This window comes from Bidens hawaiensis, unplaced genomic scaffold, assembly GCF_021521415.1.
Source record: "Bidens hawaiensis isolate Kalapana, Puna unplaced genomic scaffold, B.hawaiensis_p1.1 tig00024652_1, whole genome shotgun sequence".
In the NCBI taxonomy this organism is placed as follows: domain Eukaryota; kingdom Viridiplantae; phylum Streptophyta; class Magnoliopsida; order Asterales; family Asteraceae; genus Bidens; species Bidens hawaiensis.
In genome coordinates this window covers 127,982-200,070 of record NW_027493902.1, presented here as the reverse complement: position 1 = coordinate 200,070, position 72,089 = coordinate 127,982, and the positions used below count along the sequence as shown (strand labels likewise).

Here is a 72,089-nt window from a genome sequence, read left to right as displayed (position 1 = left end):
ATTTGATCATGTTTCTTTTATAAATATAGAAAGAAAAGCCATTCATCATTGCCTCATTGGCAACTTTTTTATCATAATTCATAAATCACTTGTTCTTGCCAAATCCAGTGTTAATTGGATACCTTAATCAGGATTTTAACATCTGTTCTTTAAGTTGTTGTGGTACCGCCTGAAAAATTGTATTTTTACAAACTTCACTAAAGATAAATATCTAATTTGAAATCATAGCAGCAGATTTAACAAAACAGTCTTCACTATAATAAAGTTATAATGTTAATCATAGAATATAATTTAGGTTATAATGGCATAAACACATGCTGATTGACGAAAACTATAAAGTAAATTTAACGAGATACATAGTAATTAAAAGCAGGTTGAATAACCTTGGTGATTGATCCCGCATTAAAGTGACTACATGAAGGAAGCATGGATTGATGTATATATAAAGAGGTGTTGGATTTAGTGTGAAGGTATTTTTGCGTGGAGATAATGATGTAGCTAATGAAATAATAACCATGGCGTATCAATTGTTGGTTCAAACAATGAACCATCTAATAAAAATTCAGTGTCAATAAATATAAAGGTTTGACCGATTTTAATATATGGAACATTTCACAAAAAATGGCTAATATTTTGTGAAATTTTCCCCTAGGATATATGAGAATTTTAAATTCAAACAAAATAAAAATACTATTATTATTTGCAGAAAGTTCTATAACAGTATTGTTTACAAAACAAATTATGATACATATGGGATGCATATTTTACGTAAAGTAGAAGTTTTCAAACCAGTATCAGAAACACTATCTTCAGCTACTAAGGCTGAACGAACCAAGAAGTTAGAGTTTGGCTGAGACTGTACTTGTTTTTGTCCGCTCACATAACCATTTTCTAGATATAAATGCCAGAATTGTAGTTGTACTACCTGATACGATTAGTCTGAAATAATTGCACCTGAAACATGCCTAAGACGATTAACTAGTCTTAGGTTACACCTGAAACCAACAAAGTACGTTACAGCGTTTGAAACTTATGACGTAATTCTCAAATCATTGTGGTTTCTCAGGTATTCTCTATGTTCAAAAGTGCTCTTTGTTGCAACTTTCATTCCATCTTAAATGAAGCAGTCAAAGGGTGGGTACATGGCTGCAACTTCGTTTTCTCGTTTCATGTTGTGTTGGGCGTTCTTGTAACAAAATTAATCACAACAGGAAACTAATTGCAAGGTGTTTAGGGCCCAAGAACTAAATGGTAAGCTGCCAAAAATTAATTGCGACTTCATCTACCACTTACATCCTTGAAAATAATAAATATAAACCATGATAACAAATCTTTTACTTGATCAAATTTTTAATTAGTTACATGCTTACATCGGCTAATTTTGTTTCGGTGAAGAAAAATAGCCTTTTTTTTCCAATGAAACAAAAGAAGTGATTCTACATGTTTTTTTTTTTTAATTTTGGTGCATTATAAAATATCAACAACCGCACCTACTAAGAGTGACATAGTAAATTATAAATATGCACATATAATAAACACGCACATATAGCATCGTAGAATACATGTAAATAGATATATAGAGACAATCACATGCAAAGTCTATCTAACATGTGAGAGAATCTAAGCCCTTGAGACAAAGCTAGACCATTCTTATCTAACCCCTTATTTAATGTGAGAGGTGTTTTTATAATTTAGAGAGTGATTCAGGGTGTTGTAAGTAAAGAGTTTTTATATTTTAGAAAAGTAGTGATTTTTCTGCATATTTGAAAAGTTACTGTTCATCCCATATAATTTTTTAATATATTTTGAGAGCGGTTGTGAGTGAAGGAAAGAGAAAATATAATGATAAAAAATATTATTTAATTGAAATAGAGAGAGAAAATGTAGTGAGTTTTAGAGCATTCTCATCCCACCCCCTATCCCTAAACCAAAAATTACACTAAAACTCATTTTATTTTCTCTATCTATTTTAATTAAATAATATTTTTTATACATTTTATTATTACATTTTCTCTTTCATTCACTCACAACCACTTTCAAAGTATATTAAAAAATTATAGGGGATGAACAGTAGCTTTTCAAATATACAGAAAAATCATTACTTTTTCTAAAATATAAAAACTCTCAACTCAAAACACCAATCACTCTCTAAATTATAAAAACACCCCTCACATAATATAAAGGGTTGGATGAGAATGCTCTAAGACATAAAAGTAACGCCGTCCCCTAAAATCGTCAATCTTAATCATACGTCTTCATGAACTTATATCATGGACAATAGAAAGGTGCAACTCTAGCAAATTATGTCTAATCCGCTCCTCCCAAGTCATTATGTGCGTTTATAGAAACCCCAAATAAATAATATCATTGATGATGACTCCTGGTATTGGTGTTTACCAAGGATAACAAATGCATTGGGTTTGACGGGTTGAATTTATGAACCAAACACAATCCATATATTTATTTATATCAAAGACATCAACCCTAGTTACCCGGACGCGCTTAAAATCATGTAGTAGTCCGTATAAACTATTTATATATATTAACAAGTCAAACAAGTTGACTAGTTATAAATAGGTCGCTATAAATGTGCCAATGAATCGGCTAACGAGTTGTAATAGATCGGGTAAACGGATTGGACTAACTATAAAATGGCTTTTTATTTCTTTATGTATTATAAATGTGAATTTATACCGATTAAATTAACATGTCAAACAGAACACAACTTGTTTAATTAAATGATTTAAACTAGTATACCAATCTGAATACGCCCTAAATATGTGTTAAACATGTAAATCAATTTCTCAGCTCTCAAACTTTATTAAGAAAAGCATTTAAGAGCATTTAATTAGCAGTATTTTGAATTGGTTTTTGAAAGGCTATTACTTCCTATGTATTTAGCAAATTTTTAAGAGCATTCATAAAGGAGTCCATCTTTAAATTTATCTTATTTCATGCTTTTCAGCACTTGCATTAAAGTCTTCGTCTTCAAATTAGAGATTTTTCATTTTTATTCTTCATCCGAATGTATAAGTTTTCAAAACTTTATACTTATAGTTAAAACTATTTGAAACATTATTTTAAAAAGTTTTATGCTAGATAATGCTTTGTAGTGCAAGAGGATATGTACTGGCTTTTGGCTTAGAAAGATGAGAAAGTGTTTGAACGAAAGAAATTAATAGAGAAAATAATGCAATGTTCTTTTTCTCAAAAATCAAATTTCATTTTATTTCTATGTTTACCTATTAGCTGTGGAGAGCGACATCATCAAATTGTCATGTTGGCGGGTTTAATAGTAGTGACTTGTGACTTGTGACCCTACTCTTAAAGATCACGCATCGACCAAACACAACAAAATCACTTCTCAATCTACAAGAACTAACACACCATAACCAAGTGGTTTGTTGCTAGGAGTAATACTTAATATAGGTCTCATAATTACTAAGAGTGTTCATTGTGTTAAAACATTACTAAAAAACGAGTATCATCAACGATTTTTACTGATGGGTGCTATTGACCGATTATTGACGTAACTTGACGAACTCTAAAAATGAAAAATGCTAATTAGATAAATTAGACGGTAATTATATAAGAGATAACTGTCATAAATTTTGATCATGGTCAAACTGATAGTTACCGACAGACACATTTAGAGAAAATTGTGAAATTTTGTCCGTTGTATTAGGAAACATTGTGTTGGTGACACCTATCCCTTGGTTATTTTGAGGATAAATTTTTGATAGGATTCACGCACAATTTTTTTAGTTGTTGGTTGGTGTGAACCCTTCATTGGTAAATTCTCATCGGTACATGGCTTCACTGATGCAACCGACCGCCAATAATACTCTTTTGTTTACTAGTGAAATCATATCAACCAAATCTTAACGAACTGGAACTAACAACTAGAAAGCTACAAAACCGATAAGTGGCTAGTTAGATCATAAATTGGCTAATTTCGTAACACTTAAATGTGCCAACTATACATAATTCAATTGCCACCAACCATAGGATTAATGATTTCACAAACAGAAATACAAGTTTAAGATACGGTACGGTTAACAGAAGAATGTTCAATGTTGCATTTATTACAAAATAAATGCTTACAATGAAATTTTTTTACATTAAAAGATTCTTATACAATTGTATCCTTTTATGAACAAAAACCTTTTACTTTAGAAGAATCCCAAATCAAGATTAATGTTTATTACTTATTGTTTAACAAATATACGTGTAAAAAACCAAACTTAATTAAGTGATAACCTGTGGATATTCAGATGCTTCCAATATGGCTTGAAGCTCAGTTTGAGCATTTTCTTCATTAATCCATCCATATTTCTCAACATATGGATTAACTAGCGACTCTGGTGGGAAATGGTCAACACAATCTTCCCAAACATTCTTATCCTCCAAATCCCTTGTTACCTCCCACATACAACTATTACACTTGAACCCGGATCCGAACCCGATCATCAAAACCCTGTCTCCCTTCTTTAACCTCTTTTTGGCCTCCATATACCCTAAAACATACCACAAGCTACTAGCAGACGTGTTGCCGAATCGGTGCAGTGTCATCCTCGATGGCTCCATGTCGTCATCAGGTAATCCTAAGCTCCGTTGAACGCCTTCTATCACCGCCTTTCCACCCGGGTGCAAGCAAAAATGGTCCACACCCAACTTGAAGTTTAAACCGGCCTTCCTTTTAACCTTAATGTTTAAATATTTAGCACCAAGTTTTTGCATGTTTGTTAGCAAAACGTAGCGAAAGATTGCGGTTATTGGTAATATCTTTGGTGCTATAGTTTTCAAGTTTTCGGTTAGAGCTCGAGTTGCGGTTTTTGGTAGGTTTTTTCCTAGGAAAAACCCTATGTTTCCTTTTTCATCTTCTTGTTGCCTGCAACATGTGTGAGCTTCATCGCTTGCGCCCAAATGGATTTGGACCAGACACTTTAGCTTGAACATGGCTCGGTTCCTTAGAGCCGATTTGTTGGTTAAGAGGATCGAAGAGCCGCCACATCGAAACAAGCAGTTAGTTAGGATCATAGACCTTTCATTACCGTTGTACCAGTTTGGAGCGATTGCCTCTGAGGTTAAAACAAGAGCCAATTTGTTTTTATGAGTTTTAAACAGGTTTTGCACGAGGTTGATAGAGATCAAACTCGCGCTACATCCCATTCCCGAGATGTTAAAAGATTTAATATCTTCTCTCATCTTGTAACGGTTGATAATACGTGATGTTAATGACGGCACTAGAGTTAACACAGAGACATTGACTACCAGTATGTCAATGTCCTGTGGAGAAACCCTAGATTTGCTGAAAAGTCTATCTAGAGTTTCTGTAAAGAACTCGTCCATTTCAAACTGAGTGTCGTTCAGTGTAGAGTTTGTTCCGTTTTCTGAGAAGAAGTTTCTTGGGCCGTAAGTTTCCTCACCGATGCCCGAGCTAACTATAGCTCTCAACAGAAACCGGTACTCTTCGAGGGCCAAGTTGCATCGCCTCATCATCTCACCAGAAAAGTCGGTGGAGACTTTTCGATCATCGGGCGGCTTGAAGCACTCGTAATTCAAGATGTAGCATGACTGATTTCTTCTTTGTTCAATGAAGTTGTAAAAGAGAGAGAAAACAGACACAACCAAGACACACCCTAGTATCACAAGCATCATTTGAATTGCTCACTACGTGCTTGTGTGTTTATACAAGTCATCAACACACAACACCATCAATATTTATAATCTGGCAATGACACACCTCCAAGTCAGGTAGGCCATAATTATAAAGATGCAAGCCCACAAGTTATCAGCCAATCATCACATTTCTAGCATGATCTTTTTAAATTAATTATTGCTTTCTTTAACCTTACTTTCTATAAATAATTCGGCATCCGCACTTAATATAGCAACTAAAAGAGAAAGATTGAATAAGGGTCCTTATATGTTTCATATATATCCTTATTGAAAATATCATATACGCTCATGTAAAACTAGAACTGTTCAAAGGGTAAGACCCGACCCTTTTACCTAATTTCTTACCCGGACCCTTTACCCTTTTAGAAGGAAACTTGGACCCGAGACCCTACCTTTTAAACAATAAAAGGGTCGGGCATAAATTAGGGTTCAAGGGTCCAACCCTTTAAGGCAGTAATTACATCTCATTTTCAGCATTTACTAGTTGCATATCTCATATATGACTTTAGTATATAAATCCTAGGCAATTATACTTTCATTTAATAACATAGTAAAGTCTAATTCGAAAGTTTATCAACCATTTGAACTGATACAAATAATATTCACATTCATAAATTAAATATAGAGAACAATTTAGTGATTCCCATATATATGCTTTCAATAAGTAGTATTGCCCTTTATTTTTATTTTTCTTAGTAGTTGGAAAGTTTCTAAATAATTATATATGAAATACAAACCTCTCCTAAATTTCAGATTAATCGCAAATCTGATTATGTCTATCTAGAAACTAGTACACAGGTCAAGGGTTGGAAAAAGGATCGAACCCTTGAAACCCTTTTACTCTTTAAGGTGAAATTTAAATACGCCTAACCCGGCCCTTATGATATATTTGGTTTTAATTAAGGGTTATACGAGTCGGGTAACCGGGTTTCAAGGGTCCGACCTTTTTCTTGTTCACCCCTACGCAAAACTAAAATATCATATATTCTCTTATAAAATTTTAATATATCATATATACTCAATTCATTAAAAACAATTTAAAAATCACCATATTACTCTGGTTCGATTAGATGCGATAAAAGTTTACAACGTAGACCATTCGATCGATGCGATAAACCTTTGAGGGGTTTGCAATTTTGAAGAAGTGACGAGAGACAATTTGGTTTTCGTCAAAGATGAGAAACGTCGATCAAAATTGGCATATCTTCAAATTTGACGAAAGGGGTAGAATAGTCTATTTGTAAAAATTGTCATATCTTTAAAATTGACGAAAGGGGTAGAATGGTCTATTCGTAAAGAAAAAGAAAACTTATTTTTATGAATAGACCATTCTACCCCTTTCCATTACATATATGTAAACTTTGACGAAAAGGGTAGAATGTTCTAATCGAAAAAAAATTTGGCATATGTGAAAGTTAATATTTTAGAAAAATAACGGTAAAATAGTCATTTATTAAATTGTTATTATAGAATTAGTGTGTGTGTGTGATACTTTAACTAATTTGTAAGAGTATATATAATATTTCTAATGTTTGTAAGGTGAAATTAATCATTTCCAATAATAATAATAATAGTGGCGCCGATGTTGGTCAGAATCAATTTGGTTTATCTTGGCACCGTTACGTTACCGGCACTTGCTATATAATCTTACACAAAAAAAAATCCTATCTTGGCTACAATCACCATTTTAGAATTATTAAACGAGATTCGGTTTGGCCTCTCTACGCTGCGTGAACTAAGTCGGTTTCGATTGGGTTCACTACGGTACCGACACTCACTATAGCTAGCAAAAGAGAAAACAGAAAAAATGATACCGACATGGTTACGATAATGTGTTGCTAGTACCGATGTTCCGTCGGAATCTATTTGGTTCATCATGTCACCGGTACAACATCGTCACTCGTATAGCTTACGATACAAGAAATGTCATATTTTGAATACAACTTAATTTTTAACAAAAACTATGCTTGAATGTCGAGAAAAAAAATAAACATATCTATAGCTGCCTTCGGTCAGTATCAGTTCTATTTGTTACACTACCGCTATGCTGTAACATTTTGGGTTTTCCGTTCATTTTTTTGTAATCATTATCCGACTCGGTTCGTAGGCGGGTAAATTATCAATAAAAGATTTCTTTTTGTTTAATTTTTATATATAATTATTTAACTATCCAAAATATGCAAATATAACCCTTAACTAAATATTGGATCTCCTTTGTACCCTTATCTAATAGACCAAGGACCGAGTTGCAAATAACCCAAACCCTTTTCCCTTCTCTTCCTCTCATCCCGTCGCCAATACCCCCCGCCCCATTTGCTTGACCCTCAATTTTCGGCTGCTATAATCAATAAATTGATCTCATAAAATCGTTTGTTACCCAAAAAACGCATCACATCGACGTTTTAATTGTGGAAAATGATATCAATTTGACAGCTAATTCGTTCAATCAAACGCGCGGCCTTATTAACATCCAAAACACTATAAATACACAATGAAAACACAATTAATCGTGCACACACAATCTCTACGACATCACAAAACTAAACCTTAACCCAATTGCTAAATACAAAGCCGTCAAGACCCTGTTTGATCTCAAGAACAGCCGCGGCCCGTTTGTTGCTCGTTAACCCTCATTCCGCCACCACAGTAGGTAGTTGAAATATGCTTTACGATCGTTTTTAATGCACAAACAATAACCCCAACTTAATTGAATCAAACAACAAACGAATCATCGGATTTAAAATCCTAGGGTTTATAAGTGAATGTGGGTTCTGGTCAGGGCCTGTTTATATTTATTGCAGAGAATTCTATAAACAAACTAAAGCACCAGCCTGATGGCTGGTGCGTCTCATGCAAAGCCACTGGAACCGGTCCAGGCGCGGGTTCGAACCCCCTAGACCCGGTTTTTATATTAATTTTGTTTTTGCTTAATTCTTGTTTTATTTTTGATTATAATTATAACATAATGTTAAATAAACTTTGTTTTAACGAAAACAAACCTCGAAAATATTATTCTGGACGTGTCATGGTTTCCTATCTAAAAATATATATTATATATATATATTTTATAAATAAATATATATATATATGCATAAATAATTAATACTTCATTTATATATATAATGTTTATTATTACTTAATATAGGTTATTTTTATTTATAAAATCTAATTACTTGAGAATATAAGCAAGGATAAAATAAATCACTTATCTTGTTCACCAAATAATAATATTAACACTAATAATAATAATAATAATAAATATAATGTTTTAAAACCTTAAAAGACGTTAAATCTCTCAAACCGATTAAATCACAATAATGACGTCGAGACTAATAATATCCCTTCAAAATCAAATCGTTATGTCCTATTAATTCCTTTCCTCATTTATTAATAATATTATTGTTAACAAATAGGCCATTTTTGTTGACGTATCTTGAAGGCTTGAACTTGTCAATCCGTAATTTTGTTATTATCTCATCCTCATTTATTCACCTATAAGGTAAGTAATTCACATCCCCCGTTTTATATTTTGGGGACGTGATGCGTTAAATCATTTTCACTACAATTCCACTATTTGCGTTGTATGATATTGCTTAATTAGTTATACGTGCGAATGTGACTATGTGTTTAATTTATGTATTGGTGGTTGGTATCTCATCCTCATCCTCATCCTCATTAGTATGATCATACGCCGTCGGAGTAGCTCGTTATCCATGGGATTCGAGTGAAAAGACAACTTTTAGTTTGTTGTTATATTGTTGTTATGCTTGTAGTATTTCATATTATCGCAAGGAATTGTTATTTTTATATTACATGTATTCAAAAACCGTGATTACTTGCTCAACTTTATGTTGACAAACTATGTATTTTCCCGCATGGCGCAGGTAGCTATATTGGATGAAGAATCAATGGATTAAAGAGTAGTTGGACCTTAGGATGCATGATTAATTAAAGACTATTATTTCTTTATATTTAATTGTCATGTTTATTTATATGATACAATGTTTGTGCTTTTGCGTATTTGAATATTATGAATTTAATAATTTAGATATTGACATGTGGATTTATATTAGTGTCTTTTGAGCTATGATACAATTATGTCGCGCCCCGGCATATTCCGCCGTTGGTTGGGGTGTGACAGATTGGTATCAGAACCGAAGGCTATAAGATAGGTGGTTAGACGTAACGACCTAGTAGGATGCTTAGGGTCCCTAAACGTGTCCCTATACGTGCACCATATTTGTTTAAAGTTTTGTTGCACATAGCGTAATTTATTTAAATTGTTATCATATACAATTGTACACGAAAGCACACACTTATTCCGAGGCTATGCCTCAAAATCATTTTTCAAAATTTTAGGACGGTTTTTAAATCGGGAAATTCCTTAAGAATTCCCACCTTTTAACTCATCTCTCCTTGAGGATGATTCGTGTTACGGATACATAGTAACTGTAAGGGGGATACACCTGTACACCAAGGCTTGCGAGCCTAAGGAAGTGCAATGCGCATACATCTCGATCAACCGTGAGACCTGGTTGCCTTCCTGGAGGGTGAGGTGTGAGTGTGAAACTTGTTAGGCCAAAGCGTATCACACCAAACGTTCACGAATCTACTACCCTCATTGTATCAAACGTGGTCATGTGACGATCACATCCTTAAGTTATAACCGAATTCACGGTGATACGTGGCTAAACTCGGTTTTCAGTATTGTGTTTTAGTTGAATAGTTGAGTGAAGTTCGCAAATACGGGGTAATTCCCGAAGTACTTCAATCATCTATCTCAACCTCCCCCCCCCCCCCCTCACGACTCAATTTTAATCAATTTTATTTGGTTTTCGATATTTCATTTCGTTGGAAGGAACCATGGTAGTTCATGAAATCCTAACCAACAAATGAAATCCCATGTTTCAATTTTAAGTTATGATATAACTATTTATTTATTCATGTATTTATTTATTATTCCTCATTACGTCAACACTTATAAAATCACATCTCATAAATGACCTCATTCTCAACCTCAACCACAAACTCATTCTCAAATTGTTAACTAGAATTCACAAGTATCAACTTATACAAACTCATACATTTACAACATTTACCCAAGTCTCATAAATTTTACACATTTTATCCTTGCAGCATGTCTTCTAGTCTCATCAACCGTAAACGCCGCGTCGGCAACTCGGGCCGTCGCATGTCGTCTCGCATTACGAAGGGAATCGTGGAAGCCCTCCCTATGGTCATCTCTCAACTCCAAGCCGTGAATGCCGTTACTGTTCCCGAAAACCCTAATGTTTTCACTATCAAGCAATTCACCAACGCTAACCCAACCGATTACTTTGGGACTGAGGGTGCTACAACCCTTCTTCAATGGTTCGAGCATATGGAAAGCGTGTTCCTCCACTCTGCATGTCTGGATGACAAGAAGACCACGTATGCATCTAGTGTTTTCAAATCTAGTGCCCTTACTTGGTGAACTAGCAAAAAGAGAGACCTTGGGGCTGAGGTTGCCATGGCCTTGCCATGGGATGACCTCAAGAAGCTTATGTTAGACCAATTCTGCTCGAAATATGAACTCCGAAAGTTGGAAGAAGAATTCTGGCATTTGAAGCAAGAGGGAGGTGATAATACCGCTTACAACGATCGGTTCCACGAATTGAGCGTCCTCATCCCGCACATGGTCACTTCCTTGGAGCGTGCCATTGACAAGTACATCACGGGTTTGCCGATGCAAATCCAAGATTCCTTCCTTAGTCGTGACCCGAAGGAACTTCGTGATGCCATTGCTCTAGCCGGTACCCTCACAGAAAACCACGTTAAGGCTGGGACCTTGACGCGGAAAGGCTCCAAGAAGCCCAATGATAAGCCCACATCCTAACCCACTAAAGTGTCCAAGCCCAAATCCTCAAGGCCCGAATCATCATAGCCCGAATTCTCCAAAAACAACCACAACCACAACTCCTCTCATTACCGCAATAACAAACGAAAGCCCAATTCCCAAAACTATGTCATAGCCCAACCACAAGCCCAACAAGCCCCTCCAACCAAGAAACCATACACCGAACCTCACCCATATTGCAACACTTGTCAACGTCACCATCCGGCTCAATCCACTTGCTGAGTGTGCACCAATTGCCACCGATTCGGCCACCTCACCCAATACTGCCGAGAAGCACCCTGAGTGCAAGCCTCTCCACCGCGGTTCGCACCGTCAAACCAACCCAACCGAGCCATCCCTCGTGCTCCAATCACTAACACCATTAGGGCTTGCTATAACTGCGGTGATCCAAACCACCTACGCAACGCGTGTCCTCGACTCGCTCAAGCCCATCAAGCCTATGTTGCCCCACAACCATACTACACGTCCCAAGCCTACCAAGTTCAAACTTACCAACCTCAATTACCCCAACTCATGCCTCCTCCAAACCCTCAAGCTCAACCCATGCTCATGCAAGCCTACCAAGATCCAACCCCTCAAGCTTCAACATCTCAAACTCAAGCACCTCAAGGAACCCAAGGGAGAGCTTTCACCATCAATGCTAATCAAGCCCGAAATTCGAACGATGTGGTGAACGGTACGTTTTTAGTTAACAAGCATCATGCATCGGTGTTATTTTATTCGAGAGCCGATAGGAGTTTCATTTTCGTTGATTTTGAGTACATACTTGATGTGCCCCGTAGTAAATTGTCTAAACCATTCACGGTAGAGATAGCTAACGTAGTTCGATCGTTATTGACTCCGTCGTCCGTAATTGCACGCTCACCCTTAATGGGCAAAAGTTCTCGATTGATCTCATTCCGATGCAAATGGGTAGCTTCGACGTCATCATTGGCATGGATTGGCTGTCTCTACACCATGCCGAAATTCTATGTTTCGAGAAGATTATTCGTATCCCTATCGAAGGTGGCGTAATTCTAAACGTCGCCGGAGAAAGACCATTCTCAAAGCTAAATCTCATGTCGTACCTTGAAGCCCAACGTTATTTGCGCAAGAAGTATGTCGCTTTCTTAGCCCATGTCACTACAAAGGCCCACGAAGAAAAGCAACTTTCAGACATTCCGATTGTTCGCGATTTCCCCGAAGTCTTTCCCGAAGACGTCTCTGGAATCCCTCCCATACGTCAAGTGGAGTTCCGTATTGATCTTGTACCCAGAGCAAACCCCGTAGCAAGAACTCTCAAATCAAATCCAAGAACTCACGGACAAGGGTTTCATTCGCCCGAGTTCGTCTCCATGGGGCGCACCCGTTTTGTTTGTCAAGAAGAAGGATGGTACTCTTCGTATGTGTATTGATTACCGAGAGCTCAATAAGCTTACTATCAAGAATCGTTATCCCCTTCCGCGAATCGATGACCAATTTGATCAACTTCAAGGATCCGCTTGTTTCTCCAAGATTGATCTCCGTTCGGGTTATCACCAACTTCATGTCCATGAGAATGACATACCCAAGATCGCCTTTCGTACTCTTTATGGGCACTTTGAATTCCGAGTTATGCCTTTTGGGTTGACTAATGCTCCCGGCGTTTTCATGGATCTTATGAATCACGTTTGTAAACCCTACCTCGACAAGTTTGGGATTGTTTTCATCGACGACATCTTGATATATTCTAAATCCGAGGATGAACATAGAGATCATTTGCGCTCTATTCTCGACTTGTTGCGAAAAGAACAACTTTATGCAAAATTCTCCAAATGCGAATTTTGGCTAAAGCAAGTTCAATTCTTGGGCCACATCATCAACGACAAGGGTATTCACGTTGACCCCGCTAAAATCGAGGCCGTTAAAAGTTGGAAAACCCCGTCCTCTCCAACGGAGGTTCGCTCATTTCTTGGTTTAGCGGGATATTACCGTCGCTTCATCCGCAACTTTTCAAAGATTGCTTCACCCATAACCGCACTAACCCACAAAGGGAAGGTTTATGAATGGGGCCCCGAACAAGAAAAAGCGTTTCAAACCCTAAAGGACATGCTTTGCAATGCTCCTATCCTTGCTCTTCCTGAGGGCAACGATGATTTTGTTGTGTTTTGCGACGCTTCCATCCAAGGTCTCGGTTGTGTTCTTATGCAAAAAGACAAGGTCATTGCTTACGCCTCGCGTCAACTAAAGGTTCACGAGAAAAATTACACGACGCACGATCTCGAACTTGGTGCGGTTGTGTTTGCCTTGAAAATTTGGAGACACTATCTTTATGGCACGAAATGTGTGGTCTTCACCGATCATAAGAGTCTGCAACACATATTCGACCAAAAGGATCTCAACATGAGACAAAGACGATGGGCCGAATTGTTAAGCGATTACGATTGCGAGATTCCCTACCACCCCGGGAAAGCAAATGTCGTGGCCGATGCCCTTAGTCGTAAGAGTCACATTAAATCCGTCTTGCTCAATTGTGTCACCATGCAATCCGACCTTCAATACCGCATCTTCGACGCTCAACACGTCTCCATCACCGAAGGAAGTTTATACGACGAGATGTCGTGTGGCGACGAACTCCAACTTGAAACCAAACGTAACGGTTTACTTTATTATTTGAACCGTTTATGGGTTCCCGACCGTGACGGTATTCGCACGTTCATCCTTGATGAAGCTCATAAGTCACGATACTCGATTCATCCCGGTGCGGATAAGATGTATGCCGATCTTCGTCCCATGTTTTGGTGGCCGGGAATGAAGAAAGATATTGCGGTATATGTATCCAAATGCATCACTTGTTCTAAGGTCAAATCCGAGCATCAAAAGCCGTTTGTCTTGCTCGAGCAACCACCGATCCCCGTTTGGAAATGGGAGGACATAGCTATGGATTTTTGTCACCAAACTCCCCACTACGCAAAGCCGCAATGATAGTATTTGGGTAATTATTGATCGGTTGACCAAGTCGGCTCACTTCATACCCATTCGAGAAAATTTTTCCATGAGTCAACTAGCTCAACTCTATGTCAAGAATATCATTTGTCGCCATGGAACACTGTTGACCATTATCTCCGATCGTGATGGTCGTTTTACCTCTCATTTTTAGATTTCGTTGCAAACCGCCTTGGGTACCCGTATTGATCTAAGTACCGATTATCACCCGCAAACCGATGGTCAATCCGAGCGAACGATTCAAACGCTCGAAGATATGCTCCGCTCTTGTGTGCTAGATTTTGGTGGAAATTGGGATACTCACTTACCACTTGTTAAGTTTTCCTATAATAATAGTTTCCACACTAGTATTGGCATGGCACCCTTTGAAGCTCTCTATGGTCGAAAATGTCGTTCCCCGATTTGTTGGAACGAGATTGGTGAATCGCAAATAACCGGTCCCGAGCTTGTTCAAGAAACTTCCGACCGGATTGCTTTTATTCGTCAAACTATTCTTGCTGCTCGTAGCCGTCAAAAGAGCTACGCCGATAAGCGACGTAAACCGCTCGAGTTTAATGTTTGTGATCGAGTTCTCCTCAAAGTATCTCCTTGGAAGGGAGTGGTTCGATTTGGTAAAAGAAACAAGTTATCTCCTCGTTTTGTTGGGCCATTTGAAATCGTTGAAAGGGTTGGTCGAGTTGCTTATCGTCTCGACCTTCCCGAAGAGCTCTCCAATGTTCATCCGACTTTTTATGTTTCCAATATCAAGAAGTGCTTAGCCGAGGGAAATATCCACATACCCCTCGACGAAGTACAAGTTGATGAATCTATGCGCGTGATCGAGAAGCCCGTTGAAATCATGGATCGTATGGAGAAAGAAACAAAGCGTAGCCGTATTCCCCTTGTCAAAGTTCGTTGGGAATCCAAGTGTGGTCCCGAGCTCACTTGGGAACGAGAAGACCAAATGGAGGCCAAGTACCCGCACCTCTTCGTTACGGCATAATCTTTAATTTCGGGACGAAATTTCCAAAAGTAGGGAATGCTGTAACATTTTGGGTTTTCTGTTCGATTTTTTGTAATCATTACCCGACCCGGTTCGTAGGCGGGTAAATTATCAATAAAAGATTCCTTTTTGTTTAATTTTTATATATAATTATTTAACTATCCAAAATATGCAAATATAACCCTTAACTAAATATTGGATCTCCTTTGTACCCTTATCCAATAGACCAAGGACCAAGTTGCAAATAACCCAAACCCTTTTCCCTCCTCTTCCTCTCATCCCGTCGCCAATACCCTCCCCCCCCCCATTTGCTTGACCCTCAATTTTCGGCTGCTATAATCAAAAATTGATCTCATAAAATCGTTTATTACCAAAAAAACGCATCACATCGACGTTTTAATTGTGGAAAACGATATCAATTTGACAGCTAATTCGTTCAATCAAACCCGCGGCCTTATTGACATCCAAAACATTATAAATACACAATGAAAACACAATTAATCGTGCACACACAATCTCTACGACATCACAAAACTAAACTGTAACACCCCGACCAAAGGCGGATTATACATCGGGGCGCCACATATTGCTTCATTACTCGCGACACTATTGGTGTCAATATTTATTAATACACATTTTATCGCGCACGCGCAGCGGGGAAAATAAAGAACGTAAATCAAACATAAATCAATATATTATAAATTATAACATTCAAACAACATTAACTTGTCTTGATACATTTTAATTCTAGGTCCAAAAGTGAAAACGTCCTACGTGTCCACAAGCTCCAAAACAGCTACTGCAAACCTGAACATGTGTTAAAATAAACGTCAAACACTTGCGTGTTGGTGAGAAATCAAGTTTAATACAATACATAGATAACAATAAATCTGCGCGCAACATGTGTATGTCTGGTTTTCAACAAGGGTGTAATCTGATTGGGACCAACTCTAAGAGACAAGACTGCCAGTGCTCTCAATTGAGCTCACAAACAAGACTAACTGTGCAAGTGTAACAAAAGAGAAAATCATAAACGAATGTTCTCCCGTGTTCATCTAATGGTACCATGAAAACTGCGGAATAGACCGACAAGACGGTTAATGATCCACACATACAAATAAACAGCCAAGTCTACGTCCTCAACACATGGGATACTGCGCGACTAAAGTTCATAAACAAGTTTAAGACTAAGTTTGTATGAACACATGAACATCCCAAAACATTAAAAGCAAAAAGGGATTAGGTACGAGATTACTCACTTGATAATCGGTGCGGTGTAAGGTAAAGCAAGAACCAACTTTAAACAAGCACAAGTTAACCTATAATTAAAGATTATTGTTTTAATGATTGGTTTTAAGTCTTGATTACAAGTTAGCATAATTAATAAGTTATTAAATATAATATATTACCGGAAAACAGGGCAGAGGAGAGGAGAAAACGGAGGCAGAGAGGGAGGCGGCAGAGAGAGCAAGGAGGAGGTCAGGAGAGAGTAAGTGTTTTGTGTGTGTAGTGTTAGGAAAAATAATACTATTATTTATAGAGAAACCCTAGGAGACATAAATCCAGAAAAAAGGGAAAAGATTCCAAGACAAACAGAACAAGACAAAACAAAAGATAACAAAAGATATCAAAAGATATGGCAGCTGCAGGGGGCAAGATAAAGCTGTCAGGGAACAGTAAAAAAAAGCATGGGCGGTTCAGATAAAGGTACTGGTCAAGCATGGCAAAAGCAGATCTCAAAAGATAATGTCAGTCACTTTTTCTACCAACCAATGGGGTTGGTACGCATGCTGCGCCGAAAGTAACTATTCAGACATTAGATAGGTTAGGTCAACAGCTCAGAAGAAAAGACATTACAAAAGCAAACGGCTAGAATAAACAGAAGACTAAAGGGTCAAGCGCGAGAAGGCTGAGTGCGCGAGCGCGAAGGCTGGCACAACAATCCTTAGCGCACTGCGGGAAGAATCACATCCTTAGCGTGCTGCGTGAAGAACTAGAATTCTAAGCGCATCGCGGGAAAAACATACATTCTTAGCGCATTGCGGGAAGAACATGCATTCTTAGCGCGCTGCGAGAAGAGTTCTCTTCACGCATCGCAGGAACAAGATGTCTTCACGCAGGCTTCCATGTAAGGAGTCTGGCGCGTGGAGCTGCAGACATCCTTAGGCGGGAAGAAAATATATATTATTATTATTAAAAATAAAATATAAGTATAAATAAATATTAAATAATAAAAGAAAGAGATCGGGTCAGAGAAACGGGTACCTGGGTCGGGTCGGATCGGGCAGATGTCACAGTCTCCCCTACTTTAAGAAATTTCGTCCCGAAATTTATCTCGAAGTAGGTTGCGCAGAGAACAGGTGCGGGTACTTGATCTTCATTTGATCTTCCCTTTCCCATGTAAACTCGGCTCCGCGCTTGGACTCCCAGCGAACTTTCACGATAGGGATACGACTGCGCTTGGTTTGCTTAACCTCGCGATCCATAATCTCAACAGGCTTCTCAACGAAATGCATAGATTCATCAACTTGAACTTCATCAAGTGGAATGTGAAGGTTCTCGTCAGCTAAACACTTCTTGAGATTGGATACATGGAACGTTGGACGCACATTACTGAGCGCGGGCGGCAGGTCAAGTCTGTAGGCAACTTTTCCCACACGCGCGAGAATCTTAAATGGACCAACATAACGAGGAGCAAGCTTACCTTTCTTCCCAAAGCGGACAACACCCTTCCAGGGCGACACTTTGAGGAGAACAAGATCACCAACTTGAAATTCGAGAGGCTTCCGTCTACGATCTGCGTAACTCTTCTGTCGGCTTCTGGCAGTCAGCAGATGATCACGGATCTTGGCGATTTTATCGGTTGTCTCTTGAACAAGTTCGGGTCCTGTGATTTGAGTTTCACCCACTTCGTTCCAACAAATCGGGGAGCGGCACTTACGACCGTAAAGTGCTTCAAATGGGGCCATACCGATACTGGAATGATAGCTGTTATTATAAGAGAACTCGATCAAAGGCAGGTGCGAATCCCAATTACCTCCAAAATCAAGAACACAAGATCGGAGCATATCCTCAAGAGTTTGAATAGTTCGCTCAGACTGACCGTCAGTCTGAGGATGATATGCCGTACTCATGTCCAAGCGAGTTCCTAGTGCAGATTGGAGAGATTTCCAAAAGCGAGATATAAAACGGCCATCGCGATCGGATATGATGCTCAAAGGAGTACCATGACGGCAAACAATTTCCTTGACATACAGCTGCGCGAGTGGCTCAACACGGTAGTTTTCACGAATGGGCAGGAAGTGAGCAGACTTAGTCAATCGATCCACTAATACCCAAATGCTATCATGTTTGCTTGCTGTCAAAGGTAATTTGGTAATAAAGTCCATTGCTACACATTCCCATTTCCACGTAGGAATTTCTGGTTGTTCGAGCAAACCAGATGGGCGTTGGTGTTCAGCTTTCACTTTAGAACAAGTCAGACATCTAGCTACGAACACAGCAATATCCTTCTTCATACCGGGCCACCAATAAGTTATGCGCAAATCCTTGTACATCTTATCAGCGCCAGGATGAATAGAATACCGAGATTTGTGCGCTTCACTCAGGATATCAGCGCGAAGATTCTCATCAAAGGGAATCCAGATGCGATTAAGATAACAGAGAATTCCACTCAGATTAGGGACAAAGTGCGCTTCCGCGCCACACGCTAACTCGGCGCGAAGGTTACCATTACTGATGGATGCGCGCTGCGCGTCACGAATACGCGATTCAAGGTTGCTTTGAATCGGCGCGAAGTGAAGCTGGGTGCGCGGCAAGATACAGTTAAGCTGACAGGGTTTTCGGCTGAGCGCATCGGCTACCACATTAGCCTTACCAGGATGATACCGGATCTCACAATCGTAATCGCTGATGAGTTCGTTCCATCGGCGTTGTCTCATGTTAAGTTCCTTCTGATCAAAGATATGCTGAAGGCTTTTATGGTCAGTGTAAAGGATACACTTAGTACCATAAAGGTAGTGTCTCCAGATCTTCAAGGCAAAAACAACTGCACCAAGTTCGAGGTCGTGAGTTGTATAATTCTTTTCATGAACCTTAAGTTGCCTTGATGCGTAAGCGATAACCTTGCCTCGTTGCATAAGAACACAACCGAGACCTTGGTTGGATGCATCGCAATACACGACAAAATCATCATTACCCTCAGGTAGCGCAAGAACAGGAGCTTCACACAACAAACGCTTGAGCGTTAGAAAGGCTTCTTCTTGCTTCGAGCCCCAAATATACGGTTTACCTTTGTGCGTCAGAGCTGTTAAAGGCAAAGCGATCTTTGAGAAGTTCGAAATGAATCGCCGGTAGTAACCAGCTAAGCCCAGAAAGGAACGGATCTCAGAAGGAGAGGATGGCGTAATCCAGTTCTTGATTGCTTCAATCTTGGATGGGTCGACATGAATACCCATCTTGTTTACAACATGACCAAGAAACTGTACTTCATCAGACCAGAATTCACACTTGGAAAGCTTAGCATAGAGTTGCTCAGCTCTAAGCTTTTGCAACACCAACCGAAGATGTTGCTCGTGCTCGGCCTTGGTCTTAGAATACACCAGAACATCATCGATAAACACAATCACGAATTTATCCAAGAAAGGCCTACACACCCGATTCATTAGATCCATGAAAACGGCGGGTGCATTGGTTAGACCGAAGGACATGACCAAGAATTCAAAATGGCCATAACGAGTTCGAAAAGCAGTCTTCGGAACATCTTCATCGCGGATGCGCAACTGGTGATAGCCAGAGCGGAGATCAATCTTGGAAAAACAAGAGGCACCTTGGAGTTGATCAAAGAGGTCGTCAATACGCGGTAAGGGATACCGGTTTTTAATGGTGAGTTTGTTCAACTCGCGGTAATCAATACACATGCGAAACGATCCATCTTTCTTTTTAACGAACAACACCGGAGCACCCCAGGGCGAAGAGCTAGGGCGAATGAATCCTTTAGCAGTCAACTCTTGAAGTTGGCTGGCCAATTCTTGCATCTCAGCGGGCGCAAGACGGTAAGGAGATTTAGCCACGGGGGAAGCACCAGGGACAAGATCAATACGGAACTCGACTTCACGAGCGGGAGGGATACCAGGAAGATCATCAGGAAAAACTTCAGGGAAATCACGCACAACAGGGATATCGCGAAGCTTCTTCTCTTCAGCAGGTTTAACCACATGGGCTAAGAATGCAACACACTTCTTCCGCATGAGTCTTTGGGCTTCGGCGCAAGACATAAGCTTAAGACCACTGGAGGGTTTTTCGCCGTAAATATGAAGATCACCATTTTCTCGAGGTATGCGAATCAATTTCTTGGCGCAAATAACTTCGGCGCGATTCTTTGAGAGCCAGTCCATACCAATGATAACATCAAAGCTTCCAAGAGGCATGGGGATGAGGTCGATTAGAAAATCGTTTTCGTTAAGGTTAAGCGTGCAATCTTTAATCACTGAGTTTATTAAAACAGTTTCACCGTTAGCCAATTCAACTGAAAAATCTTCTTTTAAATCGTTGCGCGGTCGCGCAAGCTTCTGCTCGAAGGCGCGAGAGATAAAACTTCGATCGGCGCCAGTATCAAAAAGTACAGAAGCATAAAATCCGTTAAGTAAAAATGTACCATTAACTACGTCATTATTCGCTTGCGCTTGGAGCGCGGTTATGTTAAAAGCTCGTCCACGCGTCACTTGGTTTGAAATCTGGTTCACCGGATTCGCTTGCGTAATCTGAACTTGTAGCCTTGGGCACGCGTTCCGGAAATGACTGGGATCACCGCAGTTAAAGCACGATCTGGGTCGTGGGTTTTGGTAGATTGATTGTGGGTTCTGCGGGTAGACTGGTGGTGTTGGCGCAATTGGATTGGCGGGAAGGACTCTACAGTTCTCAGCAGTGTGACCAGTACGGCCACATCGGGTACAAAGTCGACACGGGGTTTGGGTTGGGTGGTGAAATCTACAGGTTGGGCAAAAGGGATGGTTTCCTGTGTAAGGTTTCTTAGGAGGCGGGGCAGGGAGTGCGGGATTGGTTAAGGCATAGTTATGGACTACAGGAGGTGTTGGGTAGGCTGACAGTGGGTTAGGCGCATGAACTGGAGGTTGGTATGCGGGTTGCTGGACAATGGGCGGGTTGGTAAGCGCATAGGCCTTGCGCCTGCGCTTGAGGTTGTTACGGTTTGAGTGTTCAGGTTTGGTTTCTGTTGGTTCAGGGGCAGTCTTGGTGAGTTTGGTCTTCTCAGTTCCCCGCAGGAACAGGGTTCCTGCTCTGACGTGGTTGTCGCTGAGCACAGCGGCCAACTCGATGGCGTCAGAGAGGGTAACTGGGTTTCTGGCCCATACAGAATCTTGAATTTCCATGGGGAGACCCCCAAGGAATTTCTCGATTGCTCGGCGTGAAGGGGTAACAAGGTGAGGGACCAGTAAGCTTAGCTCGTGGAAGCGCGTCGCGTACTCGCGCGCTTCGCCACTGTATTGCTTCAAGTTCCAGAATTCTTCCTCCAGGCGCTTAACTTCGTTGGGAGGGCAGAATTCTCGCGTAAGAATTTCCTTGAATTCCTCCCATGTCATGCTAGAAGCAGCCTCTGCGCCACGCGCATGAGCTACTCCATTCCACCATGTAAGCGCTCTGGATTCCAGGACGCTGGAAGCATATAGGGTTCGTCTGTCTGAGGGGCATTGGGTATGGAGGAAAGTGTTTTCAATCTTTTCGAGCCATTGGAGCATCACGGTGGCTCCTTCAAGACCTGTGAACTTTGGAGGGTTACCCGCGTTAAAGGACTTAATGTTATAACTCGAGGTGTTGGTATTGTTTTGGCTCAAAGCTTGGGCTATCACGGCGGCCATTTCCTGGGAACGTTGCTGTCTACGCATGCGCGAGGCTTCTCTTCTCTGAAATCGGCGAGATAGCGGAGGCATTCTATAAAAATTTTAATTTTAGTTAATATCTTGGTTTTTATCGCAAAGTTTTAATCTTATAAAGCTTGGTTTCACGGAGTTAGATGCTATCAAAAGTTAAAGTAAAATAAATGATCCTAAATGCAGACTTAATAAAGGTAACAAATTCGAATCAAGAATCGACAATTCATGTATCACCATGACTTTCCGAATTCCCAATTTAAAATATACGAGCAAACGAGCATTGGAGGTTGACGATTCATGTATCACCATGACTTTTCAATCCTCAATATAAAATATACAAGAAAATGAGTATTGGAGGTTGACAATTCATGCATCACCATGACTTTTCAAGCCTCCAACCTCAGAACATAATCGTAAATGGAAATTGAAAATCAACTATTCATGTATCACCATGACTTTTCGGATTTTCAAACCCAACAAACGAATATGTAAGAAAGATCAATAAAAAATCGAAATTCAACAAAAATCGAAATATCGCGAAATAAAACATAAAATCATATACTGCGCAAGCGCGAGCATATTCACAAATAACGAGTAATTAACAATAAGCGCGCAAACATGAGATTTCTCTCATGCGCGAGAAGGGACTCTTAGGTATTCTAGGCCGTTACGTCTAACCACCTATCCTAAAGTCAACGGGCTCTGATACCAATCTGTAACACCCCGACCAAAGGCGGATTATACATCGGGGCGCCACATATTGCTTCATTACTCGCGACACTATTGGTGTCAATATTTATTAATACACATTTTATCGCGCACGCGCAGCGGGGAAAATAAAGAACGTAAATCAAACATAAATCAATATATTATAAATTATAACATTCAAACAACATTAACTTGTCTTGATACATTTTAATTCTAGGTCCAAAAGTGAAAACGTCCTACGTGTCCACAAGCTCCAAAACAGCTACTGCAAACCTGAACATGTGTTAAAATAAACGTCAAACACTTGCGTGTTGGTGAGAAATCAAGTTTAATACAATACATAGATAACAATAAATATGCGCGCAACATGTGTATGTCTGGTTTTCAACAAGGGTGTAATCTGATTGGGACCAACTCTAAGAGACAAGACTGCCAGTGCTCTCAATTGAGCTCACAAACAAGACTAACTGTGCAAGTGTAACAAAAGAGAAAATCATAAACGAATGTTCTCCCGTGTTCATCTAATGGTACCATTAGATGAACACGGGAGAACATTCGTTTATGATTTTCTCTTTTGTTACACTTGCACAGTTAGTCTTGTTTGTGAGCTCAATTGAGAGCACTGGCAGTCTTGTCTCTTAGAGTTGGTCCCAATCAGATTACACCCTTGTTGAAAACCAGACATACACATGTTGCGCGCATATTTATTGTTATCTATGTATTGTATTAAACTTGATTTCTCACCAACACGCAAGTGTTTGACGTTTATTTTAACACATGTTCAGGTTTGCAGTAGCTGTTTTGGAGCTTGTGGACACGTAGGACGTTTTCACTTTTGGACCTAGAATTAAAATGTATCAAGACAAGTTAATGTTGTTTGAATGTTATAATTTATAATATATTGATTTATGTTTGATTTACGTTCTTTATTTTCCCCGCTGCGCGTGCGCGATAAAATGTGTATTAATAAATATTGACACCAATAGTGTCGCGAGTAATGAAGCAATATGTGGCGCCCCGATGTATAATCCGCCTTTGGTCGGGGTGTTACATAAACCCTAACCCAATTGCTAAATACAAAGCCGTCAAGACCCTGTTTGATCTCAAGAACAGCCGCGGCCCGTTTGTTGCTCGTTAACCCTCATTCCGCCACCACAGTAGGTAGTTGAAATATGCTTTACGATCGTTTTTAATGCACAAACAATAACCCCAACTTAATTGAATCAAACAACAAACGAAGCATCGGATTTAAAATCCTAGGGTTTATAAGTGAATATGGGTTCTGGTCAGGGCCTGTTTATATTTATTGCAGAGAATTCTATACACAAACATCAGGCTGGTGCGTCTCATGCAAAACCACTGGAACCGGTCCAGGCGCGGGTTTGAACCCCCCTGGACCTGGTTTTTATATTAATTTTGTTTTTGCTTAATTCTTGTTTTATTTTTTATTATAATTATAATATAATGTTAAATAAACTTTGTTTTAACGAAAACAAACCTCGAAAGTATTATTTTGGACGTGTCATGGTTTCCTATCTAAATATATATATATATATATATGCATAAATAATTAATACTTCATTTTTATATATAATGTTTATTATTACTTAATATAGGTTATATTTATTTATAAAATCTAATTAGTTGAGAATATAAGCAAGGATAAAATAAATCACTTATCTTGTTCACCAAATAATAATATTAACACTAATAGTTATAATAATAATAATAATAATAATAATAATAATAATAATAAATATAATGTTTTAAACCCCTAAAAGACGTTAAATCTCTCAAACCGATTAAATCACAATAATGACGTCGAGACTAATAATATCCCTTCAAAATCAAATCGTTATATCCTATTAATTCCTTTCCTCATTTATTAATAATAGTATTGTTAACAAATAGGCCATTTTTGTTAACGTATCTTGAAGGCTTGAACTTGTCAATCCACAATTTTGTTATTATCTCATCCTCATTTATTCACCTATAAGGTAAGTAATTCATATCTCCCGTTTTACCGTTTTATATTTTTGGGGCGTGATGCGTTAAATCATTTTCACTACAATTCCACTATTTGCGTTGTATGATATTGCTCAATTAGTTATACGTGCGAATGTGACTATGTGTTTAATTTATGTAGGTGGTTGGTATCCCATCCTCATCCTCATTAGTATGATCATACGCCGTCGGAGTAGCTCGTTATCCATAGGATTCGAGTAAAAAGACAACTTTTAGTTTGTTGTTATATTGTTGTTATGCTAGTTGTAGTATTTCATATTATCGCAAGGAATTGTCATTTTATATTACATGTATTCAAAAACCGTGATTACTTGCTCAACTTTATGTTGACAAACTATGTATTTTCTCGCATGACGTAGGTAGCTACATTGGATGAAGAATCAAGGGATTAAAGAGTAGTTGGACCTTAGGATGCATGATTAATTAAAGACTATTTATTTCTTTATATTTAATTGCCATGTTTATTTATATGAGACAATATTTGTGCTTTTGCGTATTTGAATAATATGAATTTAATAATTTATATATTGATACGTGGATTTATTTTAGTGTCTTTTGAGCTATGATACAATTATGTCGCGTCCCGACATATTCCGCCGTAGGTTGAGGTGTGACAATACCGACACTCGGTTTAGCAACTGAAAGGATAAAAAAACAAATACGGACACTGATACCAATATTATTGAGACGATATTATATATTTGGAATTTGGTAAAACATTTCATTAGATTATTAAAAATGGATATTAGATTAATAATCCAATCTAAATGCCATTGGCTGATAAGAATCCCGACTGAGTTTATTGCCACTTTGGTCCCAAGTTTAAAAAAGTTTGCCCTTAGTGCTCCCCTGTTAAAAAGGACTAGCAGCATAATATTTTTTTTTCCTGATTTCAAACTAATGTTTTAGGGCTTTTAATCGGAAAAATGATACGAGTAAATTGATATAAAACTTAGTTTGAAACGGTGTTTCACCACCATAACCGCCACCCACCATCGTTGTTGCCCACCCACCACCCCCGCACCACCACTGCTCGCCACCGCTAACACCCACCACCACAACCCCTGCCCCGTTTATTGCCGCCACCCGCCACACCACACCACCTGCCACCGTCACCAATTGCCTCCAACCATCACCACCCACCATCACCTCCCGCCACCACCTCCACCTGTCACCCATCTCCGCACCGCCTAAAAACCACTACCACTACGCCAGCGCAATAGAATTCTGATCATCTATTCAATTTCTTTGTCCAATCCATTTATCCATCCATTTTATTTTCTCGTCCATTTCATTCTTCTATACCAAACATACCCTTAAATAAGGGACCAAAACAATGTTTTCATAACCGAATCGGATAGTGATCCAGACGGGTAATCGGTTGAAGCGGTCCGGCCGACTAAACAACTTTCGTCTAAAAAATGCCGGTTAGGGCTGAAATATAATTTTTCAAAAAAAAATTATAGTAAACCGGTTCAACCGTCTGGTTTTTCAAAAAAAATTATAGTGACCGATTTGAACCGGCTTGTTCTCTGAGAGCAACCGAACCGGTCGATAGACCAAATCCCGGTCCGACCGGCCGGTCCGGTCCAATGTTAACAACATTGAAAAAAAAATGCTCACCTTCCTAACTAATCATACAAAAATCATAATTGCTATTGGACCTATTTAGGTTTTGTATCGTATTAAATTTTAGGCTTTTGTAAAGAAATTTAAATTATTAAAAATGGTAATATATTTAATAATGTCTCAAATTTAAAGCTACTAAATATCATCACTTAAGTTTTAACAATTTCATTTTCCAATGAGTTTACAACTTAATTTAGAACGTCATCTAATCCTAATTTACTTTTTGTTAATAATCGTATGTACTTGATTTGAACCGTTAGCATCTTTAGTAGATAGGAGACATCTTACGACCACGATATCCTTTCGTGTCAAATATTTTATATTTAGTTTTTTTTTCTAGAACGGCGACTTACTCACTTCGTAACTCCTTGTAAATTGTATCTTTTAAATCATCACTATTTGCAAAGATAAAGTTTAATGTAATTCCTTGGCACCATCGTACCGATTGACCAAAGACCCTTTACTATCTAGGTAACAACCTAAATTGAGAAACTTTGATTTGTGATGCTGTTTCGGTTCGTTTTGTTTTGTTGTTGAGCCCCTCCTGCTAGCTTCTTGTTAGCAGGTTGGTGGCCTTCTTGTGTTATGTATTTCATTGTTCGAAAGAAAAAGAAAGCATTTTATTTTAAAAAACATGAATGACTTTAGTGAAATAAACAAGTTCCTTTTTTATTACTTATCTTGTTTACGAAATCTGGTTCTTTTGGGGGCAGTAATCATGTAGTTGGTGGTTATACGTATCACATCGTTGTTATTACCTCCTTACTTTGTGAAAAACACAAGGACTTTTGAGCATCTGAAAAAAAAATTTTCATTTATTTCGGATAAAGTGGTTATTTATTTATTTTGCACCCAATGCAATTTTTTTAAGTATCGCTGCAGAGAGTTTATCTTGAAAGAGCTTAAATCATGGTTGTGAAAAACCTGATTGACTAGGTACTAGTCGATATCCCACCCATCGACTAGTGGCCGATTATTGCTATTTGGTTAAAGTACGTTGGTCAAAATTGAAAATTTTATATATCAAATAATCAAATTTTATATATGTATATTTAAAAAATTACATATAAATTGCAATCTGGTTAATCATAATTAATCCCGATTATTCAGTAATTCCGACCCCACTACTCGACAAACGCCTAACGATTTCTACTACACTGTTTAAAACCAAATATAAGTTTTAAAAAAAGTTGCAATTATAAACGCCTGATAGTGATCATTCAATACGTGGTGATTAAAAGCCACATGCCAGTTTGCTTTTAAAAACAACCCTATATACACTATATACATATACTACATATATTGATTATTAAAAATCCTTAATTTTGTTGCATGGTTGTCAAATTCGTATTTGTAAGTCATTAAATGGACAGGCAAAAAGATATTGGCAGTTGAGAAGTTGCTATTTCTTGATGGAGCGTTCATGCCACTTGTGTACAAAAGTCAAGTAATGTAAGGTGTATATGTATGTATTCATTTATTTATACACGTATTTGTATCTATCTCCACATATATGCTCTTTCAAAGTTTTGTAATACTCCAAAGATAGCTACCAACCTTACCGAACTTGCTCCACGTAACAGGGTTTTGTATATCAAATGGTTTTCGACCTACTAGTATATTAACTAGTATTAAGATGTGCAAATTGGTATCTTTTCTCAAAAGATTGAGAGTTCTGAGTTCTATGATAAAAATATGTGGAAGTTTAGAAGTACAGGGTATGTGTGCGTTAGTTGTTGAATAAAACCAAGTCATTTCATGAAAGGAATTAGGGCTATAAACGAATTTATAATCAGACAATAGTTATTTTGAGAGCATGTTAGTCATTTTAATTATTTATTAAATGAACAAATCACAAGTATTATTTTTTGTTGCTTTTACTAAATGAACAAAACTTTTAAAAACTCGTTAGAGTACTCTTTCGAAGTATATATCATTATATATGCTTATGTTTTTGCGGTTACGTCCCATTTTCGTATCGTATGTTTTGTATATATAATTAGCATGAATAGGGTATATTTAAAATGAATATGATAGGTTTGAATAAGTAGGATAAGTTTGAGTTTGGCAATTATTAATATATTCTTTTATTAAAGTAGAGTGGGTTTTTATATATTGATGTTTATGTTCCTTAATGTTTTAACATCTTAATCAATGACATAATTAACATACATTAACACACATTTTGCAAAAACATAAAATGTGTTTTTGTAACGCATAGCTCAAGGGCCGCACTCTTTTAAAGAGATTAGTATCAATGGCAATGAGTAGTAATGCATTTAGTTGTGGTGGTCCTTAAAGGATGAAGCTTAACGCGTGTCTAGGCAAGTAGCTAGATGTATAACTTCGTTTTTAACGCTCAACGAAAAGCATCACATTAAAACATAGCCGAAATCTCTGCAAATTAATACAACGAAGTAACCTAGATGTACATGTACACTAGAAAAACAGCCACCTAAATCAAAGTAAAATGAATTAAGTAACCTAGGACAGCCTAGATGTATAACTTTTTTTCCTAGAAAGAGAAAACCTTAGAAACACCTGTCCAAACTTCAAGGTTTTCAACCACCTATAATTCCCAAAAAAAAAAAGAAAAGAAAAGAAAAATACTAGGTCAGTTGTGTGAAATTTTTTGGGTGGGTAAAGCTCTTATATCGAGTGTTATAAGAACATGAGTGACTTTACAATAAAGCTTGTCTAGAAGTGACAATGTTTATGGGCATTAACTATATTAGATTGAAGAGCGTTATCTATCACACATGTTTCCGACTAAAAAAGTTGATGATGTAACGGAAAATGCTCTTTAAAGAGCACTAACCATTATGCATGGCGTAAGACTAGTTAGAGCCCTCGGCCTTCACAGGGAGTGGGCACTTATTGCACAAACAGATACTATTGGGCCAAATGCCCTTTTCTTTAACGACTAACGAATAAAGTCCGTATACGGTATACCCGGGAAAACTCAATGGTAAAAGGTGGCCTCATAACCCGTGATCACAGCAGCGCTTAGTAGCCCAACCCACCATCTCCTGTTTGAGAAAAACTGCCACCCGAATAACCCTGATTGGGATCATATTCGAATTTGAGACCTTGCGATCTTCATCGAAATCTTTACTTCTCCTCCAAACCAGCCACCAGCTGAAATGTTTTTGAATCCTTTATTTCTAGTCGTTTAATATTTGTTAAGCCATAAGTGAAGGCAGAAAATGTAATTTACTGTAAACTAGATAGTTCCCGGCGCGTTACACCGGGTCAATGTTATTGATAGTCATACTTGTACAACTTATCAAACCTTGCGGTGCGACTACGAGTCGAGGTGAACTCGATCAGTCCCGGGTTACAAAACCGGAAACAAACTCAAAAAAAACTTTGTTAACACCCAAATACAGCAAATTAACATAACAAAGATGCTCATTGGGGTTGTGAACATACGAAAGTTTGGTTGCTATCTGGTTATGGTGCCAAAAGTAAGGCAAAACATAAATTCTTCCACACCTAAATATAATAATTTAACATATTTAAAATATAAAAAAATTAGACGAACAAAAAAAATACATGCATTGCAGTTGCGAACTGATACGAATTTGTTGATTCTGGAATCGTCGAACAAAAAAATGTGATAAATAACTCACGTGTTGCGCCTGCGAACTGACGCGAATTTGGTCAGAATCAACGTCGTCGACACTAATCTACAAAGAAAACCATGTGTTGTGGCGAACCGACATGAGTTCGGTTCGTATCGGGTTACGAAACCAAAACTAAAGCAATAAGTTAATTCGTCTACACTCACAATACAACAAATTAACGTATTTAAATAAAAAAGATTGTGGAAAAATAAAAAAATATGCGCACGTTGTGTTTAAATAAAAAGATTGTATTTAAATTAACGTATTTAATTCGTCTACACTCACAATACAACAAACTGACGTAGATTCGTCTGGAATCGGCGGACAAAAAAAGTCGCGCTGAAAAAAACCATGTGCTGCGAGCGCAAGCTGACACGAATTCGGTATAAAAAACCCGTGTTTACAAATTAGAAACAAAAAATAAATAAAAATAAAAAAACCGATCAACCACGTGAAACCATATGGACCAATCACGTAGTTGCGTCGCCAAACTTCTTAATTATAATAATAATAATAATAATAATAATAATAATAATTGGTTTCTTTTTTGTCTTTATACAGTCATTAATAAATGAAACGAAAAATGCCAAAGAAAAAAACGAGTTGGGACCAATCATAATAAGTTAAGTCCTTAACTTGGACTTGATCGATCATGTGATAAGTATCCGTCAAATATCAACGCGTTAGTCACTCTAGACTTTAGTGGCGAGTTAATGCACTGTTGAATACTCTCCAACCGTCCGAACATCGACATATTATCCCCCAATGTATTATTTGGATCATTGTAATTTACGGTTAGTATGGTGACGTTAACGTAAGTGAAAATAACCTTCACTACACTAAGATTGGCTTTATACATTCCCCGTCACTTTTAGAGATGGTAATGGAAATGGTTGGAGGCACTAACGAAACTTGGACGAAAAAGAGGTGAGGGGCTCACAATTTTCAGGCGAAAACGAGTAAATAACTGTTTCATTCAAATCCTCACATATCTTTAAGAAGCAAGTTAGATCGAGTAGGAATCCGATTAATCAAAACCCTCCAAGCTAAAATATTGTTTATTTTTCACAGGACGATTTTTCCCTGTCTTGTAGAGTTCTCAACCACCGAAAAATTGAGCTATTTGAAAATTCACAAACAGTACTTACCTTTCGATTTCCTTCTCAAGATCTCTTTCCTCCCATGAGCGATCATTGCTCTAATACCAGTTGTTGAAAAATCGGAATCACTCTACACACGATTGGTATATGAACAAATTGATGAACATCTAAAAACACATGCACTTTATTGATTAATGAAACTGTGATTTTACAAGGGCACAATGATGAACACTAGACACAATTGTTTGACACCCTATCTGTACGAAGTGAAAAGCGGCTTCAATGAACAAATACAATCCTTTGATTAAACGACTATAGTTCAATGGTTTTACGCTAAATCTAAAGACCATGACTTTAACATATTTACACAATTCTCAACTCTCAAGTGAATAATAAGTGATATATTACATAATAAACATAATTTATGCTATGTTTAGTCCTTCTTATAAAAGGGGAAATTGCAAGATCACCAGTAGTAAGAACATGCATGTAACTCTTTATTTTTTCGTTTTCCTATATATGTCATATCGCTGTTGCAATCCCCGTCCTAGAACTAATCATAATATGTAATGTCTCTTTAGGTTTGTTTACGTATCAAAAACTAATTCAAATATCCAGTTGTAATGAATTTAAAAAAGGTAACAAAGCCGCGTAATTGAGCAAAACACAGGTATGAAAATAACACTTAGCTCAAAAGAGAAAATATATAAAATAAACAAACTTATCAATTTATCACCGACTTAACGGACAAAATAGACGGATTAAAAAAAGTACTAAAATGACAAGTTTTAGAAAAGTGAAGTACTCATTTGCACTAAATTCAAAAACGGTACTAAAGTTGCGTAATTGAGCAAACCACATATACTAAAATGGCACTTAACTCTAATGATAAATGCATATGATTGGTGTCGAAAGAGGTTGATTGGTTCAAGTGTCATAGACACGTTAACGGTTTTTCTCATTTTCTTAAAAAGTTTTTATGTATTTTTTTTTGGCTTGCTAGTTTATGTTTATGATTTAGAACCAGCACAATCGGCATAATTCACTAATTTGTCGCCGTAACGTGCGAGTATTCTTTTTTTTTTTCACGGGTTTTTTTAAAAATTTTAAATATGTTAATTTGTTTTACTTGAGGCTTAACGAATTTGTTTTTTTTTCGGTTTCGGTGTTCTAACCTGCGCATGAGTTTTGTTTTTGTTTTTAAACAAATTTAATATGTTAATTTATTGTTTTTTAAACCTTAATTACGGTTTAGTCCTTGTACTGTGCGAGTTTTACAAAACGACAACACATCGTTTCAAATATGTTTTTTTTTATCATAACCGAGACTACACATATGTCAATACTGTTCTGTGCGTTTACTTTATAAATTTGTTGTCATTACCGTCACAAAACTAACCGATACCAACCTTATTCACTCGCGGAACCGCAACACTACATAACATTATGAATACACATAATATTATACTTAGGAATTTTGGAAACCATGGCAACAACCTTACCGTACCGGTTTGCCGTCGGTGGCGTTCATGGTCCTCAGCATCACGTGACGTCATTGGCTGGTATATTTTTCGATATCTTTTTTAATTACCATTTTATTATATATTTTAAGTTTTTCATATGAGCAAATTATATTAATAGGTTATCATAGAATGAGTTTCAATTCTGACCGTTCGATGTAAATCTAAAATTGAATATTAACCGTCTGATAAGGACATCCACGATTGAATATTAACCTCCAAGATTAAACATTGGCGGTTCGATAAGGTACAAAAAAAAAAAAGACAATTTCCATGGGAGTTACAGGAGGAGGGAGGTTTCTATCACCTCTTTTTTAGTTGGATGTGGGTAACCTCCCAACCCTAAATCTATATCTCTGGACTCAAATAAAATCAGTTACCTCCTCATCCTTCTTAATTCACGATTGGTCTTTCATAAATCAGTAGGAAGAAAATTAACAGCCATCGCCGTCGTCCAAAAACCTCTCTCTCAGTTTCCCTTTGGTTGCTATTTTAGTCCACTAACCCATCATTGTTTGTGCTTTTGTTTCTGTAACAACTTTCATTTACCCCGAATCTGTGATTGTATTCTTACTTCCTTTGTTTCAGTTTTAAATCTAATTTGTATGATGTTACTGGATGAGTATTAATGCTGGTTATACTTCATAGACTATTAGATTATTATATATTACATAAGACAATTCGTTGGTATTAGTATTGTCATGGATGTGATAATTACAACTCAAATTCACTTGACAATTGCAACTGACCCATACTCTTATTGTTGTTGTTATTAAACCCTAGATCACACATATATACACTTAAATGCATTTGAGATATATCTATCATATATTAAAAGTAGAAAAATGTGAATAAGTTATTTTGTTTAATTGTGACCTAACTTTGAGATTAGAATTATGGCAGTCATGAATTTATCACAAGAGGAAGGAAGAATTTATCTTTTGTTACTATTGCTTTAGATTGTGTTAAATACTTAAATTAGAGTTAAGTTTTAGAGATGGTTACTTTTCCAAATTGCTTTAATTTAGATGAAAAGACGAGGGCATTGAAATTAGTTTATAATGTTGGAAGTATTCAAGATAGTTTTAGCATTTGTTTGTTGGACGAGGATAATTATGAGATCTATAACTTAGCCTCACTATTTAATGATAGGTTTCAATTGAACTCCCCAATCATCAAACCGACACGAATTGAACTGCTTATGGTGGTTTGGGTACAATTTTTTTTTTTTTTTTTTTTTTTGCTTCTATGAATCTGAAGTTGGTGCTAAAAGATCAGCATGAAGGTAATAACTTATGTTTTTCTTGCTTTTTGCAGATATGCTCTGCCACCCTTTCATCATTGTTGAGTATAGATTATAGTGAGTGAAGCAAGTTTGCTTATGTAGGAAGTCTATATTTGCCAACATGGTCTTTTGCATATGTTAGGATCCATCTAAATCGTTCATCTTGTACTGATTTAAAATTCAGTGGATATGGTTGTCAGTAATACTGACAGCTATATCCACTGAATTTTAAATTTTTTGTATGTGCAGTGATCCATCTAAAGAATTCTTATGTTTCTTTGACAAAACGATTCGGGTATGCATATTATTTTAGTTTATTTTACTTTATCAGATGTAGCATTTTAAACCAGTTTGTTATGGTTGGTGTTTTTTGTCAAACGGGCCAGAATAGGTTGGTATTATTTGTCAAACGGGTCTGAATAGGTTGGTGTTATTTATCAAACGGGTCAGGATGGTTGATATGGGGCGTGCAACCTGGCGCCGATGTCTTCAGGCGTGTTGCCTGGCACTAGACACGCAAGTTTACAAAATATCAAATAATGTTTATGATAGTAAAGAAAAAGTAACTTTTAGTTTTGAACTTATCAATAATATTGTTCTTTAATTTCATTGTTGAAAGTTGGGACTTCATTTATAAAGAATATAGGTGATCTACATTATATTATTTTTAACCTTGCAGTCTCCACCAAAGAAGATACCTTAAACTCTAGAGACGCTTGATGAAAGTATATGCATGCATGCTGATAAGGAGGTATGTCTTTCTTTGTGTGAGCATGGCATACTATCATATTAATTGGATTCATTCATATATGAGATTATGATCAGATTTGATATTTCGTTGTATGGTTTTGCATCCTTTTGAATTATGGCAAAAATTACAACCATTGTTATGACAAAAAATATATTATAAAATTAATTGAAAAAATTACATATTAGCCTATGTAGCAAAAATGTGTTTTTGGTTTTACATGAGACTGTCACGAACCCAAATTGTCATGAAAGAGGCTTCGAAGGCTATTCATGATGAAAGCAAAATGGGTTCGGGTGATCAGTTAAAAAGAGTATCAATTTTGGTTAGGGTCAAAATAGGTCAGCATGGTCATTTTAAAAATGAGTTTTGGTCATTTTAAAAAGTTATCAATTTTGTTCGGGTCAAAAATCAAGGACTTCACCAGGTCAAAACATGCCAGGTCCAAGCGGGTTATATGCAAAGTTAGTATGGGTTATTTAAATAAAGGGCAACTTTAACCTATTTTGGTACTTTAGGTAATTGCTGTAATCAAATCAGATACAAAGTTTTCTTAGTTTACAACATTTACTAAAAATGAAAGACTCCTATTCTTATTAGGATGTCGAACAGAGGGAACATCTTTATTCATATGAATGATCAAGGTAAGGCCTGTAAACGAACACGAACAAGCGCATGCTCGTGTTCGTTCATTTAACTCTAAATGAACATGAACACAAAAACTTAGTCGGACAAATATTTGTGTTCATGCACGTTCGTGTTTGTTTATGTTCGTTTGTTAAAAATCTAAACGAACAGTTCTTGAAAATAAACATACATTAATGAACATAATTGAACTAATATAAACGAATATATATATGAACAAATGTAAATGAACACTATTTAATTATTTTATATTAATATGTAAAATTTAATTTGTAAAATGAACATAAACAAACGAACATATATGAACGAACGTTCGTGAACGAATGAAACATGGTGTTTGTTTAATCAAATGAACAAATTTGGTCGTGTTCGTCCATTATTAAATAAACAAGCATAAACGAACTTCCCACCTAGCGTTTACGAACAGTTTACTGAATGTTTGGTTCATTTACAGGCCAAAGTTCGAACTGTAAAAGCTTTATGATAAGGTAAAACCAGATTTAAGTGTATGTGGGTTGTTAAACCAAATTCACTAATCAATAAATATAATCCAAATATACAAACTAAATATATTTAATGGCATTTAATAAACAAGATACAAAGAAGAAACGTACTCAAATTGCAGAAGAAATTTATGAATATAATCAGATTGAGGCCTGCAAGCAGTGTCCTAAATCAAAAATTTCCTGTGTACGGATCTGTTTTGAGGATACAACATTCAACCAAGATGATTTATTGATTCTGACGAAATTCTCTATGTTCCTTCTTCAATGAATAAGCAAGACGAATTTGTGTAAAATTTTGTTGTGGGTATTTCTTGTTCTCTCCATCAACGATCCTTATATAGGAACCTGAGAAAACTGTTTTGTAACTGTCAAACAGTTAATTCAGTTATTAAATTATAACTGCTTTCTTTGTTAAAAAAAATAAAACAAATTTTACTTAGTCAAGAAGAGCCCCAAGGCCCTATCTTTGACCCATTATATATAGATATATATACACACATACAAAGCCCAATCATCTTAGCCCAATAAATCTCCATTTGAGAGTTTACTTGACTAGTGATTATAAACAAAGTTATTTTCTTTCTTGCTTCCGATGTGGGATGAAACAATGTGAACAAAGTTCCAACAGTATCATTTTATTTTATTATAAAGTTGTTAGTTCTATATGTAAGCAAGGTCTTTAAAATTTAATTATTGAAAGGATATTTCTTATTTTAAGTGCATTTCAATATAAGTTTAAATTACATATTTGGAATCTTTAGATCTCAATTCACGTGAGCAAAAGCTCTTAGCCACTTGTTATTCAAAAAGGCAAATTGGTTGTTGTAGATCTTAAGTTAGGTGTGCGCTTGTAAGCAAGAATATTTTGTTAATTAGTAGGCCTTTGATGTTATATAGTTACAATTATTTACTTTCAGGAAGCGAGGGACACACGTTAGAAGAATGAATCTGTCATCAATTGCATTAGGAAGATGCATAAATGTTCTTGCAGAGAAGAGCCCCATGTAAAGGGCATGCTTTGATTCAATGACGAAAGCATGAGTAGCACTATTTATGTTAACCAAAGTGGATTATTGTATTAAAAAAAAGCTATTTTGTGAATTGTCATTTCTACTCTTTCTAAATGACGAGCCATTGCGTTTATGAAATTCATTTATAATGATTTAATTATGAAAACGAGTTTAGTACTGTGATTTCCTTGTATATAAAACCAAGGATTATTATATGTAAATTTTAATTTATACCCATGTAATACACGAAAACATAGCGTTATCTAAAGTAAAAAGTAGCGAAGGTCTTAAAATATTATTTTTTTGATAAAAATACATCTACAAATGTTGTAATTAATTTTTTGTTATAGGATTTGAAAATGCTTATAGTTATTTGTATTATTATATTTATTTATTTTTGTTTTATTATCAGTGTGTGTGTCCTCCACGTGACAATACAACCATATCGTAGGGCATTATTTCTCAAAAATCGTCATAATAAAACTTGATTAAACTGCCAGTCTTGATGACATTAGTACTCTTGACGTGCCATGCCAATCACTTCATCTATGGATTACACACCGAAGCAAGAAACAATCCAAAAGATACTTGCTAACACGTCAAAATACAACTATGGATACACTTATGTTTCCTACGACCTCGGTATGTCATCCAAACCTTCCTTCCGCTCATTCGTATTAAAATTAATGTAGTCATCACATTCTCGTGTTGATATTCCTGTCCACCGAACGGGTAAAGTACTAGTTGTATGCGGTTGGATGTCAGTTTTCAACTTCAGTTGGATTTAAAATAGCAATTTCCGATAAAATTAACAATGTTAGCTTTTAATTTGATGGATTTGATGGGGTACTTAGCTTAAGTATGGGGTCCATTTGTGTTTAAACCATCTTCAATTTATGCATGATATTGTTCAATAATTGTATTTTGATAGTTAGATATTTTAAATGCATGTATTAATGTGACAACAAGAGAAAATGACCAGAAGTTAGTATTATATCGGCTGAAGCTACATTTATATCGGTGGTTCATCAGATCTTTGAGGAAGCTGGCTTTAGACGGTTCATCAATAACTAGGAAGACTACTTCCATTCACAAAGCACAAAACCTAACTTTTTATTGAAAAAATTAATTTCTCTCTCTTTTATTTACACAACCCAATCAAACTATTTTCTTACTAAATAAAATATATATTATGATTAGTTTTCATTGTATTAAAAATAACTTTTGATTTAATTAAGCTACTAATTACTATTACTAATATATATAAAAGAGAAGTTTGGCGACACTGGACTATGATTGGTCCATTTGACAAGATTTCATTGGACCAAGTTTTGTTTAGTTTCTTTTTGTTTGTTTTTTGTTTTAAACTTTGATAATTATATTTCTAATTATCTTTGTTATGTTTGTTTTTTATTAATTTAGTTCCAATACCAATATACCGTAACGGATGTGATAAAAACTGACATAATTTGCGTAGACTTAGCGCATTTTGTTTTAGTTATAGTACCGTAATGAAACTGACCGAATGACAATTCTTTGTTTTTAGTCCAATTTTATAACGAACGTGAAAAACCCAACCAAATTTGCATTGACTCACCGCTAGGACCAACAACGCTCGAGTTTCACCGACCAACGCTATCCCAATGTTCCATCTCAATATTTATAACTTTTTTTTTGTTTTAGTTTCCGTACAATAACACATGTAACAGAAACTGACCAAATTCACATCAACTTACCGTCTCAACACTTAGGACCGGTAATGCTTGTGTCTTACTAACGTTCGGATTTACCAACCTGCCCGGCGTGTTAAAAACTAGTTTAAATATAAAAGAAATTATCTACCCTATGAGTACAGAATTTTTTTAATGAATTTTGGTATTTTATTTTTTTGATTTTATTGTGTTTTTTTAATTAAATAGGATTATGTTTTTTATTGACACGCTTTATTAAAAAAAATTATAGTTTAAATTTGAATGACTAAGTTTACCATTATATAATTTTAATATTCTTTTTAAGATAATGCTTTGGTGTGCATTTAATAATTATATATATTTTATTATTATATATGCAAATAGATACTTCTTAGAGCATTCTCAATCTATTCTCTATCATGTATCAATATATATTATATAATTATACTAAAAATCACAGTTTTTTTCTCTTATGTTTAATTAAATAATACATTTTATATCTTTATCATTATCTTTTTTTCTTTTCTCCACTCACAACCAATTTTAAAAAATATTAAAAAATTATATGGTATGAACCGTGAAATTCCAAATTTAACTTTTCCATATAACATTTTCTCTCTCCTCTACTTACAACCATTCATAATCATATCATATAATTTACAAATCTCCCTCACATATTTTTAAGAAATAGGCTAAAAATGCTCTTAACCAATAAAAAGTTCAGATGAGGCAATATAATTTAATTAAGTTATTGAAGGTTTGCCACTTTTTGACAACCAACTTACAGTTGGTGTAACGACTTGATTGCCTAATTAATTGATTTTTCATTTTTCTTTTGAGGAATCTTAGCCAACCGACCGACTCCCCCCACCCCCCCCGATGGGAGTAGTCTAACAAGCGGCTCATGAAGGTTTTTTTTTTTTTTTTTTTAAGGAAAATCAGATTTAAATAATCCTAATTATAGACTCTTAGCAAATAACAGTCCAAACCTTGGTTTAAAAAAAACGTTAGGCGAGGCAAGAGCTTCACGTATATGAGGCGCTCAATACAAAAATACTAAAAATTAATTATACATGTCATATTCTATTTGTTAATCCATCATAAAGATAAAACATACTTATAAAACTAAACATGAATACTTTGTACGCAGTTTAAACATTATAAAAACATACTTAAAAGCTGCAAAGCACTTAACTATAATATACAAAGAGAATCCCAAGAACCTCTTAAATTTTAAAAGTTACCATCAATCATGTAAAAGATACATCACATAATGCATCAAATTATGAGATTTTATGGGCATATTTGTCTTTAGCCATATATGGTTAACTTTAACTTTGTTAAAAATAAGTTAAAATTTTAGTCCTTCAACTTCAATCGAATTTTGTTGATTTATATAACAAATAGACATTTACCCCTTATTCTAAACAAACTACTCCCGTGATTTTTAAACGATCATAATTTTTTCACACGTTAATGTTTTTTTAAAAAATTAGACCATAAAAACTTGCAATTTATTCTTTTTTATATGGTATTGCTATAGTTTATTAATTAAAAAAAAACTAAAATGTTACGAGATTACCAGTTAGTGCTGGCAAAAGGTTGGGCAGATTCAGCTCAAGCATCATAACGAATTAAAGTAAGAACATGTCAATACAAAAAAGGGTTAATTTGGTTCGGTTCTTGATGGGTTCAAGCCGAGGGTTAAAACGATGTTGGGTTAGAAAGGGTTTCACGTCAGAATGGGTTGGGTTAAAAAGTGGTTTACTTGAATTTACTGTAGATTTCATCTTTGCTTCTTGATTTTCTTCATCGGTTACACGCGTTCAGGCATTGGTTACGCGGATGACATTGTTTATGCATACACGATTGCTCACGTGTAGGCGTTGTGTGACGCGCTTATCGACACCGATTATGCGTCCGATGCCACGTTAAGCTCATACTATCGTCGGGATATGCATGTACTATTGTGAGGAACATGCTGACATCGGTTACGTTCGTGTATACCCTGCTGCATTGCACGAGCACGTAACTAGTACATTCATAAAAAACCAGCTGATTAAATATAAAAATGTATTACACAAACGTTTAATAATAAAACAAAGTATAAATGTACAGTAAGAGGAATAATGAAGAAAACATACCTTTTTGAGTCATAAAAAGATGTGCAATAATTAGGAGAAGATAAGCTTGAATCGATTAAAAAGACGAGAGTAATACTTGAGGAGCATATAACTTTGAATATGAAAATTAAAGATTGATTTGAGTTGAAAATAGAATGATATATATATATATATATGTGTGTGTGTGTGTGTGTGTAGGCCAAGTATAAAATGAAAACCCACTTGAGTTGTGAAAACTCTAAAAACTCATTCTCAACTACATGTTTTTAATTAATGTTTAAATCTTGTGGTCCATAATTAAAGTGAATAAAAAATATAAATATAAATATAACTTTTTCTCTCTTCTGAAAACATATATAAAAATTAGTAAAAAAATGTTAAAAAATAGCAAAACATTTTTTTTTGATGTTTCGATGTTTTGTATTAAATGTTATAACATATATTACATGTAACAAAAAAAAAACGATGTTACATAGGGTTTTCGCGAGTTTTCACAACTCAAATGGGTTTTCATTTTAACCTTACCCTATATATATATAATATATATATATATGGAGAGGATCAAGAGAAAACTCACATTTAGAGAGAAAATTCAAAAACTCCTAAAGAATTATTTTTAATTAAAAATAAAAAAATATTTTCAAATTTCTGTTTTAGCCATTATTCTTATATTTTCTTATATTTCACTCGAAAAAAATAAAAAAAAAACATGCAGTAATGCACATACGTATTACTGTGCGATACCATTGTATTACACATGTGTATTACTATGTATTTTTGAGTTTAATAGTGTTTTATTGCATATATTCAATATTTGTGTATTGTATATGTGTAGTAGTATTGTATTATATGGAAAAAAATAATAATAAAATACAAGTCGATGTGGTGCACATGTGCGTTAATGTGGTATTACATATACGTACTAATGTGTATTAGTCTTATATTGCATATATACAATAGTGTGTATCAAATATGTGCAATAGCGTTGTATTCTATGCAATACAAACACTTTTGCATATATGCAATGCACACTATTACATATGCGCACTATACCGACGAGGTTACCGACAAGTTTTTTTTTTAACCGATAACAACATATAAAAATAATGGAAAAAAAAAAGAAACTTCAAAAAAAGTTTAAAAAAAAAGTTAAAAATAGTTTTTTAGGAGTTTTTAAGTTTTCTCTTTAAGAGAAGTTTTCACTAGACTCCACCCCTATATATATATTATATGTGTATATATATATATATATATATATATATATATGGCTGGTAATGTTTTACGGGCCCCAACGTTAATATATTAAGCAAATGGGCCCAAGAAATTACATTTTTAATTTAATTTAGACTGCATATAATGAAGCACCGCCTCAAATGCCTCACACCTCACTCGCTGATGCGCCGCTTCAGGGCGCCTCATGTTTTTTCTCTCCTCACGAAAAATAAGGCGTTTTTCATAACGCCACAAGCGCCTCACGCCTCACCTTTTTAAACCAAAGTCCCAACTAACGAGTTGGCTGTTTACAGTCCCATCTTTTAACATATTTGTTCCCAGCGAGCCGCGACTAACGAAGCTTTAGTCTCCCCTGAAAAACGTTTTTTGGCCGGAAAACCCTCGCATTAGGACACGTCGAAGAATATGGTGGTCTCTAAAAATAGTCGGATTACTAATTAAAAAGTGGCAACAAGTTGCCAGTTTGAGATGGACGTATTTGGAATTTGTTAGTCAAATAAACAAAATCTTGACTTTGACTTTGACTTTGATGGGTCAAATAGACATACTGATTAGTTTTCCTTGAATAGTTTTATCATTAACTTTATGTTGAATCGCAGGTAAATGTTTTACATTTTGTATAGCAATTTCTATCATCAAACTTCTCCATGAAGGATTTGGGGGAAACTTGTGTGATTCTAAAGATTAGAATCATGTGAACCATACTACCAAAGGCAGAATCTCACTATATTGTAGCCTAGTAAGCATCCTAGACAATACCAACATTAAGATTCACATTCCTTTGTTCATGTGATGCTTAAACTGTGTCTAAAGCAAAGTCTATAATTTAGGCTTTATTCAAGTTCAGAACCATACTCAACTAAATGCGAGTCGGATAACATTTGTACTTTTCAAATCACCAGAGACCGGGAATGTTGCGATGCAAATAGAGCATGCAATGTCAATGAATTGTGAAACAACATAAACTTTTTTTCTGTCAGCTGTCCATCAAGAACACCCTCAAAGTTTAAATCTAACCGTCAGGAATGAAGTTGGAAAAACTTGTATAGAACAAAAGCCGAGCACTATCAACCAAAGTTCAAAACTGTAAAATTGTCTTCCCCAAAAAACAAGTCATAAACATAAAGAAACATCATTCAATGCCAAATGTCTTGTAACTCAGTGCAACAAAACTAACAAACACATATTTCTGATAGAAATGTAAATCCAAAACTGGAAAGTGATGGAACGCCTTATGCCTTGAGAGCATACTTCCTCAATGGAAAGTACTTCTCTTTCTTCTTCTCTCTTTCGGTCTTCAACGAAGACTACATCATCAAAAACAATATCATTAACCGTCCACAGCTCAAAAGATACACATCACAAACTCATCAAATTATACGGTTAAAAAAACAGTCGAAATAATTATAATTAGGTTGATGTGTTAAACAAATCAAATCACCAACAATACTTCCAACTTTGAACCCGCTAACTTTTCAGTACACTACGGGTGTGTTTGGGATTGCTTATTTAAGAGAAAAAGGACTTTTTGTTAAAAGGACTTATTAACTTATGAATATTTTAAAAGAAGTTTTGAAAAAAATGTTTGGATTAGCTTATGTGTTGGGGAAAGCCAAAATGACTAAAAATGACACTCTTTTTTTAAAGGAGTGTAATGGGTTTGAGGGGTGTAATAGGTAAATCAAACCCATTAAGTTAATAAGTTACAAATTCCTAACTTTTCAAAACCCCTTTATTTTGCCTTCTCCATAAGTTAAAATCTATAAGGCCCTATGGTTTGCCAAACACCTTATACACCTTATTAACTTTTCAAAAAGTTTATAAGTTATAAGTTGATGAAAATAAGGAATCCCAAACACCCCCTACATTACCAATTATTTTGTTTGCATTCAAATGTAAGTTAACATATAAATACAGTGCAAACAAACCGAACTGCTAGTGAGCCCATGACTCCGGCTTGAGGCATAAAGCTCAAAACAAGCAAAGCTCATACACACATCATTCATTTAGACAACTAGATATAAACCTCGGTTACGACTTACAAACTCAATAGGCCACTCTATCAAATATCTATCATATCAATACTGTAATAATTACAACTAAACACTAACAATCAGCAGAAAGGCAATTAAGCAGTACCTGATGCTTGGTCAAGCGTCTACGGATGGCCCGGGTCTTCTTGGGACGCAAATCAAGAGGCAAATACTTCTTGTTCTTGTAAGCTTCCCTAAGAGCAGCCTTCTGAGTCTGTGATATCACAGTCAGCACCTGAGCAATTCCAGTCCTCACTACCTTACTGGATACATTCATTAATTAAACTTATTATAAATAGATAAATAAAACAATTCACCTCCAAAACCCTAAATCTAACCAAACAATAATCCAAATATACAATGAATATATATATATATATATATACAGAGAGAGAGAGACAGAGAGACAGAGTTACATCTTGGAAAGCTTGTTGGGAGCACCACCGGTGACTTTGGCGACACGGAGAAGAGCAAGCTCAGCTTTCAGATCCTTCAATTGAGCGAACAAATCGACCTTCGATTTGGTCCTGAGCTCATAAACCTTGATACGAGCTGTGTTATGTTAAATATATCAGTCAATGTTAACGGAATCATCTATATAAGAACATTGAGAGTGAAAGCTTACCCATTTATTTGATTCAAGCTTGAGAGAACTGCTGCTGCGATGAAGGTCGGCGTCAAAGTTTGAAACCCTAATACAGGATTAGGGTTTATATATGTAGAGCTGGATCTAACTGCAGGCAAGCCCGTTATCATCTTTGGAGTGCAGGCCCATTTGGGCCCAAATAATTTGTAGTTTTAGTTAAGTGGCCTGGCCCAATTATGTTTTTACGAAACTGAAGCATCATATATATACTAAGATGCTGTTTGTTTTTTAAGACAAAAACTGTCTGCAATCTGATTTCATCTGATTTTATGTCTGCAACTGAAGATATGGTTCGAATGTCTGCAATCTGAAAATATAATACTGTTTGTTTTATAAACTGGGTATCGTCTGCATAAGCTGAAAATTAGTTACATATCATACATATCTAGTAGATAGAAGTCATTTAACGTCTGTAGACTAGTAAAATAGTTGATGGAGGGAAGTGGACGGTGGTGGTGGCGGACGGTGGGTGGTGGTGATGGACGGTGATGGTGGTGGGTGGTGGACGGTGTTAGTGGCGGATGGTAGGTGGTGGTGGCGGACGGTGGGTGGTGGTGGTGATGGACGGTGATGGTGGTGGGTGGTGGACGGTGTTGGTGGCGGAAGGTGGGTGGTGGTGATTGACGGTGATGGTGGTGGGTGGTGGATGGTGTTGGTGGCGGATGGTAGGTAGTGGACGATGGTTGTGGCCGACGGGTGGGTGGTGGTGGTGGTGGGTGGTGGTGGTAGTGGACGGTGGGTGGTGGCGGTGGTGGGTGGTGGTGGTAGTGGACGGTGGGTGGTGGCGGTGATGGATGGTGGTGGTAGTGGACGGTGGGTGGTGGCGGTGATGGATGGTGGTGGTGGTGGACGGTGGTGGTGGTGGTGGAGACGCATGATGAGTGGTGGTGTTGGAAACATTAGGTGTTGATAGGATTTTAAGAAGTGTGCAGATGTGTGAAGAAGTTAAACAATAGCTTCTTTTTATAAAAGCAGTTTGCAGATCTTATTTAAAAAGAAAAACAAACAGTTTTCAGAAGCTTATGTCTGCGGCCTCCTGCAGATGTTATAAGCAAAAACAAACAAACCTAAACCTAAATGGTAACTTGTCGTTATCCCAAATATGCCCACTGTTCATAACATATATTGTTTTTTAATTATACTGTAGCCAGTTAACATTTTACAGGTGTCCAAACCAGTACGAATTTCAAAGTGACAGTTACAAACTTACAATACTAAATTCCCGTGCTCCGACCACCGGAGATGCCGGAAACCACCACCACCCAACACTAATCCCTTCGCTTATTCCTCACTTTCGGTTCTAAGCAGAGACCCATCGCAGAAGCCGCACCACATTGGCAGTTCCGGCCACTTGGTTTTCCGATGGCGACGACGGTGTTGGTGATGGTTCACAACAACACAGAGAGGACTTGGACATCCTTTCGGTTATCAGGTGGGTTTCTTTGCTAACCAGCCTGCTGCTCCATACAAAAGACACAGGTAGCGATGGACGGTTACTGCCATCGTTGTTGGTGTTAGTTGCTGAGGACTTGCAGGCTTGAGCCTTGAGGCATAGGATAAGAACGAGGGAGTGAATGGAAGACTATGAAGGGTGGGTCCCACAATAATAATAATAATAATAATAATAATAATAATAATAATAATACTCTAAGCTTTTGATGAATGAGACTCATGAGTTAGAATTTTAAGTTTTAAATGTTTATTGAAAGAAAGTTTACATCAGATACAGTTAAATCCTTTAATAGTAACTTATAAAATATTGTAGTTATGTTATCTAATTCTGGATATGTCATATGTATAATTTGAAACCACAATGACGGTCGAAGTGTTGTCGCTATAAAAGGCTTCTAACCATTAACGAGACGCAAAATAGGTGGCATTGCAGGGTATTAAAGAACCAAACAAAACAATATGAAGCAGATGAAACAAATTTTAACTGACGTAACTAACTATTCAAAAGTCGTTAGACCGGCCGCGAAGCGCGGGGTCATTTACTAGTTATTGCTAATTTAGTTGCTTTAGTATAACTAGGTTCTTGCTGCTAGATGTGTACCAAACCGGGTTTTTTCCTCAAATCGAACCGGTTTGGGTTTTACATGGTCAAAACCGGTTTGAGCGTAGACCTTGCCAAACTGATTAAGACCGGTTCGGTTTAGAACCAATTTAACTGGTTTAAACCGGTTTTAGGCACAAAAAAAAAGACAAAGAAAAGAAGAAGCAGGTATTAAAACCGGTGTGATTGTGAGAGGACTGAAACGCTATACGAACCGACAGTTCAGTTCGGTTTGGGAACTGTTTGACCGAAACCAGTTTTATATAAGAACCAGTCCGGTTCGAGACCATTTTTCTTGTACAACTCTACTTGTCGCTATGACATTTGCACATTTAGATGCTGCTATCGTACTATAAAGAGGATTCGGTGCCAAAGGTTCAACGTCAACTATGCTACAACCTCGGATATTCGGTGAAGAAAGTTATGAAAATGCACAAACATGTTAAGCAAATTTTAGAATGCTATCGCGCACATGCATAATGTTTGGTGGTTTGATTGAATATGGTAGTGTTGATTTTTTGTAATGTATATATCTGGTGACATTGAATTTGGTGTTCACCTCCAAAAATGAATAGAAAAAACAGACGCATGTGGCGTGGAAAAGCATATAGTCGGAGGTGAGAGTTTTGAAGTGTGATTCTTGAGATGTTTCGCTAGCGAGATGCAAATGACGGGGGTAAGGATACGCAAGGACGCGCATGTTGAATCCTCTCAAAAAAGTGCATGGTGCCCCCACCAGCTCATTGGATACATATGGATGTAGTACCTAGAGCTTAGTATTATGTAAACATAATGGATGCTTGATGTTGTTGTACCAAAGGCAAATAAAAAAGTGTAATTGATGAGTAGTGTCATTTTGTGAGACATAATTGATAAGTTTTAATGTCATATGCTTATATAGGTTCATGTTCATTCGTAATCTTTGAATTCTTTGATATCATAATAACTCTATGTGTGTGTTTTGTATAAACGCTTACTAAAACATATATAACATTTTTTATTCCGCTCCTGTGATTCGTCATAAGCATGCACTTTATTGATGAAACACAAAGTGTGACGTGTTAGAAGTTTGCATAGGGCGTGACTTTTATCTAAAGCTCACAGAATTCAAGTGAATAGCGTAACTGATGGTTCGTTACCTCGTGGTTATAGCCAGCAAGCGTCTTTGGCATGGGTGTCTATATCGGATCCAAGTCAAATATTTTATGACTATGGAAAACATATCCTACAAAAATGTATATAACACGAGAGTTGCTTTAGTATGGAAAACATATCCTACCAAAGTTTGTGGGGTTAATTTGCAACAAGAGTTTTGAGTCAAAATTAACATTAAGTTAGAATCACACGTTTTGGACTTTCAATCAATTGATCCTAAGCAACATAAACCGAACAAAACCTAAACTTGTGTCCTGGTACACGTGTGTTAAATCTTAGACACAAAACTCATACTAATCAACCTACTACACAAGTATTACATAAATTATCTTAAAATGAACCAAACAAACTTAACATGATTCATTTATTACAAAATATATGATCATACTAGGGTCATAGTCCAATGATTATGAGGAATTTGGTATGTATACTATTTTGTTTGGCAAATGGCCTAATTTAGGTCTGTTCGAAATTTATGAGCTTTTGATTCTCAATTATTAAATACTTCTTTTTATTAATATTCAGATCACGTCAAAGATAAAATGGCATGTTTGACATTAAAGCACCTCCAACACTCACGTCCGGCTGACGCGGCAAAGGCGGACCTTAAGGAGACAGACGATATCATTTTCCTTATATAATTTGTTAATTTGTATATATACATGCAGTATCATTTTTATATCCAATCACATAATTTGTTTTGTTAACTTGTAGTTTTGTACTTATATGTATAATACTTATTTTTAAATTTATGCATGTATGTATATATATGTGTACATATGTTCTTTTTTATACACGCATGTACAAATTCTTTAAAAAAAATTGCTTGGAGAGAAATGAATGGTCCAAAACGTTTTTTCAAAAGATTTTAATTTTTAAATGATTCTTTTAAGGTATGTAAATATTTAAAGGTTTTATATTTTAATATTTTTAATCAGATGTAGCACACAAGTTCTAAGCTAGCTACCAAATAAATCTCTTCATGGGGCTATTTCATCTTTTAATATTTTGTAATTATTAATCTCTTCATGTGGCTATTTCATCTTTTAATTTTTTATAATTATTATTTAAACTACAGCTTTCATCTTCTTTACTAACCTAAAGAGATAATACTTTATAAAAAGTTTGAATATCTCAACTGATTAAAATAATAAAAATTATAAAATTAAATAAATTAATCATTTTGACTGGTGATCAAGCACATATGCAACCTCAACATTTTAGTAGTTAAGAAACGGTCAATCAACCCAATCCTAAAACACCAGTCCAATTCTCATATCCATATAAATAGGGGTCAACTTCCTGTGACACACTTCATCTTCTCATATTCTAAAATCCCTCTCACACACACACTTCCAATATCTTTGGATCCATCAAAACAAGGTTGTGTTTCCTTAAACACACCTAAAAACACCCTCTTTCATGGTATGTCTCTCTTCTTCCATCCTATGTCTTTTTTTAAAACAAAAATTCACATGATTCATGTCTCATTGTTTGATCATATTAATTTTTATTTTGTTTTCAACAATCTTTAGGCGGCCGAATCATCAAATTTCAAATATGAAGAGGTACATATAACAATATAACATATTGATTTTGTTTCTTCATCTTCATTTCATTAAGAAACAATGCCAATCTTTTTTCAGGAAACTATTACAAATTCAAAGGGAAAAATGTTGTTTACGTGTCGATGGATTCCGACCGACTGTGAACCGAAAGCGCTAGTTTTTCTTAACCATGGTTATGCCATGGAGTGTAGTGTCTCCATGAAAGGTGACCTTGATTCTAAAGTTTTATAATAAAAACTTTATATTGAAAATATATTATATATTAAATAATTTAAATACAGGAGCTGCAATGAGGCTCGTAAAGGCCGGATTCGGAGTTTATGGAATAGATAATCAAGGCCATGGAAAATCTGATGGTATTAAGGGTTTCATTTCTCGTTTTGATGATCTTGTTGAAGATTGTTCCCAACATTTCACAAGCATTTGTGGTAGGTTATATTTAGTTATATAATTGAGTTCTTATTTCTGGTTTTATCTTTGTTTCGAAAACGGGTTCATCGTTACTGATCTAACTACACATTGGTTTAGTTTGTATTCATTGAATCGGTTGAACCCGACTCAAAAAACCGAATGGCGTCCGTAATTAATTTTGAAAATGTTTACTTATTATATAAAATGCGAATCGAGTTAAGCCAAAGTTAATTTTGAAAATAAATTATATATTATGTAAAATACAAAATAACATTTTGTTATGTTATTTATATTTAAAAGAATTAAAATATGTATTATTTCAATACAAGCAAAAAAATATAGAAAAGTTTTTAATTTAGAGTTTTTTAATTAAGCTACCAAGAAATAGAACACCTTTGTTGATCAGTTATACAAACACTTTCATACGCATATGAAAAGTCTAATAAAGACATCCCAAATTTGAGTTCTGAATTAAATGAATTTAATATATTAATTTTCAGAAAGGAGTGAGAATAAAAATAAATTGAGGATACTGCTTGGAGAATCCATGGGAGGTGCAATGGTTCTTCGGTTACATTTGAAGAAACCAGACTTCTGGGATGGTGGAGTCTTGGTTGCACCCATGTGTAAGGTGTGTTGTTTTTATTTTTATAGCCATATATCACTTCTAATAAATCTTTTAGTTTTGTTTTTTTTTTAATTTTAATATTATATGATTTCAATTATAGTTTAAATACAAAATATTTTTATATATTTAAACGCATGCATGGCGAAATATCTAAATTTATCTAAGTTTCATCACAAGCGAGCTGTATCTAATATTATATTTTTCAACTTCGTAATTAGGGGTAAGTATAAGCCAGGTAAGACCCACGAGACCTGACTCGGATCGGACCCGGTTATTTACAATAGGTTCCCACTTCTTAAGAATACCATTAAACGGGTTCACGTTAGGTTCGGGTCGGGTCTAGCATGTCTAACCATTTTCTCTTTACATAGCTGGGTAAGACCCGTGAGACCCGAACTGATTAGACCTGGCTATTTCCAATAAGGTCGGGTCCCCGATCCTGAGAATACCACTAAATGATTCCTTGTCAGGTCAGCTTTGTGGGTCTAACTCGACCGGTTTGGTTGTAAATAGCACATGACATAAAACGATTTATGTCGTTTTATGTCATGTACTATTTATGCAACCAAGGGATTGGTATCAACTTTTCATGTCATTTTCTAACATTTTATGTTAAACTTTTCAGATTGCAGACAATATGAAACCATCACAAATGATGTTTAGTGTTTTAACACAACTCAGAAGATTCATACCAACTTGGAAAATTGTCCCCGGTGACGATATCGTTGAGCTTGCCTTCAGAGACCCTAAAATTAGACAGGAAGTAATAAAAGAATTTGTATTGATTTATCTTTCTTTTGTTCCGGTCGTTATGATTTTAAGCATGTACATATTGATTGAATGATTTCCTTTGTGGTGTATAGATTCGTGAAAATCCATTATGCTACAAAGGTCGCGTGCGCCTGCAAACTGCTATGGAGTCGTATACCGTGACCGTAGACCTTGAAAAGAAGTTGAAAGATGTAACAATGCCATTTTTAATTGCGCATGGAGAAGATGACAAGGTGACCGATCCGTTGACGAGTAAATTGTTATACGAGACTGCTTCTAGTACCGACAAGACCTTAAAGTTGTACCCAGGAATGTGGCATGCACTTACTTATGGAGAGTTTACTGAAAACACTGATATTGTTTTTGCTGATGCTATTAGTTGGATCAATGAGAGAATAACACGAGGAAATTCGAGATTGGAGAGAGAGCAAAAGACAGCAAACGACGAGCTTAACAGTACCGCTAAAAAGAATGATCACAACTAGGTTGAGTTTTAATTCTGCTTGTAGGATATCATCGCTTTTCTTTCCAAAATAATTATAATTCATTTATCTTTTAGAGTTATATTAAGTATACAGATAAACCGTTTAGAAGATCTAGGCCTATTAAACATATCGAGATGGTTGTGTCAATGATCGAAAATAATTTGAAGTGATTAATTGATGCGAAAACGAAATAAAGTGATAAGAATGATCAAGAGAGTCTTGAAATGAGATGGAAAACCTAAATATACAAAAAGTATTCAAATATGCAACACACATATTTGTAAATAGTACAAAAAAACAAACAATTGAACTACTTTGACTTCTTTATATCTTAAAAAACACAAAGATACTCCCTTAGTTATTAAAGTGACCAAATATGCATATAATTATAAACCAAACCACTAATGACTAAACACAACAACTCCATACCCATAACCCATTTCATCGGCTCCACTTATCACATATATATACAATGCACCCATTAGTCACATCACATCAAACACAAATACTCAAATACTCCTCTATCCAAATGGCCAACCTCACCTTATATTTAACAACACTTGCAACATTTTTACTAGCCATTTCTCTTAGAGGTACTAGTGGGACCCGCATGCTCGTTGACACAACCCCACTTCCGACTAGTGAAACCGGCCCGCTTGGTCCGATAAACGAGCCCGGTTCCCCCAATGCGGCATCTCTAAAGGACCCCGTCCCTGACCTACCAACCACAGATGCACCAGCACCAACTGTAACGAATCCTGTTGCAGCCCCTGGTGTCACATCAGCCACACCAGGAACTGGAGCTGCCAATGTGGCACCGGCGGCAATTTCCACAAGTGGGCCCGCAACTAGTGGTGTTGCAACCGGTGCACAATATCCGACTTTAAGCTTCTTTATGCATGATGTTCTAGGTGGGTCCCATGCTACAAGCCGAGTGGTAACCGGGATTGTTGCCACGTCAGATGCAAATGTGGTCCCGTTTTCTCAACCCAACAGTCAAGTTTTCCCAGTCACGGGTGGAATCCCGTTAAGCAACATTAACGGGATAGTCAACAACAACAACCTCCCGTTCTTAGCGGGTTTTAACGGAAACAACCCGAACAACCCAAACGCCAACACGGTCCTCCAAAACACCGGGAACAACAACGTTGTCACCGGAGGAAACAACTTACCGTTTGTCACCGCGGGTCAACTTCCAGCCGGGATAACCTTACAACAACTCATGTTCGGGTCAATCACCGTCATTGACAACGAGTTGACCGAAGGACACGAGCTCGGGACAGGGGTGATAGGCAGAGGACAAGGGTTTTACCTCTCAAGTTCATTAGATGGGAGCAGTCATACATTTGCATTGACAACATTGTTCCATGGTGGGGACCACGAGGCGGACGACACGATAAGCTTCTTCGGGGTCCACCGGACGGCGTCAGAAGTGTCGCATATAGCGGTTATTGGTGGGACCGGGAAGTATGAGGATGCAAAAGGGTATGCAACTATTGAAAGTTTGCCTCAGGTGGATGAACACACTACTGATGGTGTTGAAACCATTGTTCATGTTAATGTGTACCTTACTACACCATAAATGTTTTTTGTGTGTACTTATATTGATTTCTGTTTTGTGATTACTGCTTGAATTGGAGTGAGTACATTTGGTTTCAAAATCATCAACATTCTACAAATAAGCATTCATAATTCATAAACACTTCATCAACCGAATTACACCAGTCTAGGACTGACTCGGCTCGATTGGGTTGGTTCTGTATTTTGTAACCTATTAGTTCCGGTATCGCTATCGTATTATTGAACTGATATAAGAGAAGTTTAGAAAAGGATTAGAAAAGAAATTCGTTTATTTTATATTTTAAGAAATAAATACTAGTGTACATAACAATTTTTCATTATAATACAATACTGGATTATCTTTGAAAAGATTTACATGTTTACATAAATATCCGAAATACCTTAGAAACAGAATCAAATACATTTTATTCTTAACATGAAAACAATGATAACCAATTTGCTGTTATTATTAAGTTTATTTTTATAGGTGTTTGCTGTTATTTTTTGTTCGTATTTGCTAATTTTCGATTATGAGATGTTATAAGTATTTGCTGGTATTTACTGTTATTATTTTGTTCTTTTTTGATTCTTTTGTTGTAATTTTTAGGTTTTTTTCTTTGATATTATAAATCATTGTTTGTGTAGATTGGTATTGTTTTTTACGTTCTGATTTTTTTATAAATTGGTATTACTTTCAACGTTCTCATGTTAAACCTTCCCCCACTACCTTAATCTTAGATTACATAAAATGGCTGCATATATCCAGTCTTATTGTATAAGTCAAAACAACCTATGTATTTTTATAGTTAAGATTAATATTAATCATTTAAGTACATAACTGATTAATGACTGACGGTTCCAACCAGTTGTTGATCACAGCTAGATCCTTGGATGATGGGAATACTAGAAAAATACAACAGCTGAATCGGGAACAACACGTAACTTGCATATCAGGAAAAGCGAATTTGATAAGGTTTTACTTTTTAAGAGATTTTACGCTACAAATATTTTAGACCGTTGCTTAAGATTTCCTATCAGAAAAAAGCATGTGACATTGACAAGTTGAGAACTGATGGACCCAACAGCTTTAGCTTCATTTGTTTCTACATCAAAAATTAACAAACCAAACTTTAAATCGCAAAAGAAGCATTTGATTCTGACCGTTTTTTCTGCTTGAACCGGTTCGCTAGGATTCCAGGTGCCTAGCCGGTCCAAAGTTTATAATTCTAGGTATGAATACTTAATACTTACTAAACACATTTATTATTATGAAAATATAAAACCTCTTAAAAGATTATATGTATTATTGATCAACTATATATACATTACAATAAAGATAATTACAAAGTAGAACATAACCAAATATCTGCTAATTATGGTATAAATAATTACAATAAACTTAAACTAATTTATTGTATTCAATAATTATTCATACCACACCACGGATGGAGCCCACCTTGTGTTAAACGACTAGTAATTGGCTAGACGATGCGTAAGCAACTAGAAAGTTATACTAATTAATGACTATATATGAATGGTTGTTAATTGTCATCGCAATCTGAACCATCTACTTGATTGCCAGATATCATCTTCTGCATCGGTTCAATCGTCTTTGTTTCAGATATCAGATCTGGCCCGTTTGCAGGCTGAAACTGAGACTGCGTGTAGGACTCGAAAAACTCCTTGTTCTCTTTCTCTAACTCATTCCACACTGCATAATGACAGCACGCTAGCGTTCAATACAAACCATGAAAACATTATTGTAATTATATATACATATATACATGTTCATTTCAGAACCAGTAATATGTTGAGAGCTGTTCAATACTTAACAGTTTTAAGTAGAGAAGTGCGAGAATTGCCGCATCATGTTGTGAGTGAATGCATAATGCGGACATGATTAAAACTTAAACTAACCGGTGGAGGTTATGACTGCTTTGATGTTTGCATGTTTAGAAAGGGCTTCCATGCACTCGTCTTTGCTCATGTGAAAGATCAAACACTTTTCTATTAGATGTTGGACCTACATATATCAACTCACCAAGTGTTAAATAATATAATAATAATAATAGTAGTAGTAGCAGCAGCAGTAGTAGTAGCACTAGCAGTAGCAGTAGTAGTAGTAATACCCTGTGATCAATCAACTACGGAACACTGAAAACTTATGATAATAATAATTATGCATACCATGTGTATGTAGGAAGCAGAGATATCACCCATCCACACAAACTATGTACCTATAATTATTCTAGTGTGCGCACCACTGAATCAAATAGAGATTCAGAGGTGCGAAAAGTAAAGTAATGACGACGCGAAAGAAGGGATCAAGATCAAATAATGTAGACACTAGAAAGATGGTGTGGGTCAAGTAAGCCCATGTGACAGATAGATAATAATTGGTAAAGAATGTATTCTCAGAGATTCTAAAATGACTGTTTATGACATGTAGGATTCCCATTTAGCTGCCCAAACTCGATGTGACACGTGGGTTCCAGGACGATCCCTACAGTTCGACCAATAGACGGCTCCATGACATAAGGTGTTCTTGGTCAAACAGCTTGTGCTGTAGTGATTAGTGAATGTAAGGTTGTCTACATGGGGTTGTGGCAAGTAGCAAAAAAAGAAAAAAATATTTCAATCATTTTAGTAGAGGGAGATTATATATTGAAATATGTAACTGTTAAAAATGTATAAATAAAATCAATATTTTCTATCATCTAATGTTGTGTGTTTATTTTATGAGGTTTCTACATCCGATTTGGGCTTTTTGTTAGCTGCGGGCTTAGGGCTTTATTTTGGGCTTTTGGACAAGGGGCTTGGAACTGAAGTCTGGCTCATAGCCCATTTGTTATCTGGTTATTTTTTCTTTCCGTTTGTTTTGTGGATAAGGTCATCAAGAGTGACGTTAAAATTTCATCTTTGTTAGATCTAGGGTTTCTCCGTGTTCTTTGAGTTTGTTATTGTTCTTGTTCAGAAGATTGTTGACTGTATTTGTGGTTTGATTTGAATACAAGTGGTGCTCAGATTTCTGACATGGTATCAGAGCTGAGACGGCTCTGATTCATCGCTCTTCCGCATTTAGTTTCCTCTCTGATTGGTGGTGTTAGTGGTTCTCGGATCTGGAACCCTAGCGGCTGTTGTAGGTGGTTACGGTTTTTTAAGAAGGTGCAATCTCTTGTTCGTGGGATTTTCTGATGGTTCGTAACCCTAAGTGAAGGTTACGACTATCCCTGCTCTACTGCACTTGTTCGATGAGACCGTTCCTTAATCTTTGTTACTGTTTATTATTAATTTTAGGCATTTGTTGATACCAGATGTTCATGCCTGGTTCTTATGTGCATTAGGCATCCAAGGATTTCTGTGCATCTCTTGTGAGTGTGTTTTTTCTTTTGTGTGGTCTTGAATTACTTCTGCATTAGTTCTATTTCTTTTAAATGGCTGATTCTGGTTCAGTTGTGGTTAACACTGATACTTTAATAAGTAAGCTAGATGGCAGCAGTCCCTTGTATCTTCACGCAAGTGATTCTAGTTCCTTAACCATTATCAATTTTAAATTAAAAGGAACTGAAAACTATTCAATTTGGGCTAACTCTATGAAACTGGCTTTACAAGTTAAAAATAATTATGGCTTTGTAACTGGATTATTTGTTAAACCTACAGACAATGATGTTTTAGCAAGTCAGTGGGATAGATGTAACTCTGTAGTTCTCACTTGGATCTTAAACTCTATTAGTGAGGACCTATATGTAGGACAAGTCTATTCTCAACTTGCTGTTGAGGTTTGGGAAGACTTGAAGGAAACTTATGAAAAGGTGGATGGGTCTGTGATTTTCAATCTGTATCAGAAAATTAATGGACTTTCCCAAAATGGTTCTTCTGTAGCAGATTATTATCACAAACTCAACACCATGTGGAAGCAATTTGATTCCATGGTTCAGCTTCCTTCTTGTTCTTGTCAAGCATCTAAAAGTTTTAATTATTTTAACCATTTAATCAAACTGATGCAATTTCTTGTGGGATTGGATGACATCTATCAGCCTATTACAAGTAACTTGTTGACCAGAGAGCCTCTTCCGTCTGTTAAAGTTGCTTTTTCTATTGTGTCTAGGGAAGAATCACATAAAAACAACTATAGCTCTTCTAAAATTCAAACTCAAAATGTTAGTTTTGTGTCTAAAACCAGTCAACCTTATGATAATAAGAAAAAGTTTGTGAGAGGTCCTAACCCTAATTTGAAGTGCACACACTGTAATAAAATAGGACATACCATAGAAAGGTGTTTTGAGATTGTTGGATACCCACAAGGTTCTAAACCTAAGGGGGTGTATAGATCAAGTAGCGGTTCTGTCAAAAGTGGTTCCTCTGCTAATGCTTTACCTAGTTTTCTTACTCCTGATCAAGTTTCTAAGCTACTAGGTTTACTAAATGAGAAGTCTAATGAGGAACAACACGGTGGTAATGTGGGAGGTATTAGTTGCGTCTCAAATTCACATGTTATGAAAAATATTTTTAGTTTTAATAGTTGTCAAAGTTTATCAACTGAAACTGGTTGGGTCATTGATTCTGGTGCAAATCAACACATGGTTAAAACTGATAAAAATATTATAAATCCAATTGATGTTTCTGAATTTAACATAAGTATTAAACATCCAAATGGATCAAATGCTTTGGTAACTAAAATTGGCAATCTAAAACTTAATAATGATGTGATCCTAAGCGATGTGTTTGTTGTACCAGAATACTATGTGAATCTTCTTTCAGTTTATAAACTGGCAAAGGATAATAATATGTCTGTTAACTTTAATGAGTCAAATTGTTTCATTCAGGATTCACTCACAAAGAGAACCCTGGTGACTGGTAGCCAAATAGATGGGTTATATCTATGTGGTGAAGATTCTAAATCATTAAAAGTGTGTTTCAACAGATTTGATCAAGTCAATCTTTGGCATGCTAGGTTAGGTCATCCTGCTAGTCAGGTCTTAAATGTGTTAAAAGATGAGTTAAAAATTAAAAGTTTTGATGAATTTGTTCCTTGTGATGTTTGTCATCAAGCCAAACAACATCGTGAACCATTCCCTCTTAGTGATCATGTGTCACATAGTGTTGGTGAATTGGTTCATCTTGATGTTTGGGGTCCTTATAGGATTAAAAGTAAGGAAGGTTATAGGTTTTTCCTAACAATTGTTGATGATTTTTCTAGAGTTGTGTGGGTGTATCTTTTAAATGATAAGTCTCAAGCTTTTTAAACATTGAAAGTTTCTTTCTAATGATTAAAAACCAGTTTAATACTACAGTTAAAGTCTTTAGAAGTGATAATGGTACCGAGTTTATAAATAATCAAATGCAAGATTTTTGTAGAAATAATGGTATCCTTCATCAAACATCTTGCACCCACACTCCTCAACAAAATGGTATTGTTGAGAGAAAACATCGACATTTGTTAAACGTTGCTAGGACTTTATTGTTTGAAGGAGGTGTTCCTCTTAGTTTTTGGTCTGAATGTATTCTAACTGCTACATACTTAATCAACAGGACTCCTTCTTCAGTGTTAAATGGTAGATCCCCTTATGAAAAACTTTTTGGATTTAAGCCCTCTTTGGTACATTTGAGAGTATTTGGTTGTCTTGGTTTTCATACTGTTTTAAACAATCCTGATAAGTTTAGTAAACGTGCTGAAAAATGTGTGTTCATAGGATACTCTTTTAATAAGAAAGGCTATAAACTATGGAATCTTGAGAAAAAACAAATTATTTTTTCAAGAGATGTAAAATTCTATGAAAACATTTTTCCTTTTAAAAATAATGAATTTAAAAAAAGTTTGGATAATTTTCAAGATACTTCAATTAACAATCTAAATTTCTTTGATAAATTTGATGATTTAGAAAACCAATCTTTTTCAAATGTACAAAATACCAGTGATGAGGGGGGAAATGTTTCAAGAGAAAGTGGGTCTGAGCAGCCACCTGAGTGCAGCTCCAGTGAGACTACGATGGCTGAACCTAGTCAGCAACCTAGTCAATCTGTGAACAGTGACAGTGAGCTAGTTCAACCTATTTTCCAACATGGTGAAACTGACCATTCTGAGGGTAATCAGGAACCCGTTTCTGTATCTGCTAGAAGATCTACCAGAGACACTGCCTTACCAAAAAAATTGCATGATTTTATTGTTGAGGGAAAAGTTAAATACGGGCTAGAAAAGGTGCTAAATTACTCTGTACTTTCAAAAGAAAATTTTTGTTTGGTGTCTATTTTAAATAAAAGCTTTGAACCTAGAACCTTTAAAGAAGCTCGTACGGGTATTAACTGGGTATCGGCTATGAATGATGAAATGAGTGTGTTACATAGAAATCATACTTGGGATCTTGTTGATCTTCCAAGTGGTAGAAAACCCATTGGGTGTAAGTGGGCGTATAAGATTAAATATAGGTCAACGGGCGATGTTGAGGGGTATAAGGCAAGATTAGTTGCCAAAGGTTTTAACCAAAAAGAAGGGATCGATTTTGATGAGACGTTTTCACCGGTGGTGAAAATGACAACTGTCAGAAGTGTCATAAGTCTTGCCGTGTCTAATAATTGGTCTCTTTTTCAGTTAGATATAAACAATGCCTTTTTATATGGTGAATTAAATCGTCATCGTACTCAGTATATCCCACCAATAGCAATGCTATGGTAGGGTCTGAGGAGGGTAAGATGTAGACAGCCTTACCTCTATCCCATAGGGATAGAGAGGCTGCTTCCGGTGAGACCCCCGGCTCGATAGTAGTTTTGAATCAAGCCTTGGACATAAGACACATAACACTCAATCATCGGGACACCGGCTGATTGGTGCATGTGCCCTTGTCTTTCGGCTATCAACGCCACCACATGATGCCTGATTAACCTTCCGCCACTTTTAACGTTATTTTCACGTGATTAGTAAAATAACGTCAAAATTAGTGCAATTTTACTTTTGCCCACCCAAGGGTTCGCACATATATACATTATATGTGCGCACCGCAAGCAGGGCGTGATATGGTGAATTAAATGAAGAGGTATATATGAAATTGCCAGAGGGCTATTATTCAGAAAATGAAAACAAGGTGTGTAGGTTAAATAAGTCCTTATATGGTCTTAAACAAGCTCCTAGAATGTGGAATAAAAAATTAGTGGGTGTTTTGTTGGAAATTGGTTTTGTTCAAAGTCAGAATGATTACTCTTTGTTTATTAAAAATACTCCTGATATGTTTATTATTTTGTTAGTATATGTGGATGATATTGTCATTACTGGAAACAGTGATAGTGGTATTCAATCCATAAAAGAATTACTTAAAACTAAGTTCCTTATCAAAGATTTGGGTTTTGTTAAAATACTTTCTTGGCATTGAAGTTTTAAAAACTGAGTCAGGTTATTGCTTTTCTCAAAGAAAATATTGTCTTGAACTTTTAAAGGATTTTGGCTTAACTGGTTGTAAACCAGTAAATGTTCCTTTGCACAAAATTATGTTCTAAATAAAGAAAAAGGAAAGCTGTTAGAAAATGTTTCTAATTTTCAAAAATTAATTGGGAAACTTATTTACCTTACTCACACAAGACCTGACATTGCATATACTGTGCAATATTTGAGTCAATTTATGCACAGTCCCACTAATGTTCACTTGAAAATTGCCATAAGGCTGCTTAGATACTTAAAAAGCTCTCCTGGAAAAGGTGTTTTAATAAGTAAAAGTGAATAATTTGAACATCTCTGTTTTTGCTGATTCTGATTGGGGAAAGTGCCTTAGTCACTAGGAGATCTGTTACGGGATATTGTGTCTTTCTTGGTAAGTCACTTGTGGCTTGGAAAAGTAAGAAACAAAGCACTGTTTCTCGGTCATCAGCCGAAGCTGAGTACTGAGCTATGTGTGCTGCTGCTGGTGAAGTTATTTGGCTGGTTAACCTGTTGAAAGAGTTAAATGTGGATGTTAAGCTGCCAGTAAACATGTTTTGTGATAACTCTGCTGCCATTTCAATTGCTGCTAATCCAGTCTTTCATGACCGGACAAAGCACTTTGAAGTCGATCTCTTTTATTTAAGAGAGAAGGTTGCTAAGGGCGTTATTAAGGTACATAAAACTGGCTCTAGTGAACAACTAGCAGATATCTTCACAAAAGGTTTGTTTCCTTCCCATCATAACAGCTTATGCAAATCTTTAGGGTTATTTGATGTCTTTCAATATTGATTTGGGGGGGGGGGGGGGGGGTTGTTAAAAATGTATAAATAATACTCAAATCAATATTTTCTATCATCTAATGTTGTGTGTTTATTTTATGAGGTTTCTACATCTGATTTGGGCTTTTTGTTAGCTGCGGGCTTAGGGCTTTATTTTGGGCTTATTGGACAAGGGGCTTGGAACTGAAGTCTGGCTCATAGCCCATTTGTTCTCTGGTTATTTTTTCTTTCCGTTTGTTTTGTGGATAAGGTCATCAAGAGTGACGTTAAAATTTCATCTCTGGTTATCTCTCAAAAACCAAGCTACACGTCGAAGATCATTGTTAGATCAATCGTATTTGAGTCATTTTGACATTAACTACTTATAAAAAGTAAAAGAAAATGAAACAAAAGTGTTTCAACTCAACCCGCTTTTTTTCGTAATAGTCATTGACTTCTAGCACATTCAGAACATATTCAAAAGCAGCCAATTAGAAACACCATATAAGCTAGGCCGGCTAAGCAGTCCAGAATTTAGTCAGCATAAAAAACCTTATAAGTACTATGGGATCCACGAAAGCAACAAATTAAAATAATGCATGTGTAAAGCGGATGCTATGCTTTAGACTCTTAGTCGACGACTAAAAGCAGGGGCTAAGCCTTAGTTGACCGCTAAAAGCGGGGGGGCTATAGTTTAGCTGACATTTATACATGCATTAATTTGATTGGTTGTTGTTTTCGTGGATTCGTAGTACTTTTTATTGCGCTGGTTAGTTTTTAGCTTCCTTATCCTGCTGGAATTTGAATGTCTAATTTCAAATAGCTAAAAGTCAATGTCTATTGTGATTTGAAAAAGTCAACATCTCTATTATAGTTATTTCACTGTTAATCCTGCTGGCAAACAACATTCTTGTCACCAATAGACCTTTTACTTGTCTCCATTTAATCACCTTAACCCTACTATTCATTAAAAATAGACCTTAGCTTTCGGTAGGAAGCCCCGAAAGGCCAAAACAACGTCGATCTATTACGCCTAGAAAAGTCAATACAGTGGTCCTCGATCCAGAAAAATCCAGCATTATAGTGTCCTATGCACCGTCGTTATGCGTAGTACAAAATTCGCAACTATAGTTTAAAAAGCATGCATGTATTACCTCATGATCAAAAGAGAATAAAGCACTAAACAGAGTCCACAAACTCAACCAATTTTTGTATTTTGATTTTTTGAGTTTTGGAGATAGTAAAAAACTAAAAAGTACAAACTAACTGCATAGTTCTCTGTTGACATGGTAAATGTTTGTTAAAAAATGTTGGTAAAAAAAAGCAAAAGGACAATATATAGATCAACAGTATAGGAATTAAACACTTACTAATAAAACACATAACTCAGACCCCATGTGCACAGGCTGACAAACTACATTTGAGTCTTTGACAACTGAATAGTCCAAACAAGAGTTGAAAACTATCTTGGATACTTACTAATATAAGGATAATCTTTATCTCATGGAAGAATTAACATACAAGTATGCAACCATAAATTCTCAGACTTACCACAATGTTAAGTAGATTTCAAGCTTTTGCATAGAGATGATCAAAAAAAACCGGTTCCTGGAACCGAACCGGTGGAACCGAACCGGAACCGAACCGGTTCCTACCCGTTTTTTGTAGGAACCGGACCCTATTCTGATTCAACCCGATGATCCGTGACCGGTTCTTGCATTTCTGAGTGGGGGCGGGTAGGAACCGGAACCGGAACCGAACCGGAACCGGTTCTGGAACCGGAAACCGGTTCCTAACCGTTTTTTTGGCCGTTTTTTGACCGTTGGGGTCAAAAATAGCGTTTTTTTGACCGGTTACGGTACAGGAACCGGGTTAGGAACCGGTAAGAACCGGTTAGATAGGTTAGGGGTCCGAGGGTGGGAGAACCGGTTCGGTTCCCCTAACCGGTTCGAGCCTGGAACCGGTTTAAAAAGGTGGTTTTGAATATTGGAACCGGTTAGGAACCGGGTTCCGGTTCCTAGTCCGGAACCGTTTTGGACATCTCTACTTTTGCATATTGACTAAGCTTGCTCTAGTTATAATGTTTCAAACGTTACCATTTGATTCATCTAAAAGATCAGTGTAGCATTAACATCTGGCCTCTCGTATCAACTAATATCTCTGTTATTGTAATGATATTTACAACTTGTGAAGAATCAAGAATGATAATAAACTTTTAAATAGTTACAGGATTATACAATTGCAAAAATCTCCACCAAGGTTTGCAAATGCAAAGATATTACAATAGTTCAAAAAATCAATGCATCATTTTCTTGAATAGTTGCCATGTAGTAGCAAGGACATACGCGACATTTGTTATTCAGCACATTAATGAATTTGTCATATACCTACTTGTGACTGATTGTTCTTAGCTAAAATTCTCAATTGCTAGTGAACAAAATTGAAATTTTAGTGAAGATTAACAAACTCACATTAGACTTCATCAATTTATCTACTGTACTGATACTGACAAAGAGGAAAATTTAAAACTATATATTGTTGTGCTTCGTATGCCTTGTTTAGGCCTAGTTTATTAGTTGGAGTCAATATTTGGAGACGAGTGTGGGGCGGCCAGTTCCAAGCCCAGCCCGTTTGAGATTTTTTGTTTACTAAGTTACAAACCTTAGTTTAGTCTCTATTTATATCGCCTCAATTCCTTGTGTTTGTTTATTGTTTTTCGTCTGTGTTCGGTTCGTGTGTCTGCAAATCTTATCAAATATAATATGCAAAACTAGTATAAGTACTAGAGATATATATGATTATACACACAAGGGTCAGGTTATTATAAGGGGAGACAAAAATGAAAATGAGAAGAATAATTTGTAGCAAAAAAAAAAAACCCTAAACATTATAACTCAAAATTTACTAAAAAAACGAAAAAAGTAAAAACAAAAAAATGTTTTCACTGTCTTCCTAGTACTAAAAAAAAGACATAATTTTGAGGAAAAAAGATCATTACATCTTTTATTTATCATTATGTTTTTTGTGTTTATTTTCGTCATTGATTGTGTATTTTTTACCTGACATTGTGTCGTTTTTTCTTGATATCGTGTTATATTGTTCAACATTGTGTTATTTTGTTATATTTTGCAATTTGTTGTGTCTTTTTTTATTTATAATTGTGGTTTTTGTTAATTTTCGTCATTGTGTATTTTTTCTCGGCATTGTCTTTTTGTCGTGTCTTTTTTTAATTGGAAATAATGGGGAACATTTTAGTTAATATTCTACGAAGTTGCCCCTAGTTTTAAATGCCTGCCTTTTTGCCACAAAAATCTTTTTCACACTTCTCGTTTTTATCTCTCTTTATATTTTAACTTTTCCTATACTAAGGGTATGTTTGGTTGAAGGTAATGGAATGAAAGGAAAATGGAATGGAAGAAGAAATGGAATGGACAAGGGAATGAAGTCTTGTGTGGTTAACCTATGAGAATGAAATGAATTATTATTTTATGTTGTTTAGTATCCTAAAAAATTGTATGATTGAAATAGAAATAATATAAAACACTCCTATCTCAAAATAATTTTTTTTACAAAAAAAAAAATCGCAATGGCGATGGTGTTAGCTCCGGCGACGAAAATGGTGGTGGCAGTGGCGACGGTGGTGGTGGGGGTGGCGGTGGTAACATTGGTAGTGATGGCGATGGTAGGGTGGCGGCGATGGTCAGGCGGCGGCGGTGACAATGTTTTCGGTGGTTACAGCGATGATGGTGGCGACGGTAGTGGCGGTGGTTGCACAGGTGGTAAGGTGGTGGTGTCGATGGTGGCGGTGATGGCGATGGTAGTGGTAGTTGTTGTTAGGTGGTGATGGTGTTGTTGAGAAAGTAGGGTGAAGGAGGAATGAAATGAAAAAAAAGAAAGGGGTAGGAATGAATGGTTTTGATGGAATGAGATTCCATGTGTAATGGATGATTCCATTCCATTGAACAACCAAACATCACTTTTTTTATTCCTACGTACCAGTCCCTCTATCATTCATGCATATCAAACACTACCTTAATGAATTAATCACACACACACATATATATAAAAGTTCTTAACTTTTTTTGAGTCCTCAAATGAAACTAACCCATAATATATATATATAGAGGATGAGGATTGTGATAATCATCGTCTCATCGATACGAACGGCATAATCGAAGGAGAACTTTACAACTGTAAATTGGTGTTTTTTTTTATCCCCCTATGGGAAATGAAATGATTGTGTTTTAGCATATTATCCGGTTAGATTGGATAATTAATAATAATAATAATAATAATAATAATAATAATAATAATACTTTGTGTGGTGTCAAATATTTTAATTTACATTTCTTGTTTGAGAAACATAGAAATATTCAACTGTAACTTTCTCTAAAATAAACTACCATAAAATGAAAATCATAATTTTATAGTAGCATTAATCTTAGCATTAGTAATTTATTACTAACTAAAAAACCCTGATAATTTAACACATGTAAGGTAAGAGATATTACCTTTTTCCTATTTAAAAAATTGATAAGAGATATTCCTCTTCACCGCAAGCTCACAAAGGGTATAGCAAATTGGTGAAAAATGATGCGGAAAGAGATTAAAGATGAAGAAAATTGGGTTGATGTGGCATGGAAATTTTGGAGAGGACGTGAGAGAGTAACATCCCGATTTAGAAGGGAAAGCAAAAAAGAAGAGAAAAAAGAAAAGCTGGTTTGTGACAAATGGAAGTGGGAATAGAGAATACCAGAGAATGAAAACGGTCAAAATGCCACTCCTTGTCTTGATACCAGAGAGTGAGAGAGCACGGTGGGCAGAAAACATTTTGTTGACCCTGTAACTTTCAATTCTCCTCTCGACATATCTATGTTCCTTGCCACCTAAATCTTTCTCTTCGTCCAAATATCTCTCTAACCAAACTTCATTGGCCAAGATATTCTCGTGGCGCCAGGTCCAAATCCTCCCACAATGCCACGTCCATATCCGTGGCTTCACTTACATGAATCATGCAATACACAAAAAATTACACACACAACCTAACCACGACTACCAGCCTACCGATTCCCCCAACAAAATCAATTTCAAATAGGCTATAAAGTGCAAAACTAAAACTTTAATACATACAATCATGATCCAACAAGCTGTTTTTCCAACCGAAAAAATTATCGTCTCGCACCTAACATTATTTGATTCTTATTTTCTAATTTGCACACACTTTTAGTGGTCCATCACTTCTTGCAACATGATGTTTTATTTTTGTCATTAATATAAGTTTTAATAAGCCATAACTTTCCACATGATCCTTTTTCACTTCACTTAATTGGTCCTTTAAAACCTTTCACATGACTCATCTCCCCCAATTTAATACACACTCAAAATTCACCTCTTTTATTATTATTATTATTATTATTATTATACGGTCGTATCAACAACAATCAAGATTCCATTTTCTGCACTCCATCCTTCATCTGCTCTTCGATCTTAATTATATTGACATCAAATTCGGTAATCTCTCACCCCTTTGTTGCAATTTGTATTTAAAGTAACGATTTTTATTATTCGTTAAACCCTAGAAATCATCAATCTTGAATCTTGATTGGTTTTTAATTTGTGGGTGTGATTTTAACTTACAGATTTTATGTTTTTGATTGATACCCAGGTGAAATTTCAATCAAAGGTGATGAATTTTGGTATGTTTGTTTGTAGGTTACATAAGTTAGGGTTTTTGGTTAATTGGGATTTTTAGTGGGATGGAAGGTGTTAGTGAAGGTGGTGACGGGGGCGGAAATGATGGCGGTGGTGGCGGCCGGAAAATGTATTGGCGGTCGGCTTCGTGGTCGTCGTCAAGGATATCTTTGCCGCCGCTTGTTCCTGTTAATGATAAAGATTCTGCCCCGTTGACGCCTAGGTCGAATAGTAAAAACCGGTCGTTTTAGCCACCGCTTTCGATAGCTAGAAGAAGTTTAGATGAGTGGCCGAAAGCGGGATCGGATGACGTTGGTGAGTGGCCGCTTCCGAGTGCTCCAAGTGGTGAAAGGTTGAAACTTGATTTATCGACAATTCAAAGAATACCCGATAAGAATACGACACTTGTCAAACGGGAAAAGATTGCGTTTTTTGATAAGAAGTGTTCAAAAGTTGCTGACCATATATTCCTTGGCGGTGATGCGGTTGCCAAAGATAAAAACATTCTTAAACAACACGGGATCACACATATTCTCAACTGTGTTGGTTTCACCTGCCCCGAGTATTTTAAACAAGATTTCGTTTATAGAACTTTATGGCTTCAAGATAGCCCTTCAGAAGACATAACAAGCATATTGTATGATGTTTTTGATTACTTTGAGGATGTTAGAGAACAAAACGGAACGGTTTTCGTTCATTGTTGTCAAGGTGTTTCGCGTTCTACTTCATTAGTGATTGCTTACCGAATGTGAAGGTCAAAGTTTTGATGACGCATTTCAATATGTGAAAAAAGCTAGAGGAATCGCCGACCCGAATATGGGATTCGCTTCAGTTATTACAATGTCAAAAACGAGTGCATGCGTTTCCTTTAAGTCCAAGTTCTTTACTTAGATTATACCGAATCGCCCCTCATTCGCCTTATGATCCGTTACATCTTGTTCCAAAAATGCTAAATTCACCATCACCAACCGGTCTAGATTCTAGAGGCGCGTTTATTCTACAGGTGCCTTCAGCAATTTATTTATGGATTGGTCAAAAGTGTGAGTCTTTAATGGAACGAGACGCAAGAGGTGCGGTTTGTCAGATTGTTAGATTTGAAAAGGTTCAAGGGCCAATAGTTGTGGTTAAAGAAGGAGAAGAACCGGCTTACTTTTGGGATGCATTTTCAAATTTCTTACCTATAATGGATGATTTTGAGTTATCTAAAGTTACTCCGGGTCAAAGAATGGTTGACTCGTATAATGTTGACTTTGAGATTTTTCAAAAGGCGACAGTGGGTGGGTTCGTGCCACCGCTTGCATCGTCTGAAACCGAGCAGGAAACACGTCTTCCTGCTAGAGAAAGTTCTTGGGGCTTGTTGAGGCGAAAGTTTGCATTCGGGAATATGAAGGAGTTTGTTTTGGCTTCAAAGTTTTCAAATTTATCACTCGTTTTAAATATATCTAAAAGTCAAGATTTTATTGATGTTAATTTTACTACCATCTCATCAAAAAGTTCTTCACTTTTTAAGGTCCATGATTCTCAGGCCCTTGAAAACATTAATCTTGAGTCAAATAAGAGTCAAAATGACACAAATCGAGAGCTGAAGAACACTAATATAATGTCGGAAAATGAAGTCAACGAAAGTCAACAGGTGGTGGCGCAGGAATGGCCCAGTTTGGTGAAGGTTTCTAAGGTTAATCTTGGTAATTTGGATTCTCGACGGATGTTAATTTTCACTGGTTCTAGTTTAGGTTCGGGAAATTTAGGCGAATGTGATCTTTATTTATGGGTGGGAAAAGATTTCAGGCATGAAAGTCAAGGGTGTAGTGACCCACCAGATTCTGATATGAAAGAAGTTGTTAGCCAAGTTCTTGCTCGTATGGGCCTGCCAGAGGACGCTCGTGTCAAGGTACAAATTGCTTTTCAATATTATTCGCTTGTTATATCGTATGAATTCTTGTGAAAATAACGCAAATGGGTCTCTTGTTTCTGTAAATATTTTATAGTACTTGATGCTATGTGAAATATTGTTAACCAGTATTTACCTGCATGTTTAAATGTGAGTTTTAAAGTAGTTATATTGTGGCTTGAAGATTCTGGAATAAGATACTAAGTTGATTAAGGTTAGGGATAATGGAGTAATTTTAAACCTCTCTCATTCTAAGTAATCAAGAATCAGAATTGATTTTTGATGAACTCTTAAAACCGTTCAATTTCAGTTTTTTTCGTTTTTGGTTTTCGGTTTTAACCGTTTTGCCATTTGGGCTTGAAGTTTTTGGGCTCATAAAATATCCAAAATTTGAATTTGAGCCTAAATTTTGTTTGTTAATGAATGATTAATTGATTATTACACATTTGGGTCTCAAATTTTTGGGCTACATCACTTATAGTTCATAAATTCAACAAGAAAAGTTTTTTATTTTTGTTTCACAAGTTGGGTTCGTTTTACTGCTCGGTTTGGTTTTTACGATTTTTAGTACATGCAAAATCAAAGCACAACTGGAACTTCGGTTTTGATAAAACATAATTCATAAATTCAACAACAAAAGTCGTTTTCTTTTGTTTCACGAGTTGAGTTTGTTTTACTGCTCGGTTTGGTTTTTACGGTTTTCAGTACATGCAAAATCAAAACACAACTGGAACTTCGGTTTTGATAAAAACATAAGCCAAACTGTATGTTTTGAGTTGGGTTCAGTTATGTCATTTTAGTTAAAGATCGGTTTCTTTAAACTTGTAGGTTGTGAAGCAAGACAAAGAATCTTCAGAATTTCTTGCACTTTTGAGTTCTCTGTAGCACAAAGTCAATCAGAGGTCCTGCAATCTTTCATAATTTATTGTTTCCGCGCCTTCAGCAATATTTCAGATATAAAGATGGTGGAGAAAACATGAAGTACCTAGCCCTTTTTACAGTTGACTGCAGTTTTTTTTTTTCCTGATGATGGAACTCTTTGTAAATTGATTTGTAAGAATGGTTCCAAAGTTACTGCAGTTTTGCTGCCAAAGTAGTTGTTTTCATGTTGATGTTTCAAAAGTGGGACTGCAATAGGGGTTACAAAATGTAACAATTAGATGGTTCACAAGGTGTTGGCTTAATCTGCTAGCAAAAACAGTTGCTTAGGTAACACCAATACATCACAATAGATATTTCTAAAAATCAGCTTAAAATAGAATGTCATGGCTAGGGGTGTCCAAAATACCTGACCTGAACCCGAATAAGCTAATTAGGGTTGAGTTAAATCGGTCAAAAAGTATTAATTGGTACCGAATAATCCCGATTTGTTAATAGGGTGGGTTACATTTTTTGGAGAAAAAAAAATCAGGTTTTGGGTTAACCCGAATAACCCGATTGTGGTTGTACTTAATTAACTTCGAATACAATGATGAAAAGATGAAATAAGCACTAAAAAGTCAATAATGTAACTTTTATAGAGGAGTTAATTATTCTGTTTGTTCATCAACTGTTTGGCGGGAAGTTCATTTATGTTGTGTTCATTTAATTAAACGAACTAACATGAACGCATGTTTCACTCATTCGTCTATGTTCGTGAACGTTCGTTTATGATCGTTCATTTAAGTTTGTTTACATGTTAATAGAAAATTATTAAATATTATTTGCATTTAGAAATATCACCCTAATATGTTTTATATTTGTTTGTTTGTGTTCATTTAAATGCGTTCATTTATGTTCGTTTATGTATGCTTGTGTTCGTTAATGTATATACATATATGTTCCTTCATGTTCGTTTACGTTTGTTTAATTATGTTCATGAACTATTTGTTTAACATAAACAAACACGAACATGTTCAATTTTAACTAATGAACATACAAATATTTGTTCGATTAAGTATTCGTGTTCGTTTAAAGTTAAATGAACGACCAGGGACATGCATTTCTTAATGTCTGTTTTGTTCATTTATAGGTCTATATGTAATTATAAGATAACTTAATGTGAAAGAAATTGAAAATTGAGTGGAATGAGATTTTTTGCAGCTCATAGTTAATAAACACAAATATCAACTTAAAATTATAAAGTAACATGGCTAACCCGACTAACCTGAATCTTAATAGGGTCGGGTGGTGGGTTAGATCATTTTTACAAAAAAAAAAAAAAAAAAAAAAACAACAACAACAAACCCGAAACCCGACCAGGTTAACCCGATGAACACCCCTAGTTAAGGCATGTACAATCAAACGAGGATACTCCGGCCATGCCCTCTAACATAGCCTTATCTAGGGGAGGACCTACCCCCAACTTAAAGAATATTTTTTAGTGTATATTATACACAAAAAATATCCCAATTGCCCTCATTAAAATTTTGGTTAAACTTCTCAGTTGTCTGTTGAGAAAATATCATGGGCCAGCCACAGGCTTTATCCAACATATATCATGTAGCCATCATTACCAAACCAACGACTACGTACTATACAAACATAATATAGCACTCCTACAACCATTCACAAGTGTTAGTCGGGTGAAGGACACAGGATATCTACAACCCAATTGTGAACCATCATACACTAGTTAGCATCAACAAGTTGTAGTGAGTCGTTATAAATACAACAAACAACCATATTCGATTAATGTATCCCCTATTTAAGTACTACATGCTACAAACTTATTTTCATCACGAGTGGCCATCCAACCAGATGTGATTATTGATTTATTTCCATGAATA

At 36.1% G+C, this 72,089-nt stretch overlaps 3 protein-coding genes and 3 pseudogenes across 4 annotated transcripts; 3 read left to right on the top strand and 3 right to left on the bottom strand.

Moving 5' to 3' along the window:
• Positions 1-4,005: 4,005 nt before the first annotated feature.
• Positions 4,006-5,674, bottom strand: LOC143569815 (3-ketoacyl-CoA synthase 12 pseudogene; annotated as a pseudogene).
• A 37,685-nt stretch (positions 5,675-43,359) lies between these two features.
• LOC143569793 (large ribosomal subunit protein uL29-like) lies at positions 43,360-44,990 on the bottom strand. The gene is made up of 4 exons (XM_077055618.1): positions 44,922-44,990; positions 44,713-44,848; positions 44,403-44,559; positions 43,360-43,570 (listed from the first exon to the last, which is right to left on the bottom strand). The coding sequence occupies exons 1-4, from the start codon at positions 44,923-44,925 to the stop codon at positions 43,496-43,498; spliced, it is 372 nt and encodes a 123-aa protein (XP_076911733.1). The 5' UTR covers positions 44,926-44,990; the 3' UTR covers positions 43,360-43,495.
• A 4,508-nt stretch (positions 44,991-49,498) lies between these two features.
• On the top strand, positions 49,499-52,244 carry LOC143569792 (caffeoylshikimate esterase-like). Its single transcript, XM_077055617.1, has 5 exons — positions 49,499-49,923; positions 50,000-50,146; positions 50,630-50,760; positions 51,383-51,520; positions 51,621-52,244. Exons 1-5 carry the CDS (start codon positions 49,779-49,781, stop codon positions 52,011-52,013), a joined length of 954 nt encoding a protein of 317 aa, XP_076911732.1. The 5' UTR covers positions 49,499-49,778; the 3' UTR covers positions 52,014-52,244.
• A 298-nt stretch (positions 52,245-52,542) lies between these two features.
• On the top strand, positions 52,543-53,621 carry LOC143569791 (dirigent protein 24 pseudogene; annotated as a pseudogene).
• Positions 53,622-55,066: 1,445 nt separating this feature from the next.
• On the bottom strand, positions 55,067-55,832 carry LOC143569790 (uncharacterized). Its single transcript, XM_077055616.1, has 3 exons — positions 55,761-55,832; positions 55,491-55,596; positions 55,067-55,284 (listed from the first exon to the last, which is right to left on the bottom strand). The coding sequence occupies exons 1-3, from the start codon at positions 55,791-55,793 to the stop codon at positions 55,115-55,117; spliced, it is 309 nt and encodes a 102-aa protein (XP_076911731.1). The 5' UTR covers positions 55,794-55,832; the 3' UTR covers positions 55,067-55,114.
• Positions 55,833-67,481: 11,649 nt separating this feature from the next.
• On the top strand, positions 67,482-70,424 carry LOC143569812 (protein-tyrosine-phosphatase MKP1-like; annotated as a pseudogene). Its single transcript, XR_013141798.1, has 2 exons — positions 67,482-69,321; positions 70,150-70,424. The product of XR_013141798.1 is annotated as a protein-tyrosine-phosphatase MKP1-like (transcript).
• The last annotated feature ends 1,665 nt before the right edge of the window (positions 70,425-72,089 follow it).

What these genes read in the sequence shown, in the direction of transcription:
- LOC143569793 (XM_077055618.1), bottom strand. An exon ending in CCCAACAAGCTTTCCAAGAT is followed by an intron (nt 44,560 to 44,712) that starts GTAACTCTGTCT and finishes GAATGTATCCAG; the next exon opens with TAAGGTAGTGAGGACTGGAA. An exon ending in GACGCTTGACCAAGCATCAG is followed by an intron (nt 43,571 to 44,402) that starts GTACTGCTTAAT and finishes TTGATGATGTAG; the next exon opens with TCTTCGTTGAAGACCGAAAG.
- LOC143569792 (XM_077055617.1), top strand. Translation starts at nt 49,779, where the DNA reads ATGCCAATCTTTTTTCAGGAAACTATTACAAATTCAAAGGGAAAAATG. An exon ending in ACATTTCACAAGCATTTGTG is followed by an intron (nt 50,147 to 50,629) that starts GTAGGTTATATT and finishes ATTAATTTTCAG; the next exon opens with AAAGGAGTGAGAATAAAAAT. An exon ending in ACCCTAAAATTAGACAGGAA is followed by an intron (nt 51,521 to 51,620) that starts GTAATAAAAGAA and finishes TGTGGTGTATAG; the next exon opens with ATTCGTGAAAATCCATTATG.
- LOC143569790 (XM_077055616.1), bottom strand. Translation starts at nt 55,793, where the DNA reads ATGGGTGATATCTCTGCTTCCTACATACACATG. An exon ending in CTGCTTCCTACATACACATG is followed by an intron (nt 55,597 to 55,760) that starts GTATGCATAATT and finishes TGATATATGTAG; the next exon opens with GTCCAACATCTAATAGAAAA. An exon ending in AGCAGTCATAACCTCCACCG is followed by an intron (nt 55,285 to 55,490) that starts GTTAGTTTAAGT and finishes GTCATTATGCAG; the next exon opens with TGTGGAATGAGTTAGAGAAA.